The sequence below is a fragment of the Danio rerio genome, chromosome 4, assembly GCF_052040795.2.
Source record: "Danio rerio strain M-AB ecotype USA chromosome 4, GRCz13ab, whole genome shotgun sequence".
NCBI classification, from domain to species: Eukaryota; Metazoa; Chordata; class Actinopteri; order Cypriniformes; family Danionidae; genus Danio; species Danio rerio.
Window position 1 is genome coordinate 52,156,499 of NC_141024.2, and position 71,543 is coordinate 52,228,041.

Here is a 71,543-nt window from a genome sequence, read left to right on the forward strand (position 1 = left end):
TTCTTTTGGTTCTTGATGACAGTTTGAATAAAGGTTTACTCCCATCAAGCTGCAGAAGAGCTGTAATTACTGTGTTACCAATAAAGGAGACTTGCAAAGAAGAAGCAACTGGAGACCAGCATCACTTTACTGCACCCATTATAAAATACTGTCAAAGGCATCAGCTACACGATTGAGTAAGGTAATGGGTCAAGTAATACACCAAGATCAACATTATTGTATAGCGAATTAATCAAGTTTTTGACAATATTTATTTGGTTAGAGATGTTTTAGAAGTAATTGGGTATTAAGTGTGGACTGATCTCTTTAGAGCAAGAGAAAGCGTTTGACCGTATACAACATGAATATTGAATAAAGCTTTTAGAAATGTTTGGTTTGAGCCCAGCTTCTGTAAATATGATCAATGTTTTGTACAGAGACATTCAAAGTGTATTAAAAGTCAACGGTGGTCTGAGCGCTGCTTTTACAGTACAGAGAGGAGTTAGACAGGGATGTGCTGTGTCGGGGATGTTGTACACACTGCCTATCCAACCTGTGCTGAATAAACTAAGCTCTGAGATAAAGTGTGTGTGTGTTCCTCATTGTGACGTTTCTCTGCATCTTTCTGCTTATGCTGATGATGTTGTTGTTTCATATCGAATGCGGAAGATATTCAGAAACTGGATTTTATTGTAAGTGATTTTCAGAAGATATCCTCTGCTAAAGTCAACTGGGGAAAGAGTGAAGCCCTGCTTGTGGGCAGCTGGAGCGGTGTCCCTCCCAAGTTACCTGGAGGTTTGACATGGAAGAAAGGAGGCTTGAAATACCTTGGGTGAAGATGACTGTGTTCAGAAGAACTGGAATGGTACGCTTGAGAAAATCCAAGGACTTCTACAACAATGGAAATGGTTACTTCCCCAGTTATCATATAGAGGCCGCACACTTATAGTTAACAGCTTGCTGGATCCTCTATATGGCACAAGCTGGCGTGTGAAGACCCCCCTATTGGTTTACTACCTGTAGTGCATTGATCCTTATGACTGCGTATATGGGATCTGTATTGTTCTGTGAAGCTCCTCCCCCTCTACCTCGCTCTCACTCTGTCACACAGTCATTCAGTATGTATGTGCGTCGATACTAAGTGAAGCTGCTGTATGTCTTCTGTGCCCGCTGTTATTAAACACTGATTAGTTTGAACCCTGCTTCTCTATCAGTTTAATGCAAGTTCTCAGAGTCAACATGGTGTCAGAAGTACAACTGCACGCGTAAGTGAGTTTTGTCTACGCTGGAAAAGTTTCCACGCATTTCTCTCGACTCGTGAGTAACTAACTAGCGGCTAAGCTACGTAAACGAAACCTAAGCACAAAGCAACAATGGCAGGGGAATTCCGAAGACCAGACCCACTCGTTTTCAATGAAAATATTGCTGAAAACTGGCGTATGTTCGAACAAGAGTTTGATATCTTCATTGCAGCAGCTCACGGGGACAAATCACCTCGTACACAAGCTTTCATTTTGCTCAACCTCGCAGGTCCCGAAGCCATTGAACGCGAACGGTCCTTTGTTTATGCACAAGAGGTGAGAGTACCCGGTGAAAATGACAGTATTATTACAATACCGGCTGAGTCCAGGGAAGACCCTGAGGGTTTAAAGAGAAAGTTTCGTGAGCTCTGCGCTCCCCATGTAAACATCACAATGGAACGACACAAGTTCAACACGCGATCACAAAGACCTGGTGAGACTTTTGAATCCTATATTAGCGATTTGAAAATTAAAGCGAAAAGCTGCAAATTTGGAGCATTACAGGACGAGCTTATTCGTGACAGGCTGCTCTGTGGCATACAAAGTGATATCCTGAGAAAATCACTGCTGCGTGATCCAGAACTGACTTTAAATAAAGCCATATCAGCATGTCAGATATATGAACAGACTGAACAACACACTAAAGACCTAGCAACACTCCAAAGGACATCTGCCACTGTCCATGCGGTGCACCAGGCATTCACAGGAAAGAACAAACGTTATAAACCAAAGCACACAGAAAGCAACAAAGGCCCAACAGCCATAAGAAACTGTAACAACTGCGGTGGTGATCACCCAGCTAAAAGAGATAAGTGTCCAGCCTTTGGCCAACAGTGCAATAGTTGCAAAAAGTGGAACCATTTCAAAAAATGCTGCAGGTCCACACAATCAAACACAACAAAGCGACGTTTCACAAAAACAGTCCACAATGTTAAACCACACCAGTCAAGTAGCGAAGAAAGTGAATCATTCTTTGTTGATGGAGTGACTGATGCGAATGTTTATTCCACAGCTAATGCAGCACATAAAAGTGAACTGTACAGCACTGTGCACGTTCATGGTAAATCAGTGGAACTAAAAGTTGATACGGGAGCTAAATGTAATGTAATGGACTTGCACACCTTTCAGCACTTACGAAAACAAGAAAAGCTCAGCATGTCAAGCACAGCAAAACTGATAGCATATGGTGGCAACGAGCTACACACACTTGGTACAGTTATACTACCATGCAGTCTAGCCAACCAATCCTATGACTTACTGTTTTATGTCATCAAAAATTCTGCACAGCCACTACTGGGTTTGTCTGACTGCATACGCATGAAACTTCTAACACTCAACAAAGAAGTTCATCAGCTAAACACATACAGTCAAGATGAATTCACAGACACAATTCTGACCAAGTATGATGATCTTTTCAAGGATGAAGTAGGTAAACTACCTGTCACATACTCCATAAAGCTCGACCCTAATGTACCCCCAGCTGTTCGTCCCGCAAGACGCATTCTAGTCGCGATGCAGGATAAGGTCAAAAAAGAACTTCAACGAATGACGGATCTTAATGTCATCACACCAGTTACAGAACCAACTGACTGGGTGTCCTCCATGGTGGCGGCTAACAAAAAAAGACTCCAACAGCATCCGAATCTGTATAGATCCAAGAGATCTGAATATGGCAATTCAACGACCGCACCACCCAATGAGAACAGTGGAGGAAGTTGCAACACAGATGTCAAATTCTGTTGTTTTCTCAGTACTTGATGCAAAGAGTTCGTTTTGGCAGATATCTTTAGATCACAAATCATCACTGCTAACAACATTCAGCACCCCATTTGGCTGATATAGATTCCTCAGAATGCCATTTGGCATTAACTCGGCTAGTGAGGTTTTCCAGCGCTCAATGGAGCAAATTTTCGCTGGATACCCTTGCGCTGTGATTGTTGATGATATACTAGTCGGCGGACGCACAATACAGGAACACGATGACAACCTGGAGAAAGTGCTTGCACGAGCTAGACAAGTCAATCTCAGACTCAATCCACAAAAGTGCAAATTCAGGCTGAAGGAGGTAAGCTACGTAGGCCATATTTTCAGCAGCGACGGTTTACATGCAGATCCATCCAAAATCAAAGCCATCACTGAAATGCCAGTACCCGCTAATGCCACTGCTCTCATGCGATTTCTCGGCATGGTTAATTACATGGACAAATTTATCCCAAACCTCAGTGACATATCTGCACCCCTCCGCCAGCTGACACACAAAGACACAACATGGTGTTGGTTGCAGCAGCACCAAGATTGTTTTAATACCCTAAAGAACTGTCTCAAATGCCCTCCTGTTTTGTCACATTACAACGTTGACAACCCTGTTACCTTAACATGCGACTCATCGCAATTTTGTCTAGGTGCAGCATGTCTACAAGAAAACAAGCCCATAGCTTATGCTTCACGGGTTCTCACAGATACTGAACAGCGCTATGCGCAAATTGAAAAGGAACTCCTCGCTGTGGTGTTTGCCTGCACCAAGTTTAATGATTACATCTATGGCAAACCAGTAACCATTGAAACAGACCACCAACCTCTGGTGACAATCATCAAACGTCCAATCCACAGCACTCCTGCCAGACTCCAAAGAATGCTGTTACAGCTCCAACGGTACAACATCTCCCTTGTGTACAAAAAAGGAAAGCAGATGTACATAGCGGACACTCTATCTAGAGCCCCACAAACATCTGCACATGAGCATCCAGAGGACAAACACACATTTGAGGTAATGAACATTTGCAACATCTCATCATCACGCCTGGATGAACTTAAACTCCACACAACAGGTGATGCCACCCTACAGTTGCTTGCAAACACGATTAAACATGGATGGCCAAACAAACTACACAGTCTTCCACCAGTACTGTGGCCGTTTTACCCATACAGACATGAATTGATCACGGATGACTCACTCGTGTGGAAAGGACACAAAGTGATAATACCTGAAACACTACGCTTACAATACACTCAAATCGTGCATAGGGGTCACCCTGGAGCAGTAGCCACCAAACAACATGCACGTGGCATTTTTTTCTGGCCAACTATGACAAAAGACATTGATGCTTACACCACATCCTGTGCCATCTGCAATAGTACCAGACCCCACCAGCAAAAAGAACCTATGAAACTGCATACTGTTCCAAGCCTGCCATGGTCAACCGTAGCAGCCGATATATTTGAATGGAACAATCATCCATACCTGGTTCTCGTTGACTCGTATTCAGGCTGGTACGAGATCGATCAGTTACGAGACATGACCTCAACATGCGTCATACAAAAGCTGAAGAGACATTTCTCTGTCCATGGGTCACCTCAAACCCTCATAACAGATAATGGTAGACAGTTTGTGAGCAGTGAGTTCAATGATTTTGCTTTGGCCTGGGACTTTACTCATACAACCAGTAGTCCAAACTATCCTCAATCAAATGGCCTAGCAGAACGCGCAGTTCGTAGTGCCAAACAGCTCATGGAAAAATCAAAAAGAGATGGTACGGACGTCTATCTCAACCTGTTGAATCTGAGAAATATTCCTAGAGATTCAAAACTAGGCTCCCCAGCTCAGAGACTAATGTCCAGACAAACCCGTTCTACCCTACCACTTCACAGTTCTTTGTTGAAACCCTCTCCCCTTTCGTCCAACGACATTCATGCACAACTGAAAAAAAGAAGGATGAGTCAGAAACGCAGTTATGACATAACATCTAAACGACTAAACACACTCTCAAAAGGACAAACAGTGAGAATGCAAACCCCTCATGGATATGATCGCAAAGGAGTTGTGAAGGAAATCTGCTGTGAACCAAGATCTTACATAGTTCTGTCTGGAGGAAAGGAATATAGGAGAAACCGCAGACATCTCCTATCTGTGAAAGAGCCAGAACCACATCAGCATGATGATGATGGATACAAACTACCTGGAGATCCAACCAAGAGCGAAGTTACACTCCCAAAGATACCTGTCGCACACACTCAAACCACCACAGGTCAACTAACTTCTCAAACACACACACAAACGAGAACCTGTCCTTATGTGACACAGTCAGGACGCACCATACGCCCAAACTCAAAATACAAAGACTGAAGCTCTATACACCAAAGTTCACATAAACTGTACATTCATTATTTTTCATTGTTACATTAATCAACAATGTCAGTTTAACGTGCAATATGTTTCACAGTTTATTAATCACAATGCACAAATGTTCATTACAGTTATTGCCAATGTTTTAAGTAGGTATACTTGTTCGATTAGGTGCACATTCCATTGCATAGTGAATTTATGTCAGTTTGAAAAGAATTCTGATGTAAATGCATTTGAAACTCAAAGTGTTATATGTATGCTTAGAAAAGGGGATGTAGTGCATTGATCCTTATGACTGCGTATATGGGATCTGTATTGTTCTGTGAAGCTCCTCCCCCTCTACCTCGCTCTCACTCTGTCACACAGTCATTCAGTATGTATGTGCGTCGATACTAAGTGAAGCTGCTGTGTGTCTTCTGTGCCCGCTGTTATTAAACACTGATTAGTTTGAACCCTGCTTCTCTATCAGTTTAATGCAAGTTCTCCGAGTCAACACTACCGAATCTTCAAAGAGAGATGGTCAATTTGTTCTGGGACAACCTACATTGGATCCCTCAAAGTTTTCTCTTCTCACCAAGAGATGAAGGAGGTCAAGGCTTGGTTGATCTTGTGAGTAGAGGAGCAGCGTATAGACTGCAGTTCATCCAGAGACTATTGTTTGGGCCCAAGAGTCTTGAAGAGCCGGTGGTTTTTGTCAGGAGATGACTCTCCAGGATTGATGGACATATTAGTATCCAAAACAATGCCACGATTGAGAGACATTGTTGACAAAGCAGGCACTGGACTGAATGAATCTTGCTAAATGTATGAGAATAGGATCAGTAAGGTTTGCACAGGAACTCTTAGATAAACTGAGTGTGATGTTGAATGAAAAACACTGCTGGAGAGTTCTAGTCGGGATCTTTTATCCCAGATGACGAGGAGTTTTCCCTGATATCAGAATTGAAGCTGTTGTTGGAGATGTTGGGGATAATAGTCCATCGCTGTGTTTTAATGAAAGTGCTGATGTTAGTTCAGCCGAAGGTGAAATATTTGACAGAGATATTGTGGAAATAAATAACAAGCACATTTTAAAAGACAGAACTGACACGGTATGGAGAAACACACTGGCAGTAGAAGAAGTCATGAAAGCAGAATGGTGAATGATCTATAAAGCAGCATTGATGAGAAGAGGAGGACACTTGCAGTGGAGGATATTACATGCTGCTGTAGCTGTGAACACAAATGAGCCCTAATATCAGTGAGACGTGTCCATTTTGTCCAGAGAGAGAAACTATTGTTCATTGTTTTACAGAGTGTACGAGATTTTTCCTCTGTTTAATATCCTGACTGCTTTATTTTCACCAATGCCTCATTTCTTTTCAAAACAGGTTTTTATTTGAGGTTTTCAGAAAAATACATAGAATACAGAGATGAAGAAAAAAAAATAGATTAAAAACGAATAAAAGTAGATTAATGTTAAAATATAAAACAGGATAAAGGTGATGGCAAGAAGTCTAACAGTAAGTCCACAAATAAAGAGTTCCAGAGTTGTGTGTTGGAGACAGTGGAGTAGGTCATTGTGGGTTCCTCAGACGGTGGCAGGAGTGCACAAACTGAGATGCTAACGCACAGCAGCACACACGCTCCTCCAGTAAGATGGGCAGTTTCTCACGTTCAGCAGGGACTTAAAGTTGTTGTGTGTGTGTAAGAGTTTCGGGTAGAACTTCTCCTGGATCTCTGAGTATTTAGTGCACTCAGTGAGGAGGTGCAGCTCCGTCTCCATCAGCTGCTGAGGGCAGTGTGGGCACAGCCGCTCCTCCACCGGCAGCCATGTTTGTCTGTGCCGGCCCGTCTCTATGGCCATCTGGTGTCTGCTGAGTCTGTATCTGCTCAGGGTGTTCCTCAGACGTTCATCTATCACTGTGTGAAGATAGTCTGCCAGAGTATATCGTCTCTTCAGGGCCAGATAACGCTGCATTCTCCTCTGCAGTTGTGTTTGAGTGTCCCAGTGGTGTGTGTAGCTGTTCTTGATCTGGTGTGTGATCTGAGTCAGTGGCAGGAGTGTGTTCAGCTCCTCAAGAGATGTCTGAGAGACCCTGAAGCTCTGGGCCAGCTGGGAGAGTGGGTCTGCTCTTCTGCTCAGTTCTCTGTCCTGCAGGGCTTTATAGTGGTGTGAGTCCGGCTCGCTGAGTTTGAAGTGCTTCCAGAATTTGACAGCTCTGTCCTGTATCTTTATTATCAGAGGGTATTTGCCTAATTCTGCCCTGTATGCGCTGTTTGTTGTGTGATGGTGGACTCTCTCTCTCTCTCACATACACACACACACACACACTCACTCACTTACACTCCTACACACACACAGAGCGAGAGAGAAAGTGACAGACATGCACACACACACACACACTCTCTCTCTCTCTCTCTCTCTCTCTTACTGTGTTACATGTTCTAAACATGGAATATCTGCCACCGTTGATTCATTCCTTTTGATGACCACTGTCATTAAGCTTCTTCAGAGGGCCTTTATCTTCAGACTCACTAATGCTCCTGTAGTCTTTAAGGCCTTTATTAGTGATGTCCTCCAAAACATGTTAAAACTGTTTGTGCATCTTGATGATGTATTGGTTCTATATTACCCAAGATTCCCTCAACTAAGGAAATTACAGAACTCATCCTTAGTAATGTCTTCTGGGTCTTCCTATGGATATTGTATCAATTAGGGCTCCTATAATAAGTCTGATGGGCAGATTGAGAGTTTAATTAGGACATTGAGAGGGTCCTGCAGTGCATATCAGTTTGTGGTACGAATAATCCCTCTACAAGATCTTCTTTCATCATAAGGCCTGAATATTCCCATAATACTCTCCGCTACTCAGCCACAGGAATGTCTCCCTTTGAGTGTTAATTTGCATATGCTCCTCCACTATTTCCCAAGCAAGGTCCATTGGCTCTGCTGTCATATATGATGGAGTAGTGCCAGATTCTAAATACTCAAAGCATCCCAAGAGTATCAACGGCAGACTAAATGCAAATACAGACCTGCCCCCAACCTGCGTCTTTGTCAAATGGTTTGACTTTGTACTAAGAACTTGCCATTTTAGGTGGAATCCTGCAAGTTGCCCCATTGTTTCATTAGTTCATTCAGGATTGCTAGTAAAGTAAATTAAGCCTCTAAAGATTAACCACACATTTCTTGTGTCATCACTTCAACCTGTATCATCTTCTTTTGTCCTGCCGTTCATAGACCTGATCAAACTCAGAGGAACATCATGAGCTATTCAGAAAAGGGGCATGGAGGGGGGGTGTTCTTTTATAGCCTCCCTTGTGTTATGTATTGATTTTGTAACTAGATGTATTCATTGTGTCTGTTTTTTCATGTCATAGGAGTTGATTGCTTGTTTGGTTCACATGTTTCTTTTTGGGCTTTGTGTTTTTAAACTGCTCACTGTTCTTGTTCTTTACTAGTTGTTTAACAAGTTATACCACTTCTCTAGTTAACATTCTGTTTAAAAAATGTAAGCCTTACATGTTTTGTACTATTTGGTTAATTTTCCTCCTTGTATTGATTCCTGTTTGTTTTTTGTGCCTTTTTTTCTGAAAATCTTTTTGTTCGTGTTACATTTTTGCCTTTGTGGATTTTTCTAATTTGAGTGATTTTTGGTTCCTGTGAAAACTAACTTTCTGTTTTGATCTTTCTTATTGTACCTATTTGCCATTTTTGTCAATAAACTTTTGAGACTTATTTATTAACATCAGTGTTGGGCACGTTCCTTTAAAAAAAATAAATACATTTAAATTTAAAAATTAGTTATAGTTTCTGAGTTAGTAACTGAGTTACATAATTATAAAAACAACTAATTACCAGAGAAATTACTATTGCGTTACTTAAAAAAATATTTGACAAATGACTATAAAATAAATATAAAACATTGTACACTAATCTAGACTATTTTAATGTACTTGTGGGAAAATGTGAGGGACAGCAGTATGTCCTCAACTATATATCTAGATATTATTTTGTTTAATTCTTTCTTTGATGTCGTGGTATCATCTCCTCCTTTGGTAGCAGAGCTCACGTCATTACCTGCGTAGCCACTAATTTTGTGGCAGCATGTGACGACGTAAGATTCTTCAATAGATTTGAATTAAGGCTGATTTATACTTCTACGTCAGGCGCATGCATATGGTCCGGCTCAGCCTTCGTGCGGTTGCATTGCCCTCATTGTGGCTGACGGCGAAGTTGATGTGCACCTCTTAAAAAAATTAACTACACAGCGCAAAGACACGTAGCGCAAGCTCTGTGATTGGTCGCAGGGGCGTAGATTTAGGGTGGACGGTGGGGACGTGTCCCCACCAATATCCACAAACTACCGAAATGTCCCCACCAATAATTTAATTCACTTAAAAACATCGCGCTGTCAGTATAAACCTAGAAATGCCGAAAGGGTTAAATCACGTTCTCTCCTCGAGTCGCACCGCCCCCAAACACATATGAACATTGTGATTGGCTCTGCCTTTCCCTGCTGTCATGTGTGGCTGCTTTCAGATCATAGTTTCAGATACAAACAGCGCCAAAACAACTGCACGGGGGAAATTTCCCGATATGTGGGCTGTTCCTCGCACAAGTGAGGATGGAGTTAGCAAGAAGAGGTGGACATAAAGAGCTTTTTCCAACGAACAGTGTAAGTCACATAAACTCAAGTTTGCTCCTGAATGAGTCCATGATGATAATGCCGTTATGCTGGTGTTTTCACCGCTTTTACGTTCAGTCTAACGTTAAAGCAGACTAGTCTGTAAACAATATTCCCTGAAAACTGCAGAATAAACACCTACATGTAAACGTATATGACCCTGCCAGTTCTCCTAATCTCTTAGAGTAACATCTCCAATTTTGGTTGAAACAATTTGTCAGAAAAACTACAGCCTGTGCTCCATCTTTTAATAATACTGAGAGATGTTTAATTTGTACGAAAAATAAACGAAAGTCTTTATTAAACTCTCTCTTTATCAGTTATTAAACATCATTTTAACATTGCACTTTCAGGCCTGTAGCCAGCTTATTGAAAGGGATTATTTGTTTTCTAAAAAAACTGAACCTTTTTGCAGTTATTCACCTGATTTTCTGTTTAACTGAGGTATAAACATGACATTTTAGTGACATATTAAGAACTAATTTTTGCTGGATAATCCTGTTGGATAGTTATTACAACTACACTTTTTGATGTACCAAAACTATTTCCTACCATTTTGTCAAATTTATTTTATTTCTTTATTTACATATTTAAACGGAAAATTTTATTACAGTTTTATAAATAATAAAAATACTTTGAACTAGAAATTAGGACTTTAAATTCTTAGAATAAAGAAATGAAGTAAAGTACAGATGCCAAAATCTCTAAATGCCATGTAAAATGAGCATTTTTCTTAGCCTTGTATATTTATGTTCAGTTATTTCACTTTAAAGGCAATGAAAATAACGTATTTGTCACTATAAAAGGTAAATCACTGAGTCCACACACAGAAGTTGGAGAAAAATGCTCATTTTAGAAGAAAATATTAAATGGCATTCAGAGGTTTTTGCATCTAAACTCTTCAAATATGTAAATATACTTATTTTTAAAATACAATTTTTTATCATAATTTTCTTTGGGAAATTTGTTAAAACTTGATTTAAATTAAAAACTGAAGCCTATAGGCACATAACGAACTGGCCGGCACATTCAACCTTCCTCAGTGAAAATTTATCCATTTGAATAATGAGATAAATTCAAACATAATAATAATAATAATCCAACTGTTGGTCTTTCAAACCACTTGACCCCCCTTGGCTAACCGCATGACTATTTAATTTAACTTAATAAATTGTAAGAAGAGAGGATTAGTTAATTATACATTTTAATAGCAGTTAAATAATAAATAGCAATTTATATATATATATATATATATATATATATATATATATATATATATATATATATATATATATATATAAAACAATAATCATTCTTGGCGGGGGTGACTCGTCCCCAGTCCCCACGCCCTTGCTCAGTTATGTTATAAAAATGTATTTTCTTGAGATAACGGGACGAGGCATATTTTCCTCACGCTTGCATTTATACTGTTGATTTCAAATGCAATTAATATGTTTGTATAAAACTTGTAGTAATGATGCTTATAATTGGTGGGTGCGACTACATTTTTGCTGATGCGCCTACATTTTTAAAGTTATGAGCACCGGTGCTACCAAGCAAAAAGGTTAATTTCGAGCCCTGCTAATGGGTGATGCCGTGGCATAGTGGGTTGCACCTTATCTCACAGCAAGAAGTACAGGTGAATTGAGTATGCTAAAATTGACTGTAGTGTATGAGTCTCTGAATAAGTGTGTGTGCTTCCTAGTGATGGGTTGTGGTTGGAAGGGCATCTGCTGTGTAAAACATACGCTGGATAAGTTGGCGGTTTTGAGAAGTCTTGCATTTGAAGGATCATTGGTTCACATAATCCTGTTATCATATAAATACTACAGGAACAAACTTTAGATCACCAGCACACAAGATGCACATCGTTACAATAAACAATCTTTTTCAGTCATTTTTGTTTAAAATATATGATACAGGTTTCATAATGGTTTATACATAAGTGTAGAGGGAACAGTACAGACAGTGGATACACTAAACTAAGTTTATTCCAACGCAATCTCATGGCAATTCGTAACTTTTTGATTTAGTGGCCAATTCTCATTCCATCATAATGTAGGTTTACTGTCATTTTTTTCTCACTGCAATTCCCCATATAGAAAGCTGATATATGGCATGATATATGGCAACATATGGAAATTACAACTGGTCTCGACATACTGTATTAAAAATCTCATAATAGTCAATAATTTGTCAAAATCCCTGTTTACATTTTTTTCAGCCATATCACGTGTGTGTGTGTGTGTGTGTGTGTGTGTGTGTGTGTGCATGCATAAAGAGGCTCTTGTACAACAAATCCAAAAGGCTTGATCTCAACAATAGCTGATAGTCACTTTTGCACTTTTGATGGAACTTGATTCCAGGGTCTCCTGTTTACAAGACAGGCACTTTGACCAACTAAGCTACAGCGCCAAACGACCTTGACAGGGGCTCATTTTTTTAATTGAAAAAAGAAAAAAATAACTAACAACTGTAGCGCTGCATGCACTCTTAACAAAAAGCCACCCTGGCACCTGTACATTAGGTACTGCTGGGATTTGAACCCAGGATCTCCTGTTAACAAGACAGACGCTTTGACCAACTAAGCCACAGCTGAAAAGAAGGCAGGACGTTTTTGCACACAGAGACTAAAAATACGCATTGAGTCTAAAAATGGCAAGCAAAGAAGTTGTTTAACTCTATTTGTCACAGTATTCATTACGCCTCAAAGCTATACAATTTTATAATTCGATACGGCAAGCTATATAAAACAAGCACACGCACCACCTGAACTAAGGCGCTGCTGGGATTAGAAACATTTGCCCAATAACAAAAATCAAAGGAGAAAAAACAATACACAACAAAAACCAGCATGTCAGGATGCAGAAAATGCAGACAAGATGGACATGGTCTTTTAGAGTCTGGAGGATCATGTCTCAAACCTGACCGTTAACCTGGCCTCTGTTCAAGATGTGTGAATTTATTTTTATTTAATCTATCCTTAATCATGTGTTAAGTGTTTTTTGGAACCTCCAGTTTCATTACATCTAAACTCAGAGTCAGCTAGGAAAATGGAAATCAGGACAAACATATGCTATCGGCCATTGAAAGAGTTTCAGATTAGAAAGCCACTCTCCCATAAACTGAGGGAAAGGTGCAGTTTGGATTTGAACCTAGCACCTGCTGTTCCCAAGACAGCTGCTCTGGCCTACTTAGTCTTAACACTAAAAGAAAAAACGTCTGGATACGATACTTCCAAACGCAGTTTCATCTAAGACAGTGGGGGGAAAGCAAAATTTACTATGCTTTCTACTCAGTTACTTTGCACATGCATAAAGAGGCTCTTGTACAACAAATCCAAAAGGCGTGATCTCAACAATAGGTGGCAGTTACTTTTCCCCAAAACCACAGGTTGCCTTCGAGTCATTCCTCAAGCCCACTAGGCCCTACACTGTTTTCTAATCTCCCTTATTTAAAACAGCTCAATTTACTCATCGGCTTTATTGTAGAGTACCCCTAGTATCTGAGCCTGCACTGCGCAATGAAAGAAAGAAGCAAAACGGGATGGACAGATGCCTTAAATGTTAGAAACGCACCACACCTTAAGTCAGTGAAGAAAAAGAGCCAAGCTTGCAACTCTGGTGGAACTAGAACCCACAACCTTTGAACGGCTCAGCTCACAGTCTAGAAGTCCAACGCGCTATCCATTGCGCCACAGAGCCTGAGTGCTCTGCTGTCTCTAGCACTGTTGCACAGAAAACACTTTTTAGTACTCTCTGGCCCATGAAAGAACAGCCAACTGCGGACAAGGCACTGCTGGGATTCGAACCCAGCATCTCCTGTTTACTAGACAGGCACTTTGACCAACTAAGCCACAGCGCCAAACAACTGTGGAAGGGGCTAATTGTTTAATTCGAAAAAAGAAAAAAAAAACTAACAACGGTAGCGCTGCATGTGTCAATGTCTGGACTTGAAATATTAAAGTCCAATTGGTTAGGCATTACCACACTATGCTTTATAAAGCCATCGTCCAAAGCTCTCTTGAACGAGCAGCGTTCTTAAGGATTTGAGTTTTGTTAAGAAACCGACTGCTAAACATCCCGCTGCGTAAACACTCATTACTCTTAACAAAAAGCAACCGTGGCACACGTACATTAGGCACTGCTGGGATTTGAACCCAGGATTTCCTGTTTACGAGACAGGCGCTTTGACCAGCTAAGCCACAGCACCACAAAAACTCACTGTAAGAGACATTTGCCTGATAACAAAAATCGAAGAAGAAAAAAATAATACACAACAAAAACCAGCATGTCAGGATGCAGAAAATGCTGACAAGACGGACGTGGTCTTTTAGAGTCTGGATGATCATGTCTCAAACCTGACCGGTAACCTGGCCTCTGTTCAAGATCAAAGCAAAAAATGTGTGAATTTATTTTTATTTAATCTATCCTTGATCATGTGTTAAGTGTTTTTTGGAACCTACAGTTTCATTACATCCAAACCCAGAGTCAGCTCGGAAAATGGAAATCAGGACAAACATATGCTATCAGCCATTGAAAGAGTTTCAGATCAGAAAGCCACTCTCCCATAATCTGAGGGAAAGGTGCAGTTTGGATTTGAACCTAGCACCTGCTGTTGCCAAGACAGGTGCTCTGGCCTACTTAGTCTTAACACTAAAAGAAAAAACCTCTGGATACGATACTTCCAAACGCAGTTTCATCTAAGACAGTGGGGGGGAAGCATAATTTACTATGCTTTCTACTCAGTTACTTTGCACATGCATAAAGAGGCTCTTGTACAACAAATCCAAAAGGCGTGATCTCAACAATAGGTGGCAGTTATTTTTCCCCAAAACCACAGGTTGCCTTTGAGTCATTCCTCAAGCCCACTAGGCCCTACACTGTTTTCTAATCTCCCTTATTAAACAAAAAACTGGATGGCGGAGAGGGTGCCGGATTTTTATAAGGAATTGTTAAGAGCTTGGGGCAAATTTTTAAACAATGTGCATTTTAAACCTCTAGGGAGAGAGAACATTTTAAATCAGCCCCTTTTCTTAAACAACTGCATTTTAAATCAAGGGAGGGATTTTTTTAAAGAAATGGTGGGTGGCAGGAATAGTTAAAGTAAGGGATATTTTATATGAGTTTAATGAAGGTTTTTTTTACCAGTACAATGCATTATTGATGCCATGGAAGAAGCAAAGGAAGAATGTAGCAGACAAGAAATAAAAATAAGTACGAAATAATTAAAACTGCAATCCCTCAAGAATGGATTCAAAAAATTGAAAATAAAGAAGATGGAATGGAAGTGTATGTAAGAATAGGGGAGAAATTGAATGATTTTAAGGAATGTACTGTGAAAAGTTTTTTTTGTGTTTTTAGGGATGCAGTTTTTAAGAAACCTGTGGCAAATGTATACTGGATGCAAAAATACGAGATAACAAATGAGAACAACATATGGGAAAACATGAGAGGTATTTTTATACAAACAAAACTGGCAAACTTAGAATATTTTATTAGACACAGAGTGATTTTTACTGATTCCATTTTAAATAAAATTGGGATGGAACAAGATGCAACATGTAAAGTGTGTAACGAAGATGATGAGGGGCTTTTACATTTATTTTTACATTGCAAACAGTTGGATGATTTTAATGAAAGATGTAAAGAAATGATCTCAATATTAAAAGGGGAGGAAGAAACGGAATGGAAGAAGGTTTTAATGTTGGGATTGGAAAATGAATGTGCATGTAAAAACAAAAAGCTAATTAACTTGCTGATAATGTTGATGAAAAACGCAATATGGGAAAGAAGAGTTGTAATGAGGAAGGAAAAAGTGCAACTAAATGTATGGAACATTTTTAAAAGAAAATTCGCAAAGTATGTACAATGTTTGTTTTATTATTTTTATCATGAAGAAAAAGTTGATGTTTTTTTACAATGTTTTTACGGTTGCAGTATGTCAGATTTTAAAGGACTGTGAATTGGACATTTCTCTTTTAAAGGACTGAAAGGACCCTGGAAATAAGACCATCGACCACCAATGAACTGCTTTTGAAATGAAATATCTTGTGCAAATATGTGTAAAATGTAAAATTGTAATTTTATGAATATTTCTTAATAAAATTTTTTTTTTTTAAAAATCGTATAGTGGTTAGTACTCTGCGTTATGGCCGCAGCAACCCCAGTTTGAATCCGGGTCACGGCAGGTTTTTCTAGGTGACATAGGCGTTACACTCTGTGTTGCCATCTGTAATCTCCAGCCACCTTTTAGTGCAGGCTGTGCTAATGGCACGTCCTGAATGTTTACGTTTCCTAAAGTGTGGAAGACTAGAATTTGATATGAGAAACAGGATCTTTGATGCCAGCATGCTGTGTAGATAAGTACTGATCAAGTCATGCTTCTAAGGCATGGAAGGAATCTTTTCAATTGCTGAGTGTCCATTCATTGCCACAACAGCAGAAAGACCATCTGCAGTTATCATTGATCTATTTAATGTCTCCTACATGACATGAATTCCAAACTATTGTGTTGTACTGATGTCTACACCTACAATAACCATAAACCCAATCTTAAAGTAACCTGTCGTGTTTTAGCAACATCCAAACCAACCATAAGCTTAAAACCCCATCTCACGGTAAACTTTAGAGTTCTGTAAAGGTCTGCGCTAACCACAACCCTAAATCTTGCCTACTTGTAAACTACTCTTGTAGATCCTGGAAAGCTCAGTCAGTTGAGCAACAGGCTTTTAATCTGAGGGTCCAGGGTTCAAGTCCCTGTTCGGGCGTGTAAGGCTGATTTTGTGAAGCCGCAGGTTTTGCCGTTGAGCTATCACTTGATTAAAGTTTTATCTCGATGCACAATACATGTACTAGGCATGAAGACATGGCAGATCAGGCAGTCTTGTAGTCGTGGCCGAGTGGTTAAGGCGATAGACTAGATATCCACTGGGGTCTCCCCGCGCAGGTTCGAATCCTGCTGACTACGTGCTCTCCCTTTTTAAAATTGCAGCATTCATCAATTGTTTGCATTTTCATTGTTTCTTGGGAAAAGTGTTGTGCTGGTAGGAGGAGGAAAACAACAGCGTTCTCACTGAACAGAAAGAGGGCATATCACAGAGAAGAACATACCACACAAGCAGCACAATGGCTGTTCCGTAGCTTGCTGTGATCGTATAGTGGTTAGTACTCTGCGTTGTGGCCGCAGCAACCCCGGTTCGAATCCGGGTCACGGCAGGTTTTTAAAGGTGACATTGGCGTTACACTCTGTGTTGCCATCCGTAATCTCCAACCACCTTTTAGTGCAGGCTGTGCTAATGGCACGTCCTGAATATTTACGTTTCCTAAAGTGTGGAAGACTAGAATTCTATATGAGAAACAGGATCTTTGATGCCAGCATGCTGTGTAGATAAGTACTGATCAAGTCACGCTTCTAAGGCATGGAAGGAATCTTTTCAATTGCTGAGTGTCCATTCATTGCCACAACAGCAGAAAGACCTTCTGCAGTTATCATTGATCTATTTAATGTCTCCTACATGACATGGAGTCCAAACTATTGTGTTGTACTGATTTCTACATCTACAACAATCATAAACCCAACCTTAAAATAACCTGTCGTGTTTTAGCAACATCCACACCAACCATAAGCTTAAAACCCCATCTCACGGTAAACTTGAGAGTTCTGTAAAGGTCTGCGCCGACCACAACCCTAAACCTTGCCTACTTGTAAATTACTGTTGTAGAGCCCGGATAGCTCAGTCGGTAGAGCATAAGACTTTTAAACTGAGCGTCCAGGGTTCAAGTCCCTGTTCGGGCGTGTAAGGCTCATTTTGTGGAGCCACAGCTTTTGCCGTTGAGCTATCACTTGGTGAAAGTTTCATCTGGATGCACAATATGTGTACTAGGCATAAAGAAATGGCAGTACAGGCAGTCTTGTAGTCGTGGCCAAGTGGTTAAGGCGAAGGACTTGAAATCTATTGGGGTCTCCCCACGCAGGTTCAAATCCTGCCAACTACGTCCTCTCACTTTTTAAAATTGCAGTAGTCATCAATTGTTTGCATTTCCATTGTTTCTTGGGAAAAGCGTTGTGCTGGTAGGAGGAGAAAAACAACAGCATGTTCTCACTGAACAGAAAGGGGCATATCACAGGGAGGAACATACCACACAAGGGCCACAACGGCTGTCCCGTAGCTCGACATGATAGTATAGTGGTTAGTACTCTGCGCTGTGGCCACAGCAACCCCGGTTCGGCAGATTTTTCAAGGTGACATCGGTGTTGCACTCTGTGTTGCCATCCGTAATCTCCAGCCACCTTTTAGTGCAGGCTGTGCTAATGGCATGTCCTGAATTTTTACGTTTCCTAAAGTGTGGAAGACTAGGGATTCGATATGAGAAACAGGATCTTTGATGCCAGCATGCTGTGTAGATAAGTACTGATCAAGTCACGCTTCTAAGGCATGGAAGGAATCTTTTCAATTGTTGACTGTCCATTCATTGCCACAACAGCAGAAAGACCTTCTGCAGTTATCATTGATCTATTTAATGTCTCCTATGAAGGATTCGGATTTCTGTTTTCCAGTCCATCTCATCATGGACCGACGTTTATTCCTACTTCCTGCTTTGTTACTGTTCGGACGTCTTTGCCCACTGCTCCGCTCTTCGCACTCTTGCTTTTATATCTTATACCCTAATTTTAACTTGAGCCTATCAGCACAGTGCTCAAACAACACGGCTTGAAGATCAGCATCGATTCTACAAACTTTCTGGAATATAGCTTTACTAACAAGAGGGAAATTTCGTCTAAACAATCCTCCCGCTACCAGCTGCTTACATTCCGGAGTCTGGGTACCAGCCTTGCAGCAATCACACCCCACTAGGAGAGCGGTGTGAACATATCAGCATCGGTGGTTCTGTGGTAGAATTCTCGCCTGCCACGCGGGAGACCCGGGTCCGATTCCCGGCCAATGCAAATCCTGTTTTGTGTTGCTACTCTTCCAGCTCTGGGTTACAGCGTTGCAGCAATCACAACCCACTAGGACAGCAATATGAGCATATCAGCATTGGTGGATCAGTGGTAGAATTCTCGCCTGCCATGCAGGAGACCCGGATCCGATTCCCGACCAACGCAGTTCCTGTTTTGTGTTGCTTCTCTTCCAGCTCTTGGTAACAGCCTTGCAGCAATCACAACCCACTAGGACAGATGTTTGAGCATGTTAGCATTGGTGGTTCAGTGGTGGTATTCTCGCCTGCCACGTGGGAGACATGGGTCTGATTCCCAGCCAATGCAATTTTTCTTTTGTGTTGCTACTCTTCCAGCTCTGGGTAACAGCCTTGCAGCAATCACAACCCACTAGGACAGCTGTATGAGCATATCAGCATTGGTGGTTCAGTGGTAGAATTCTCGCCTCCCACGCGGGAGAGCCGGGTCTGATTCCCAGCCAATGCAATTCCTGTTTGGTGTTGCTAATCTTCCAGCTCTGGGTAACAGCCTTGCAGCAATCACACCCCACTAGGACAGATGTTTGAGCATATCAGCATTGGTGGTTCAGTGGTAGAAATCTCGCCTGCCACGCGGGAGACCCGGGTCCGATTCCCGGCAAATGCAAATCCTGTTTTGTGTTGCTACTCTTCCAGCTCTGGGTAACAGCCTTGCAGCAATCACACCCCACTAGGACAGCTGTAAGACCATATCAGCATTGGTGGTTCAGTGGTAGAATTCTCGCCTCCCACGTGGGAGACATGATCTGATTCCCGGCCAATGCAATTCCTGTTTTGTGTTGCTACTCTTCCAGCTATGGGTAACAGCCTTGCAGCAATCACACCCCACTAGGACCAAAGTATGAGCATATCAGCATTGGTGGTTCAGTGGTAGAATTCTCGCCTGCCACGCCGGAGACCCGGGTCCGATTCCCGGCCAATGCAAATCCTGTTTTGTGTTGATACTCTTCCAGCTCTGGGTAACAGCCTTGCAGCAATCACAACCCATTAGGACTGCAGTGTGAGCATATCAGCGTTGGTGGTTCAGTGGTAAAATTCCCATTTGTGATGTGGGAGATCCGTGTCAGTTTTCCGACCAATGAAATTCCTGTTTTGTGTTGCTACTCTTCCAGCTCTGGGTAACAGCCTTGCAGCAATCACACCCAACTAGGAGAGCAGTATGAGCATATCAACATTGGTGGTTCACTGGTAGAATTGTCGCTTGCCACGCGGGAGACCCGAGTATGATTCCTGGCCAATGCAAATCCTGTTTTGTGTTGCTAATCTTCCAGCTCTGGGTAACAGCCTTGCAGCAATCACAACCCACTAGGACAGACAATCAAGCATATTAGCATTGGTGGTTCAGTGGTAGAATTCTTGCCTGCCACGCGGGAGACCCGGGTCCAATTCCCGGCCAATGCAAATCCTGTTTTGTGTTGCTACTCAGCCAGCTCTGGGTAACAGCCTTGCAGCAATCACACCCCACTAGGACAGCAGTATGACCATATCAGCAATGGTGGTTTAGTGGTAGAATTCCCGTGTCCCACGCAGGTGATCCGGGTCCGATTCCCGGCCAACGCAGTTCCTGTTTTGTGTTGCTTCTCTTCCAGCTCTGGGTAACAGCCTTGCAGCAATCACACCCCACTAGGACACATGTTTGAGCATATGAGCATTGGTGGTTCAGTGGTAGTTTTCTCGCCTGCCACATGGGAGACATGGGTCCGATTCCCAGCCAATGCAATTGCTCTTTTGTGTTGCTACTCTTCCAGCTCTGGGTAACAGCCTTGCAGCAATCACAACCCACTAGGACAGCAGTTTGAGCATATCAGCATTGGTGGTTCAGTGGTAGAACTCTCGCCTGCCACGCGGGAGATCCAGGTGCGACTCCCAGCCAATGCAAATCCTGTTTTGAGTTGCTACTCTTCCAGCTCTGGGTAACAGCCTTGCAGCAATCACACCCAACTAGGAGAGCAGTATGAGCATATCAGCATTGGTGGCTCACTGGTAGAATTCTCGCCTGCCACGCGAGAGACCTGAGTACGTTTCCTGGCCAATGCAAATCCTGTTTTGTGTTGCTAATCTTCCAGCTCTGGGTAACAGCCTTGCAGCAATCACACCCCACTAGGACACATGAATGAGCATATCAGCATTGGTGGTTCAGTGGTAGAATTCTCGCCTGCCACGCGGGAGACCCAGGTCTGATTCTCGGCCATTGCAAAAGCTGTTTTGTATTGCTACTCATCCAGTTCTGGGTAACAGCCTTGCAGCAATCACACCCCACTAGGAGAGCAGTTTGAGCATATCAGCATTGGTGGTTCACTGGTAGAATTTTCGCCTGCCACGCGGGAGACCCGAGTACGATTCCTGGTCAATGCAAATCCTGTTTTGTGTTGCTAATCTTCCAGCTCTGGGTAACAGCCTTGCAGCAATCACACCCCACTAGGACAGCAGTATGAGCATATCAGCAATGGTGGTTTGGTGGTAGAATTCTCGTGTCCCACGCGGGGGACCCCGGTCCGATTCCCGGCCAACGCAGTTCCTGTTTTGTGTTGCTTCTCTTCCAGCTCTGGGTAACAGCCTTGCAGCTATCACACCCCACTAGGAAATGTGTTTGAGCATATGAGCATTGGTGGTTTAGTGGTAGTATTCTCGCCTGCCACGTGGGAGACATGGGTCTGATTCCCGGCCAATGAAATTTCTCTTTTGTGTCGCTACTCTTCCAGCTCTGGGTAACAGCCTTGCAGCAATCACACATCACTAGGACAGCAGTATGAGCATATCAGCAATGGTGGTTTGGTGGTAGAATTCTCGCGTCCCACGCACGGGACCCGGGTCCGATTCCCGGCCAACGCAGTTCCTGTTTTGTGTTGCTTCTCTTCCAGCTCTGGGTAACAGCCTTGCAGCAATCACACCCCACTAGGAAATGTGTTTGAGCATATGAGCATTGGTGGTTTAGTGGTAGTATTCTCGCCTGCCACGTGGGAGACATGGGTCTGATTCCCAGCCAATGAAATTTCTCTTTTGTGTCGCTACTCTTCCAGCTCTGGGTAACAGCCTTGCAGCAATCACAACCCACTAGGACAGCAGTATGAGCATATCAGCATGGGTGGTTCAGTGGTAGAATTCTTGCCTCCCACGCAGGAGAGCCGGGTCCGATTCCCGGCCAATGCAATTCCTTTTTTGTATTGCTAATCTTCCAGCTCTGGGTAACAGCCTTGCAGCAATCACACCCCACTAGGAAAGATGTATGAGCATATCTGCATTGGTGGTTCAGTGGTAGAATTCTCGCCTGCCACGCGGGAGACCTGGGTCTGATTCCCGGCCATTACAAGTCCTGTTTTGTTTTGCTACTCTTTCAGCTCTGGGTAACAGCCTTGCAGCAATCACACATCACTAGGACAACTCTCTGAGCATATCAGCATTGGTGGTTCAGTGGTAGAATTCTCGCCTGCCACGCAGGAGATCCAGGTGCGACTCCCGGCCAATGCAAATACTGTTTTGTGTTGCTACTCTTCCAGCTCTGGGTAACAGCCTTGCAGCAATCACACCCAACTAGGAGAGCAGCATGAGCATATCTGCCTTGGTGGTTCACTGGTAGAATTCTTGCCTGCCACGCGGGAGACCCGAGTACGTTTCCTGGCCAATGCAAATCCTGTTTTGTGTTGCTAATCTTCCAGCTCTGGGTAACAGCCTTGCAGCAATCACACCCCACTAGGACAGACAACCGAGCATATCAGCATTGGTGGTTCAGTGGTAGAATTCTCGCCCGACACGCGGGAGACCCGGGTCCAATTCCCGGCCAATGCAAATCCTGTTTTGTGTTGCTACTCATCCAGCTCTGGGTAACAGCCTTGCAGCAATCACACCCCACTAGGACAGCAGTATGAGCATATCAGCAAAGGTGGTTTAGTGGTAGAATTCTCGCGTCCCACGCAGGGGACCTAGGTCCGATTCCTGGTCAACGCAGTTCCTGTTTTGTGTTGCTTCTCTTCCAGCTCTGGGTAACAGCCTTGCAGCAATCACACCCCACTAGGACAGATGATTGAGCATATCAGCATTGGTGGTTCAGTGGTAGAATTCTCGCCTGCCACGCGGGAGACCTGGGTCCGATTCCCGGTCAATGCAAATACTGTTTTGTGTTGCTACTCTTCCAGCTCTGGGTAACAACCTTGCAGCAATCACACATCACTAGGACAGCCGTAAGAACATATCGGCATTGGTGGTTCAGTGGTGGAATTCTTGCCTCCCACGTGGGAGACCCGGGTCCTATTCCCGGCCAATGCAATTCCTGTTTTGTGTTGCTACTCTTCCAGCTCTGGGTAACAGCCTTGCAGCAATCACACCCCACTAGGACAACTCTATGAGCATATCAGCATTGGTGTTTAGTGGTAGAATTCTCGCCTGCCATGCGGGAGATCCAGGTGCGACTCTCGGCCAATGCAAATCCTGTTTTGTGTTGCTACTCTTCCAGCTCTGGGTAACAGCCTTGCAGCAATCACACCCAACTAGGAGAGCAGTATGAGCATATCAGCATAGGTGGTTCTCTGGTAGAATTGTCGCCTGCCACGCGGGAGACCCGAGTATGATTCCTGGCCAATACAAATCCTGTTTTCTGTTGCTACTCATCCAGCTCTGGGTAACAGCCTTGCAGCAATCACACCCAACTAGGACAGCAGTATGACCATATCAGCAATGTTGGTTTAGTGGTAGAATTCTCGTGTCCCACGCAGGGGACCCGGGTCCGATTCCCGGTCAACGCAGTTCCTGTTTTGTGTTGATTCTCTTCCAGCTCTGGGTAACAGCCTTGCAGCAATCACACCCCACTAGGACACGTGTTTGAGCATATGAGCATTGGTGGTTCAGTGGTAGTATTCTCGCCTGCCACGTGGGAGACATGGGTCCGATTCCCAGCCAATGCAATTTCTCTTTTGTGTTGCTAATCTTCCAGCTCTGGGTAACAGCCTTGCAGCAATCACACCCCACTAGGACAGTCTAAATAACATATCAGCATTGGTGGTTCAGTGGTAGAACTCTCGCCTGCCATGCGGGAGTTCCAGGTGCGACTCCTGGCCAATGCAAATCCTGTTTTGTGTTGCTACTCTTCCAGCTCTGGGTAACAGCCTTGCAGCAATCACACCGAACTAGGAGAGCAGTATGAGCATATCAACATTGGTGGTTCACTGGTAGAATTGTCGCCTGCTACGCAGGAGACCCGAGTATGATTCCTGGCCAATGCAAATCCTGTTTTGTGTTGCTAATCTTCCAGCTCTGGGTAACAGCCTTGCAGCAATCACACCCCACTAGGACAGACAATCAAGCATATCAGCATTGGTGGTTCAGTGGTAGAATTCTCGCCTGCCACGCGGGAGACCTGGGTCCGATTCCTGGACAATGCAAATCCTGTTTTGTGTTGCTACTCAGCCAGCTCTGGGTAACAGCCTTGCAGCAGTCACACCCCACTAGGACAGCAGTATGACTATATCAGCAATGTTGGTTTAGTAGTAGAATTCTCGTGTCCCACGCAGGGGACCCGGGTCCGATTCCCGGCCAAAGCAGTTCTTGTTTTGTGTTGCTTCTCTTCCAGCTCTGGGTAACAGCCTTGCAGCAATCACACCCCACTAGGACACATGTTTGAGCATATGAGCATTGGTGGTTCAGTGGTAGTATTCTCGCCTGCCACGTGGGAGACATGGGTCCGATTCCCAGCCAATGCAATTTGTCTTTTGTGTTGCTACTCTTCCAGCTCTGGGTAACAGCCTTGCAGCAATCACAACCCACTAGGACAGCAGTTTGAGCATATCAGCATTGGTGGTTCAGTGGTAGAATTCTCCCCTCCCACGCGGGAGAGCTGGGTCCGATTCCCGGCCAATGCAATTCCTGTTTTGTGTTGCTAATCTTCCAGCTCTGGGTAACAGCCTTGCAGCAATCACACCCCACTAGGACACCTGTATGAGCATATCAGCATTGGTGGTTCAGTGGTAGAATTCTCGCCTGCCACGAGGGAGACCCGGGTCCAATTCCTGGCCAATGCAAATCCTGTTTTGTGTTGCTACTCTTCCAGCTCTGGGTAACAGCTTTGCAGCAATCACACATCACTAGGACAGCAGTAAGAACATATCAGCATTGGTGGTTAAGTAGTAGAATTCTCGCCTCCCACGTGGGAGACCCGGGTCTGATTCCCGGCCAATGCAATTCCTGTTTTGTGTTGCTACTCTTCCAGCTCTGGGTAACAGCCTTGCAGCAATCACACCCCGCTAGGACAACTCTCTGAGCATATCAGCATTGGTGGTTCAGTGGTAGAACTCTCGCCTGCCACGCGGGAGATCCAGGTGCGACTCCCAGCCAATGCAAATCCTGTTTTGTGTTGCTACTCTTCCAGCTCTGGGTAACTGCCTTGCAGCAATCACACCCAACTAGGAGAGCAGTATGAGCATATCAGCATTGGTGGTTCACTGGTAGAATTCTCGTCTGCCACGCAAGAGACCAGAGTACGTTTTCTGGCCAATGCAAATCCTCTTTTGTGTTGCTAATCTTCCAGCTCTGGGTAACAGCCTTGCAGCAATCACACCCCACTAGGACAGATGAATGAGCATATCAGCATTGGTGGTTCAGTGGTAGAATTCTCGCCTGCTACGCGGGAGACCCAGGTCTTATTCCCGGCCATTGCAAAAGCTGTTTTGTATTGCTACTCATCCAGCTCTGGGTAACAGCCTTGCAGCAATCACACCCCACTAGGAGAGCAGTATGAGCATATCAGCATTGGTGGTTCAGTGGTAGAATTTGCGCCTCCCAAGCGGGAGACCTGGGTCCGATTCCCGGCCAATGCAATTCCTGTTTTGTGTTGCTAATCTTCCAGCTCTGGGTAACAGCCTTGCAGCAATCACACCCCACTAGGACAGCAGTATGAGCATATCAGCAATGGTGGTTTGGTGGTAGAATTCTTGCGTCCCACGCAGGGGACCCGGGTCAGATTCCTGGCCAACGCAGTTCCTGTTTTGTGTTGCTTCTCTTCCAGCTCTGGGTAACAGCCTCGCAGCAATCACACCCCACTTGGAAATGTGTTTGAGCATATGAGCATTGGTGGTTTAGTGGTAGTATTCTCGCCTGCCACGTGGGAGACATGGGTCTGATTCCCAGCCAACGCAATTTCTCTTTTGTGTCGCTACTCTTCCACCTCTGGGTAACAGCCTTGCAGCAATCACAACCCACTAGGACAGCAGTATGAGCATATCAGCATGGGTGGTTCAGTGGTAGAATTCTCGCCTCCCACGCAGGAGAGCCGGGTCCGATTCCCTACCAATGCAATTCCTTTTTTGTGTTGCTAATCTTCCAGCTCTGGGTAACAGCCTTGCAGCAATCACACCCCACTAGGAAAGATGTATGAGCATATCTGCATTGGTGGTTCAGTGGTAGAATTCTCACCTGCCACGCGGGAGACCTGGGTCTGATTCCCGGCCATTACAAATCCTGTTTTGTTTTGCTACTTTTACAGCTCTGGGTAACAGCCTTGCACAATCACACATCACTAGGACAGCCGTAAGAACATATCAGCATTGGTGGTTCAGTGGTAGAATTCTCGCCTCCCACGTGGGAGACCCGGGTCCGATTTCCGGCCAATGCAATTCCTGTTTTGTGTTGCTACTCTTCCAGCTCTGGGTAACAGCCTTGCAGCAATGACACCCCACTAGGACAACTCTATGAGCATATCAGCATTGGTGGTTCAGTGGTAGAATTCTCGCCTGCCACGCAGGAGATCCAGGTGCAACTCCCGGCCAATGCAAATCCTGTTTTGTGTTGCTACTCTTCCAGCTCTGGGTAACAGCCTTGCAGCAATCACACCCAACTAGGAGAGCAGTATGAGCATATCAGCCTTGGTGATTCACTGGTAGATTTCTTGCCTGCCACGCGGGAGACCCGAGTACGTTTCCTGGCCAATGCAAATCCTGTTTTGTGTTGCTAATCTTCCAGCTCTGGGTAACAGCCTTGCAGCAATCACACCCCACTAGGACAGACAATCGAGCATATCAGCATTGGTGGTTCAGTGGTAGAATTCTCGCCTGCCATGCGGGAGACCCGGGTCCAATTCCCGGCCAATGCAAATCCTGTTTTGTGTTGCTACTCATCCAGCTCTGGGTAACAGCCTTGCAGCAATCACACCCCACTAGGACAGCAGTATGAGCATATCAGCAATGGTGGTTTAGTGGTAGAATTCTCGTGTTTCACGCAGGGGGCCTGGGTCCGATTCCCGGTCAACGCAGTTCCTGTTTTGTGTTGCTTCTCTTCCAGCTCTGGGTAACAGCCTTGCAGCAATCACACCCCACTAGGACAGATGATTGAGCACATCAGCATTGGTGGTTCAGTGGTAGAATTCTCGCCTGCTATGCGGGAGACCCGGGTCCGATTCCTGGCCAATGCAAATCCTGTTTTGTGTTGCTACTCTTCCAGCTCTGGGTAACAGCCTTGCAGCAATCACACATCACTAGGACAGCCGTAAGAACATATCGGCTTTGGTGGTTCAGTGGTAGAATTCTGGCATCCCACGCAGGGGACCCGGGTCCGATTCCCGGCCAACGCAGTTCCTGTTTTGTGTTGCTTCTCTCCCAGCTCCGGGTAACAGCCTTGCAGCAATCACACCCCACTAGGACAGATATTTGAGCATATCAGCATTGGTGGTTCAGTGGTAGAATTCTTGCCTGCCACGCGGGAGTCCAGGGTCTGATTCCCACCCAATGCAATTTCTCTTCTGTGTTGCTACTCATCCAGCTCTGGGTAATAGCCTTGCAGCAATCACACCCCACTAGGACAGCAGTAGGACCATATCGGCATTGGTGGTTCAGTGGTAGAATTCTCGCCTCCCACGCAGGAGACCTGGGTCCGATTCCCAGCCAATGCATTTCGTCTTTTGTGTTGCTACTCTTCCAGCTCTGGGTAACAGCCTTGCAGCAATCACACCCCACTTGGGCTACAGTATTAGCATATCAGCACTGGTGGTTCAGTGGTAGAATTCTTTCCTGCGATGAGGGAGGCCTGGGTTCCATTCCTGGCTAATGCAATTGCTGTTTTGTGTGGCTCCTGTAACAACTCTGGTTGACGGCCTTTTAGCACTCACATAACACAAAGGCAAAAAACAACATGAGTCAGCATTGGTGGTTCAGTGGTGGAATTCTCGCCTGCCACGCAGGAGACCCGGGTCCAACTCCAGGCCAATGCAATTCCTGTTTTGTGTTGCTACTCTTCCAGCTCTGGGTAACGGTCTTGCAGCAGTCACACCCCACTAGGGCAGCACTATAAGCATATCAGCATAAATGGTTCAGTGGTAGAATTCTTGCCTGCCATGCGGGAGACCCGGGTCCGATTCCTGGCCAATGCAATTCCTGTTTTGTGTTGCTACTCTTCCAGCTCTGGGTAACAGCCTTGCAGCAATCACACCCCACTAGGACAGTAGTAAGAGCATATCAGCATTGGTGGTTCACTGGTAGAATCCTCGCCTGCCACGCGGGAGACCCGGGTCAGATTCCCAGCCAATGCAAATCCTATTTTGTGTTGCTACTCATCCAGCTCTGGGTAACAACCTTGCAGTAATCACACCCCACTAGGACAGCAGTATAAGCATATCAGCATTGGTGGTTTAGTGGTAGAATTCTCGTTGAAGTAAAGCCAAAACATTTAATGAAGTAAAAAGAGATGATGGGGTAGTTGTAGAAACAAATGATGGAATATTGGAAGAAATTAAAAATTACCATGACAAGTTATTTAGTGCAGAAGGTGTGATAGAGGAGGACAAAGCAGAATTACTAAAACAAATAAAAACAACAGCAGGAGAGATAGAAAAAAAGGAATGTGATGAACAAATAAACGAGGAAGAAATAAAAAGAGCAATTAACGAGTTAAATAAAAATAAAAGTCCAGGAATAGATGGGTTGGGGAATGAGTTTTATATAGTTTTTAAAGATATTTTAACTGGAATTTTAAAAGAGGTATATGAGGAGATTTTTAAGGAAGGAGAATTAAATGTAAGAATGGGAATGAGATTAATGAAATTGATATATAAAAGGAAAGGAGGAAAAAATGATTTATAGAATTACAGACCAATAACAATGCTAAATACAGATTTAAAAATTTTATCTAAAGTTTTAGCCAATAGACTAAAAGAAATAATGCCAAATATAATAAAAACAAACCAGGTATACGGAGTAAAGGGAAGAGATATAGCGGACACAACAATTAGCATTAAAGACACAATAAGATACATGAACGAAAAGAAAAAAAGAGGCTTTTTAATTAGCTTGGATTTTGAAAAGGCATTCGATAGAGTTGAGCACAGTTTTTTATTTGATATTTTACAGAGTTTTGGATTTGGGGAGAATTTTAAAAAATGGATTAGTATTTTATACAAAGGGGCAAAAACAAGGATTAAATGTAATGGTTTTTTAACAAAAAATGTAAACATCACACGATCGATTAGACAAGGGTGTCCGCTATCAGCTCTTTTATATTCATTAGTGGCAGAACCCTTGGGATTAATGATAAAACAAGATGAGGGGATAAAGGGAATAGGACTGGATGGACAAGAAACAAAAATATTCCAATACGCAGATGATACCACTCTTTTAATGAAAGATATCGAAAGTGTAAAGAAAGCGATGCAAATAGTGCAAAAATACTGTCGAGGATCAGGAGCAAAAATAAATGACAGTAAAACGGAATACATGAGATTAGGAGAGGTAGGGAATTTAGCAGAGCTGTTCACTTTTATAGAAACTAAAGAAATCAAGATTTTAGGAGTTTTAATGGGGAAGGATGAAAAGAAAGCAGATGATACAATGTGGGAGGAAGTGCTTGGAGGGATTGAGAAAAGATTAATATTCTGGAAAAACAGGACATTAACATTAAAAGGGAAGGTTTTAGTGTTAAATGTTTTAATGGTGTCAAAGTTGTGGTATATTTTATATGTGTCTGCAATGCCGATGTGGGCAGAAAAAAGGCTGAAAAAATGTTTTTTAGATTTTTTATGGGAGGGGAAACAAACAAAAATTGCACATGCTACTTTAATAGGGGAAGTGGATAAGGGAGGACTGGGGTTGATGGATGTAGAACAAAGAAAAAATAGTTTGAGGGTCAAAATAATAAAAAAGTACTTTGACAAAGAAACTGAAGCAACGTGGAAAGGAACTGTGGGATATTTTTTAAATAAATGTGGTAATTTTAATTTGGGGGACAGTATTTTATGGATGAAAACAAAAAACTGGATGGCGGAGAGGGTGCCGGATTTTTATAAAGAATTGTTAAGAGCTTGGGGCAAATTTTTAAACAATGTGCATTTTAAACCTCTAGGGAGAGAGAACATTTTAAATCAGCCTCTTTTCTTAAACAACTGCATTTTAAATCAAGGGAGGGAGATTTGTTTAAAGAAATGGTGGGTGGCAGGAATAGTTAAAGTAAGGGATATTTTATATGAGTTTAAAGAAGGTTTTTTTTACCAGTACAATGCATTATTGATGCCATGGAAGAAGCAAAGGAAGAATATAGCAGACAAGAAATAAAAAATAAGTACCAAATAATTAAAACTGCAATCCCTCAAGAATGGATTCAAAAAATTAAAAAATAAAGAAGATGACGTTGATGGAATGGAAGTGTATGTGAGAATAGGGGAGAAATTGAATGATTTTAAGGAATGTACGGTGAAAAGTTTTTATTGTGTTTTTAGGGATGCAGTTTTTAAGAAACCTTTGACAAATGAATACTGGATGCAAAAATACAAGATAACAAATGAGAACAACATATGGGAAAACATGAGAGGTATTTTTTTACAAACAAAACTGGCAAACTTAGAATATTTTATTAGACACAGAGTGATTTTTACTGATGCTATTTTACATAAAATTGGGATGGAACAAGATGCAACATGTAAAGTGTGTAACGAAGATGATGAGGCGCTTTTACATTTATTTTTACATTGCAAACAGTTGGATGATTTTATTGAAAGATGTAAAGAAATGATCTCAGTATTAAAAGGGGAGGAAGAAATGGAATGGAATAAGGTTTTAATGTTGGGGTTTGGAAAATGAATGTGTATGTAAAAACAAAAAGCTTATTAACTTGCTGGTAATGTTGATGAAAAGCGCAATATGGGAAAGAAGAGTTGTAATGAGGAAGGAAAAAGTGCGACTAAATGTATGGAACATTTTTAAAAGAAAATTTGTAAAGTATGTACAATGTTTGTTTTATTACTTTTATCATGAAGAAAAAGTTGATGTTTTTTACAATGTTTTTACAGTTGAAGTATGTCAGTTTTTAAAGGACTGTGAATTGGACATTTCTCTTTTAAAGCACTGAAAGGACCCTGGAAATAAGACCATCGACCACCAATGAACTGCTTTTGAAATGAGATATCTTGTGCAAATATGTGTAAAATGTAAAATTGTAATTGTATGAATATTTCTTAATAAAAAAAATAATAAAAAAAACAATACAGAAGAGGACAGAAATGAGCAAGAGGATAAAGAAATGGAACTGGGAGAAGGAGCAAACAAGGAAGAAGGAGACCCAAATAATAGACAATTTGCTGAGGAACAAAATGATGCGGACACTATAGAACTGAACAATGAAGAGAGACAAGAGAAAACAAGGACTGAGGACAATGAAATAAGAGCAATAAATGAGGTAAGAGCAATGGATTTTGAAAGGGGGAATTATGGACTGGAAAAAAAAGAAAAAGGAAAAAAGATAAAAGATTTAAAATCAAGATCTAAAAGTGGCCTAAACATTGAAATGGTTCTACAAAGGCAGAAAATAAGAAGAGAAGAGATTAAAGAAAGAATGGAAAGGAAAAAATTTGAAAAAGGAGATGCAAGAAACATTTGTTTAAGTGACAGTGACTCAGAATGAATGGTGGTTATTGGTTTATCCAATAATTATACTAATGAGTAATGTATGTGTGGTATCATTGAATGTAAGAGGATTGTCCAAATGTGAAAAGTTTGAAAGATTAACGTGTTTGACAAAAAAGTGTGATATATTATGTTTACAAGAGACAAAGTGGGAAAATGAGATTAAAAATGAAATGAGAAAATTATGGAATGGTGAAATATTTAGTAATGGGAATATAGAAAAGAATAGAGGAGTTGCAATTTTAATAAAAAGAGGGATTTTTGAGAAAGTAGAATTAGACTATAAAGACACTAATGGAAGAATAATAATTGTAAAAGTTCTGTATGGTGGGAAAAGTTTTAGATTATGCAACATACATGCACCAAATGAGGAAAAGGACAAATATAACTTTTATAAGGAAATAGATAAGCTAATAGAAAAGAATGAAAACATATTTATTTTAGGAGATTTTAATATTGCCATGCAAAAAATAGATATAGATGACTCAATGAATTTTAGAACAGACAGAGGGAGGAATGAACTACAAAATTTAATGAGAAAATGTGATTTGGTAGACGTATGGAGAGAGCGGAATGGTATGAAAAGAGAGTATTCAAGAAGAGAAATTGCAAATAGGATTTTAAAGCAAAGTAGAATTGACTTGTTTTTATGTAAGAAAAAAGAAGTACAATATTTTAACACAATTTTATATAAACCCTATAGTGAAAGTGATCATGATTTTTTATGGATAACAATTAATTTTAATGAGATTGAAAAAGGACCAGGAGTGTGGATACTCAACACTGAGCTGTTAAAAATAGAAAGTTATAAAAGGGATATAGAAAATATAATAATTAATAGTGTGAATGATGAAATGTTTGAAACAGAAACAGGTTTATGGTGGGATAATCTGAAAAATAGAATAAAAGAATACTCAATAAATATATCAGAAAAAATACAAAAGGCAAAAAAATTCAAAGAAAATAAAATTAGAAAAGAATGGAATGAAGAAATGAGTAAAGTAAATGGGATAAATGTTGACAAAATAATAGAATTACAGGAAAAGCTGAAGAAAATTGAAGAAGAAAAGTGTAAAGGAGTAATTATTAGAAGCAGAGCTAAAGACATTGTAGAAGGAGAAAGAAGTACAAAATACTTTTATGAATTAGAAAAAACAAGACAGAGAGCAGCTATAATAAAATGTATAAAAACACAAGATGGGAAAACTGTAGAAGACAAAGAGGGAATTTTAAACGAAACTAGACGATTTTATAAGGAACTATTTACAGAAAATGGAGTAAATATAAATGATGAACATTTTTTATTAGGAAAAATAACAGCAAAATTAAATAAAGAGGACAAGGAAATGTGTGAGAGTGAGATAACAGATTTAGAAATAGAAACAGCTATTGATCAGTCGAGAAATGGGAAAAGTCCAGGAATAGATGGACTACCAGTTGAGTTTTATAAAGTTTTTAAAAATGTTTTAATTCCTATTTTAAATGAAATATACAGTGATATTTATGAAAAAGGGGAGTTAACTAATAGTATGAAGAAAGGAATGGTGAAAATGATTTATAAAAGAAATGGAGACAAAGGAGACTTAAAAAATTATTAGGTTTTAGGTTTTAGCTAATAGATTGAAAGTAGTTGTACCTAACATAATCAAAACAAATCAAGCATATGCAGTTTTAAAAAGAGACATAACTGATGTCATAAACAATATAAGAGATATAATATGGTATATGAGAGAGGAAAAAGAAACAGGATATATAATCAGTGTCGACTTAGAAAAAGCTTTTGATAGAGTGGAACACAAATATATGATGGATGTAATGGAGAGATTTGGTTTTGGAGAAAGATACTTACAATGGATAAAATGTTTATATGCAGATATAACAAGCTGTATAAAAGTAAATGGTTTTTTAACTAAAGATTTTAAAATAACAAGATCAATAAGACAAGGATGTCCAATGTCAGCACTATTATACACACTTGTATCTGAAACATTGGGATTAGCAATTGATAATGAAACGCAAATACGAGGATTATGTATAAAAGGAACAGACTTGGAACACAAAATATTTCAGTATGCTGATGATACCACTTTAATAGTAAAAGATATTAAAAGTATTGAAAAAGCAGAGGAAATTTTAAACAGATATTGTAAAGGAACAGGAGCAAAAATTAATAAGGAAAAAACTAAATGAGAATGGGAAAAATAAATGTTTTACCAGAAAAAATAAAATTTAAAGAGGAGAAAGTTGATATGAAAATTTTAGGTATAAGGGTTGGTGAAAATGAAAATGAAACAAGGAATTTAATGAGGGAGGAAGTTTTAAAGGGAATGGAGAAAAGATTACATTTCTGGAAATTAAGAGGTTTGTTTTTAAAGGGGAAAGTTTTAGTTTTAAATTCCTTATTTTTATCAAAAATGTGGTATGTTTTAGGTACAGTGAGTTTGCCAATGAGTGTGTATAAAAAGATAAAAGCTATTGTTTTAGATTTCTTATGGGATGGAAAACCTTCCAAAATAGCGTATGACACCATAATTGGTAAAGTTGAAGAAGGAGGCTTAGGTTTAATTGATCCTCTAATCAGAATGAAAAGCATAAGAATTAAAACTGTAAATAAATATTGGAAAGAAGAAAAACATGTATGGAAAGATGTGATGAGGTATTTTTTTAAATAAATGTGGGGAAATACAAGAATATATATTATGGATGAAGCCCAAAGAGAATATGATGAATAAAGTTCCAGAATTCTATAAAGAGGTTATTAAAGCATGGGGAGATTTTAGAAAGCATATTGATTGTTCATTTAGTAAAGACGAGATTTTAAAGCAACCGCTGTTTTTAAATGAATACATTAAAGTAGGGAATAATACTATTTTTTATAAGAAATGGTTTAATGCAGGAATAAAGCAAATTAAAGATATTTTATATGAAGTGATACCTGGTTATGTACAGGCGCACGTAATAAAAGATGCAATAATAGAAAACTATGAAAACGAAACTAAAAGAGTTATTGAAAAGCAGCTTAACAACTTGAAAAAAAATATACCAAAAGAATGGAAAGAAATTATAGAAAATAAATTGGAAATGCACAGAGATGAAGGAAGGGTGATAAACTTTAAAGAAAATCAATATGCTTTTAAAGATGGTATACTGAAAATGTTTTATTCTTGTTTATGTAAAGACGTGTTTGTAACACCCAAAGCAGAAGAGTACTGGAAAAGGTTATATCCCAATATTGAAAAGAAGGAAATATGGCAAAATTTAAGAGCTTGGTGGAAAAGTCCCGTTTTAGAGAATTTTGATTACATTTTAAGACAAAACTGTTTATTAAGTGAAATGAGATTGTGTAAAATAGGTTTGGCAAATGATGCAAGATGTAAAGTTTGTAATGAAGAAGATGAAGGTATATTACATTTGTTTTTTAAATGCAAAGAGTTAAAATGTTTGATTGGAAAAATTAAAGAAATGTTAAATGAAATGGGGATTGAAAATGAGGTTGTTGATGAGGAATGGGAAACATTATTTTTATTTGGTTGTAAAACAGAAGGTAAAAACACAAGGTTCATAAACTTCTTTTTAACAGTTGCAAGAAATGTAATATGGAATAGAAGGAATATTGTGAAACAAAAGAATGGCAAATTGTCTGTGTGTAAATTGTTTCAAAGAAAAATGTCTGAACTGCTTAATGCTCTTTTCTATTATTGTAACATGAATGACAGGATTGATGTATTTGAAAAAGACTTTTTAAATGGGAATACATATGTTCAAATGGCTTTATATAATGTAAATGTATTATTACCTGAATGTAACTGTTTTTAATTTTTGATATAAAATAAAGTAAAAAAAAAAAAAAAAGAAATGCCCGATCTCATCTGAACTCGGAAGTAAAGCAGGGTCGGGCCTGGTTAGTACTTGGATGGGAGACCGCCTGGGAATATCAGGTGCTGTAAGCTTTTCGAAGTGCTTCATTTGGCAGCTGCTTTAAATAGCCAACGCTTGACAGCTTCTTTCGCTTACGGCCATACCACCCTGGAAATGCCCGATCTCATCTGAACTCGGAAGTAAAGCAGGGTCGGGCCTGGTTAGTACTTGGATGGGAGACCGCCTGGGAATGCCAGGTGCTGTAAGCTTTTCGAAGTGCTTCATTTGGCAGCTGCTTTAAATAGCCAACGCTTGACAGCCTCTTTCGCTTACGGCCATACCACCCTGGAAATGCCCGATCTCATCTGAACTCGGAAGTAAAGCAGGGTCGGGCCTGGTTAGTACTTGGATGGGAGACCGCCTGGGAATACCAGGTGCTGTGAGCTTTTCGAAGTGCTTCATTTGGCAGCTGCTTTAAATAGCCAACGCTTGACAGCCTCTTTCGCTTACGGCCATACCACCCTGGAAATGCTGGCTGGAGGGTGGTTTTTTGCTTGTGTTTTTTGCTATGGAGCAAACAAAGGACGGATTGATGGCAAACGACCCTGGACTGGATGCAGAGACACGAAAGGAATATGAAACAGGACTGGATGACGAGACAAGAATGGTTAAAGACAACGGACTGGAAAATGGACAACGAGCTGGACAACGGAAAAGCCAAGTAGGTGGAAGAAAGTATTTAAAGGAGGCAACAGTTATCATTAATGTGGAAGATGTACAGGAAGTAAGAGCAGAAGATATTATTAAAGCGGTGATTGAAAAGTGTGGACATGGAAAAATTCTGGCTTTAAGACCAAGACAAGGAAAGGAGTACGAACTAACAATGGAAACAGAGGAATTATGTGAACAATTGACTGACAAACTGATGATAAATGGGGTGAACTGTGAAATTAAAAAGCTTCATAATAGGGATTTTGTTGTTTCCTTCATGCACCTGCCGGTCTATCTTGAAGATAAGGAAATACTGGAGAAATTAGATACTTGGGGAGTTTGTCCCATATCTAAAATTAAACGAAGGTTTTATCCGGGTACCGACATAGAAGACGGAACAAGGTTCCTTAAAGTGAGGTTCCCTAAAGAGGTGGCATCCTTGCCATATAGCACAAAAATGGAAACAGCAGAAGGGACGCAGTACTTCAGGGTGATGCACAGCCATCAGGTGAAGACCTGTAGGCTGTGCATGAGCCCGGAGCACATGCTGAAAGACTGTCCAGAATTCAAGTGCTACAAATGCGAGGAAAGGGGGCATTTTGCAAGAGACTGTATCACTGTCAGGTGCCCGGAATGTAAAAATTTTTTAAACAAGTGTGAATGCTGGATGGAAGGAGAGGAAGGAGGAGGAGAAGATCAGGACCGGCTGGTGCATGAAGAAAACAACAATAGGGAAGAAGATAATGAAGCAATAGAAAGGACAATGGAGGAGGAAATGAATAACAATGAAAAAAAGGAAGGAGAAAACGAAAATAAAGAGAATGAAGTACAGTTATCAGGACAAGATGGACAGTGGTCACAAATGGAAATATCGGACAGTTTTAAAACTTTTTTAAGCACGGTGGAAAAAGAGGAACTAAGAAAGACTGGTCAAGCTGAAGGAATGGCAAATGATGAAGAAACAAGGATGGAAAATGTGGATAAGAACAAAGTGGAAAGAGGATTTTTAAGAAGAAGAACTTTTAAGGTAAAACCAAACTTGGACATGGCAAAGAAAAAAGTTTTAACAAAGAACAGAGCTAAATATGTAAATAGGTATGAAGTGTTAAGGGGACTGGAAGAAGATGAAGAAAAATGATGTTTTTAAAATATTTTATCTATTTTAAAATGCTTTTAATCTTTGTCTCTTTTAACGGAAGAAGTTGTTGGTTGAGAGCGTTGGAAGGAGATGAAGGACAATGAGGATGTGTAGGTTTTTAATTTCATTTTTATTTATTTTAATGGTTTTAAACTGTGTGTCTTTTAATGCAAGGGGACTGATGGGAAAAGATAAATTTGAGAAAATAAGAGAGAAATGTAAACACAAGGAAGTGATAGGTTTACAGGAAACAAACTGGAAAGAACATGCAATGGATGATTTTAAAAAGTTGTGGCAAGGGGATATTATATATAATAATGGTGATGGTAAATCTGGAAGAGGTGTTGCTTTTTTAATAAGGAAAGATGTTTTAAACTTTAAAAGAATTGTGTATAGGGATAATTATGGAAAATGTTTAGTAATAGAGGTGAACTATGAAGGACATGAATTAATAATAGCAAATATACATGCACCAACAGAAGATAAAGTTAAAAAGGATTTTTTGAGGTTTTAAATAAAGTATTAAAAGGTTTTATAAAAAATAATAATGATGGGAGATTTTAATACTGTTTTTAGAAAACAAGATATGGCTGATGGAATGGTTTTTAAATCGGATATAGGAAGAAAGGAACTAAATGAGTTAATAAAGGAAAATAGTTTAGTAGATATATGGAGGGAAAGGAATAGAGAAAAAAGAGAGTTTTCAAGGAGAATAATAGTGGGGAATTTTATATGTCAAACGAGAATAGATTTTATTTTATGTACTAGAAATATTGAAAATTTTATAGAAAACATACAGTATGAAGAGAACCGTTTTAGTGATCATAAGCTCTTGCATTTTAAAGTGAATATAGAAAACATACAAAAAGGACCAGGGACTTGGATTTTAAACACAACCATTTTAAAAAATGAAGATTATGTTAAAAATATCAAAGAAATAATAGAGAACGAAAAAGAAAATATAATGTATGATGAAGATAAAAGGATATGGTGGGAAAACACAAAATATCAAATAAGAAAATACACAATCAAATATTGCGCAGTACTACTGTTACAAACCCCTGATGTTAGTCTAGGGTGTGGGGTTTGACATTTATTTAATTAAAATATATTTATATAAACAGTGAATGAGTGGAAAGACAACCAAAGTAATGCCAAAAAATGTGTGCTTTTATTTACAATCCCAAAGTGAACAACAACAACGAATTAATCAAAAATAAAGAAAAAGTAAGTAAAGCAAAAATATACTATTTACAATATGTACAACACTGAAACAAATAAAGACGGGAAAAACAAGAGAGCTGGCAGAAGGGACGCGGGCGGCGCTAAAGAAATGAAAAGAACAAAACCCAAACTAAATCTAACTTCCCAGAAGCATCTAGCTAACTAACTATGTGAAAAACAGTATAATTAACACACGAAGATCTTCCGAGTCCTAACTATCTACTCTATCTATCTATCCAAAAAGTACAAGGAGTGGCGCTCGCCCCTAACCTAGTGTACTAGACAGCAGAGTAATCCTGAGTGTTGCGAAATGTATGTCACGTGACCTTCTTACCTGTCCGCTTCGTCCACCTCGTAAACAACGATAAACTAAAAACGATGTACGAATAACGGACGGATAACGTGCACACAGAAACAAGCAACAACAAACACAGTTAGACGGGGTTATTTCAAAACGCACGCGGTAAATACAAACAAGCGACAAAACAGCGAAAGAGAAAAATGCAAGCAAGAAAGCAAGAAAGAGCGAGTGGTCTGGCGCGCGCTTTTAACACGGGTGGTCTTTGCTTATTGGATGTGACGTAAGAGTGACGTAACCGGGGAGGAATGACTGACAGCTGAATGGACCAATGAACGGAACCTGAGAATACATGAGAGCAGATACGGGAGAACAGAGCGAGAGAGAGAGAAAAAACACAGAGAAAACAGAGCACAAAAAAGACAAATACATAACAACTACAAAGATGTAAAAAGTATACAGAAAAAGAAGTTAAAAGATCCTTAGAAAAAGAATTAAACAAAGAAAATAAAGATATTGAAAAAATCAAAGAAATAGAGCAAAAATTACGAGATTTAGAAGAAGACAAATATAAGGGGGCAATGTTGAGGAGCAGATCTAAATACACAGTAGAAGGGGAAAAATGCACAAAATTCTTTTTTGATTTAGAGAAGCAAAGAGGTAAAGCAGGAATACGAAAAGAAATTAAAGGGAGAAATGAAAAAATGGCGAAAAGAAACAGAAATACTACACTGTAAAAAGTGTTACCTTGATTTAACTTATAAAAAGTGAGGCAAGTGGTTGCATCGGATGTTTTAAGTTGATACAACTTCAAGACCTTTTTAAGTAAAATAAACTCTATAATATTACTTAAAACAAATGCAACAAAATCAAGTTGAGCTAACTTATAATTCTAAAATTACTCAGTTAGATAAACATACTTTTTTTGATACAGGTAACTTATTTATAGTTTGCGATATGTAACCTGTACTCATTTTAATTAGGTTTTAAAAAATATATGTTTTTAGTAAAATTAACCTAATCATTTGATAAATTAACTTATTTAAATTGAGTTCTGGCTATAACCTCAAACAAATAATACTTTCTGTATTATAAGCACTATACAGTGAACAGAACTAACAACAGATTAACATACTCTCCTCTCAATAAGAATTACAAGTTTTATTGAATAAGAAAAAATGAGAAGTTGGATTGAAGACCATAACATTTATTGAAAGTCAACCATTGTAATCTTTAACAGTGACTGCCAAAAAGGGTCATAAATGTGGCTTCAAATTCACACAAAAACACTTTGGTATGCATACATTTTCAACTTGTTCTTAACAGTCAAGTCAAATATCCAAATTGCCTATGACCTTTTATCACACTGGAACGTTGACAATGTCAAAAACGAATAGAGTATTTCTATAATTTGAACTACTATGATTTTTTAAGAACTCCCAAATTGTGCCAAAACACTGCTGTGTACAGTATATACCTCGTGAGGTAATGACTGACAAAGAACACGATCCAAAGTCCACATGAATTTAAGGCACTGAAGAATAAACACAGAGGAAAATAACAATGGAAATTAGAAAATTATATTGCCAGAGTTACCTGGGTATTGAGATAAAAAAATAAATTCTTAAAACAAATATTTTTATCACCCTGAACAAATATTAACAGATTTTCTGATTACAGTACGTTTCACTTGGTATTTGGTAAACTTTTTTTTCAAATTATGGCAGAAAATGCCATATCCACGAAGAATTCTATCTAAGATAATTTGGTGAGAAGTTTTGCATACTTGGGTGATGACTTAGGACGCATGGGGTCCAATCCCACAAACAGCCTCTGGTAAATCTCAAACGTATACATCAGTTTAGATGGATACTTCAGGTCAATGGCATATGTCAGTCCAAAAAGTAGGCAGCATGCTTTTGCCAGGTTTGGCAAACCTCTGACCACGGGCTGTCCTTCTATGATGATGCCAATCGTGTCGGGCTGATGGCACATGTAAATCTTCAGTGGACAGCTGCCAAGCTCAGCATGGACCTCTGTTTCCTCACAGCTCTATTGGTGGAGACAAAAAATTATTTGGTCAGTTTGGTCAGACAGGTAATGAGATGAATTTAGCAGACACATAGAACAAAAATCAGACAAAAATTATACATTGTACTTTGTTCATAAAGGTGGATACTCCGCGGGCTCTGTGACTACAGCATGAGACCAAAATAATGCAGACCAAGGAAATTTCAATGCTATCATGATCTAGCAAGTGTGTTGCATTTTTCTGGTTCAAAGCTTACATTACAATAAAATATATATATATATTCCTTTCCTGTACTACTTTGATCATCACATTAAAGCGATAGTTCACCCAAAAATGTAAAATTACTCACCCTCAAGTGGTTTCAAACCACCATGAGTTGTTTTAGTTTAAGTCAAAACAACATATTCAAGAAAGCTGAAAACCTGTAACCATTGACTTCTATAGTATTTGTTTTTCCTATTATGGAAGTCAATGGTTAAAGGTTTTCAGCTTTTTTTCAAATTGATTTATTTTGTGTTTGACAGAAGAAAGAAACTAATAAAAATTTGAAGTTATTGTGAGTAAATGATGACAGAATATTTAGTTTTAGGTGACCCATCCTTCAAGAGCAAAAGCAATTACCCCATATCAACACAATATCAATACAAACAGAAAAAAAAATTTGAAAAGTAGATTTAAGGCCAAGACATACATGGTAGACACTGATGAGATCTTCTTGTCTCTCTCCCATATACTCTACCAGGCATCTCAGAACCACTTCTCTCCTTTTGTCTACAGAGGCAGATGGATCCTGTCAAAAAGTAAAATATGATCAAAATTCACAGCTGGATGACAACACAAACCACATCTGTAACCACATCCACTCTGTATTTAAACTAATCATTCAATTCTTGTCAAATATCCTACTATACAATACTATACTACAAGATCTCACAATCACAAGCATATCATAAAGAAAAATATAGGTGCATGTTGTTTATTTAAAGTGAAGTGGAACAGATTACAAAATTGAGATGTATCTTTCCAAGTAGGCTGTATTTAACAATATGAATCAAGTAAGAACAGTCTATTTCTCACCTTAAAAGTTTTCTTAAATATGTTTAAATTGACTATTTATAAGCAAAAAAATAATGTTTAGGAGCAAGATACAATCATGAAAAAGGGAGACCAGGGAATTGCATCACTCATTCATTTACAAATATATTCAGACAGCATATCCATTACAGACAGACCAACAGACCTGAAGTACACAGAGAAAGTGTAACTTCACTGAATGTTCAAACATACATTTCCACTGATTAGTTCATGGGTAGTATGAATGTGCTCACAATGAGTTAGACTTTAATAACTCACTCAGTTTATTTTAACATATGCTGCAAACACATACTGTATACACCACCTTCTTTCTCATATTGATGATTAAGTACATAATAGAAAATACATTTGGATGAAAACACAAGTTCCTTTTTTCCCTCTTACCTGGATGAGTTTCATCATTTCGACCTTGATTCTTTGACCAACTGCTCCTCCCTTTTCATTGAAAAGTGACAACATCCTTGGGGTATGTCTGTCCAGCTGTGACATAAATGTTGACTCAAGTGATATGCCATTGATTCTCAAGAACTCTTCACAGATCTGCAAACAGACGTAGATCATCTTAATTACAAACCAAATATGATGTTTTTACTGTGATTTAAACAACATGAGTTGTATATGCAAATGTGCTTTTTACCTATCAAATCAAAAAGATAGACTGTGTCAAGCAGTTAAGGAACATATTTAATATGCATTTATTTTTTAAGAATAAAATTCAGTTTTCAGTCAAGTCTATAGCTTTTTGTACAGTTTACTTGTTTCTCCTTCTGTACTATTCTCCTCTGCACTCCTTCCATATCCTACTTTCCTCTCCCGCCCTCCTCTCTCTTCCTTCCACACCCCTCATCTTTCTTAAAATTGTCAGAGTTAAATTTTTTTTAGTTGATCAGCACTCAAATGTAAATATTATGAGCGTTCTTGTCCTGCAATCAACATTTTAAAGGCATCAAAAGCTTTTATCAAAATTATCCTAAAACATAAAACTATACATTATTCTTGTCCTAGCACAACTTTGTCAATTTTCATTGAACTTGAAATGTTGACTACTGTAGATTTTGTATATCCGGTTGATTTTATTACTTAAAAAGTGTAGGATCTGTTAAGATAAGATTTAGCTAATGTGCGGTTGTATTGTTATGTAAGACAATGAACCTCAAACAGCTTCTTATAGGCAAATTAAAAACTTTCTTTAAAACTTTTCAGTGATAGAATTCGAGTGAAAGAAGCATATTTTACAGCTACTGTACAGCTATGTATACTAGATATTTTTTTTAGCTAAACTAGATTTACTTTTCCATCCTAGAAAAGCACTTCACAACTACAGGCCATTTACCATACCATCATGAAGTTTGTAAAGTATAATGTAGGGAACAATTAATAATTCATGAAGATACTGAAAGTACGTACTACAGTGTATTTATTAAGACACACAAGTAGATAACATACGCAAGCATGTGCGCGCATGTGCGCACGCACACACACACACACACACACACACACACACACACACACACACACACACACACACACACACACACACACACACAATGATTTTAGCTAGTTGGCTTTGCTAAGTTTACCCTACCTGTGAAGGTTTAAAGAGGGCGGGCCATCTCTCTAGAAGATCTGTGACACCTGGGGCTTGACCAACAATCTCCTGTCTTCTCAAACTGAAGGTACTTGACATCAACTCATTTATAACTCTGTCGTTATTCTTTTTCTTGTTCTCAGAAGTCAACTCTAGTCTCTTACTCTCAAGGGAATCATCCGTTTGCCCAGGTGGATGAGGGGGCAGGTAGTTTAACTCAGCTTTCCGAGCTTTTTTGATGTTTTTTGCTGGTTGTTTGTTCTCAGAAGATTTGCGCTTTACAGAGTTCACCAAGACTTCTGGAATCCCATGCATTCGAAGTTTGCTTCGGTAATTTCCTACTTTATACTTTAGGCTCTGCTGCCATCCATAGAGACCATTGAAAGAGCCTGGCTCCTTCAAACATGGATGCCTTTTTATGAGAGCCTCTGCTACTGCACATCGATGTGCATCATTTGGGTATGGAGTGTATGAAAATATGAGCTCTGCCAAACACTCCAGGATGTTGGACTTTATACCAGGATAAGACTTCTCTTTGTACAAAAGAGAACCATCTCTGAGAAAGTTCTCATTGCCATACTGAAGCGCTAACTCTGTGTTATACGAAAACTTTGGAATAGGAAACTCTGTTGGCCATGGTTTGTGCATTTCAGAGCTACAGGGACTGAGTAGTATGGTGTCATCTGATTCTGCAGAGATGGAGCCACTTGATGTGGATGGTAGACACGCAAAGTGATTTTCTGACACTGCTCTGGATACAAAGCAATCTTCTGTTTGAAGGTCAGGAATCTCTTTTGTTAGCAAAATGACAGGTGGGACATACACTACCTTTAGTGTGTCCCTATCCTTCAGGTCATCAGTTGAACTTAAAGTAATGAAGTCATCAAAATCTTGATCTTTGTATTGAAGGCTTATGTCCACGTAGATCTCAAACGTCTGTTTTATGGTTGCTTCCAACTCTTTTACTGTACGTGGCATTTCAGGAACACAAAGTTTCTTTATCTCATGGTCCAGGATTACACGGAACTTTACAGCTGCCTCCATTTTGATGATCTAATGTTGCCTTGAAAACAAGACAAAACAGCATATTAGTTATTTTTACATTCAGTCTGGCATTGTTTAGCAACAGTTCTTTGTTGTATGTGCGTGAAAATCTTGAAAAACATACGTCCCATCACTTGAACTACACCAAATGGTACAGTTTATGAAATGTGTATCTATTCCAGACAAATATGGCGCTTCAGCATCACCATTCGCCTTACTGCAATCTTGTAGTCTGAAAGCGGGCAGACATCAGTGAGATCCTTCTGTTCTACAAAAACTACTTGCTCTGTGCTCTCCAGCTCAAATCCTCGAACGTGCTCATCATACCAGGAAATTAATACTCTAGCAATAAAATTGACTTTTTCTCTCAGAACTACTATCTGAAGAACTTCAATAAAGTCTGGAAGTCCAGCAGTAGATCCATAGGCCAAAATCATGCCTTTAGAGTATGTACACAGCAAATTTTAGATAGTAGATTTAACTACCTTGGAGTTAAAATTAACACTCCCTCAGAGTTTATATGGGAACCACTATAAGTGTTAAAAATAACACTTTTGAAAGTGTTAACATTGTCAATACCAAGAGAGTGTTAATTAGCAAACTCTTACTGTGTACAATATCTGTTAAATTTCCGATTAAATACCAGCAGCTGTGGTTGCCAGAACCTTTTTGTGAAAAACATGAAAGTTTTATAGAACTGCATAAATTTACAAAAAATAACCATATTTCATGAACTAATACATTGTTCATTTTACAAAATCATAGCTTAGTGCAAAAAAATGTAAAGTCTTTAGATGCAATAATGTTTTCATGTGTGATTGCAATTAGCAAACAGATTTTGACTGCATTAGTAACTACACAGTTACCTTTAAACAAAAGAAGATGCAGCATAACATCAAATATTCTCAGTTCATCTTGGAATTGAACAGAGACGCTATTATCCTCCACAATGGTGACACAAAAACCGTTTTGCTGTTTTTCTTTCTTTTTTTTCATTTTTAGATTTTACGGAAAAATACCAGCAGCTGTGTTCGCCAGTAATCTGCTGTTTTTAACATTCATAAATTCAGTTTACAGAATATTTCTGTTAAAAGCACATTCCACAGTCTGTATTTTTTATCGATCTCACACTGCAAATTTTAGATTTGGTAGATTTAACTACCTTAGAGTTAAAATTAACACTCCCTCAGTGTTTATATGGGAACCACTATAAGTGTTAAAATAACATTTTTGAAAGTGTTAAAATTTTTAACACCCTGAGTGTTAATTAGCAAACTCTTATTGTGTAAAATATCTGTTAAATGTATGTCAAAATACTGGCAGCAGTGGTTGCCAGTAATCTGCTGTTTTCAACATTTTACATTCGTAAATTCAGTTTCCAGAATATTTCTGTTAAAAACAAATCCCATAGTCTGTATTTTTCATTCGAACACACGTAAGCCTTAAATTCCACAGCAAAATCCTCACTAGTATCCTCACTACAGAGGGCTGAACACTCAGACAGTGATGAAGTTATTGAGACAATTAAGTGTCTAATTAAAGGAGGATTGAGAATTATTGATGAACAACTGTTAACAAGCAGAATCACTGAAGGACAGAAAAACACAAGCCAAAGATGAAATAAACTCAGAAAAAAAAAACTCTAAATAAAATAATAATCAATAAAAATAAAACAAATTACACAATAAAAAATGTTATTTTTCAACATCTTTAAAAAAATTCTCATCACATTAAACAACTCATCATGGAGCTTCACCTATTACTGACCTTTGACTTTATTTCTGTCATGTGAACAAAAGCTCTTAATGAAATTTCTGTTGTTCATTTAAAGTCACCATGATGGAGGACAGAGTCTGCTTTAGTCAAGCTCTTCAACTTCTTGCTATAAATGTCTTTTATTTTGGCTGCTATAGTTAGTGTTAATTACACTATTTATACATATAGCATGGAAAGCCGAAAGAAAATTAATGTGTCAGTCTTTAGAGATTTTTTATGATAACATAGCCATCCCTTCCTGCTTGTTTTCTAATTCAATATCATATTAGTTATGTGTGAGAGATAAATAATATACATAAATGAAACCACTGAAGCTCCAATAATATAAAATAAAATAAACCCAATATTTACAATGAGAATGTTTGATCTATGGCAGAACTTAAAAACACACTGACATCAACAATTAGTCTTTGAATCTCAATAATGGTGACAAACAAAAAAATAAAAATCAAGTAAAAAAACACTACTGAAATATCACCTCCCAAAAACAACACAAAATAAAGGAAAAGAAAGAGATTGTAAGAACATAAAGCTGCATAATTAATTAATGCTGCAATGCATGCTGGGAGCTTTGTACTATGCTGGCACCCAGCATGCATTGCAGCATGAGCTATGCAGCTTTTTTTTTTTTTTTTTTTTTTAGCAACCACGGTTGAGGTTCATATGTTGATTCTTGATGTCTGTGTGTTATATGAGTAAGCTGGAGCTTGAATGTTTAGTGCATGACACTCTAATTATTAATTGCATCCTAATTGTTGAATCTTCTCTGAAAAGCAGCAGACTGCCAGTATTATTGTCCCTTCAGTTTTATATATAAACTATATTTGCATATTTTTATGAATCAACTTATTAAACACCTAAAATTATATCTATAACAATTAATCATAAACAGTAAAGTTTCTCTTGATCTTTCTAGCTATAGCTAATGAATTTTAGAAACACAGCTATAACAGTCAGAGAAACGTTAGGCTATAGGAGTAAAGCTTCAAGAGCTCAAATAAGCAGCCTCTGATCTCCATGATGGTGAGGTCAAATGAAATATTTTTAATAAAAAAAATATTCTTACAGAAATGAAGTCAAACTGTAATCAGTGAAGCTGCTTATGCTGTTATTTAATGGAGTTGTTTAATCCTCTGTTTTAATTCAGTTGGTTTGGTGTGAGGCTGTGTCTGTAGTTTTATTTCTTCCTTCAATTTCTTATTCCTTCAGTGATTGTGCTTGTTAACAGCAGGTGTTCAACAGCAGGTGTCTGAAATCACTTATTTGTGGTTATTCACTCTGTCTAGTGGACTAAACTAATTGACTAATTTAAGGGCCAGGTGAATGAGGGTGTGGTGAGATTTCAGACACTCTGATTAGTTTCTCAAACACAAGGGTTTTCTACAAACGTAGATACATGTTACTCTGTGTGACAAGGAGGCAAATCAGCTTCTAACGCCGAGAGGGTTATTTTACCTTTATCTAACTCTAGAATTTTAACACTTTACTCTGAATTACCTCAACACTTGAAATTTAACACCAATGAATTTGCTGTGTAGTTCCATAAATTGTAACCGTGTTAGAAAGATGTACATTAGTCTGACCCGGCGACACTCTTCTTATTGCATTGTGTACATTTGTATGCAGAACAGCTATAGGCACCTGGGATACTCTGGCAGTACTGAAAGTGGGAACGGTTGTAGTTGCATGCAGGTGGTATGCAATCATCAACTGATGCTTGTTTGCGAGGGAAAACAGAACATTCCTGAAATTCCCTGTATGCCTCACAATTTGTTTGAAGTAACGATGTTTTCCCTCAAATCGCATAGTCCAAAATCCAATGACCGGTCCAAACACTTTAATGAGCATTGGATAATGTTCCAGAAAGTGGTGTTTAGGGATCAACTTAACCTGAGGAAATGCAGCAAGTAATCTGAGTCGATGCTCAGAAATCTTTGTATCAAGATATGATATACTTGCTTCACTTTGAGTTGGAGCTACCACAAGTTCAACTATCTCTTTCAGACACATAATTACATCCCATGCAGGATCATTCAAAGGTATCCTGTGACCTATCATTAGTGGGAGCAGCCTGATGAGGGTCCAGTTTTCGTGGGCATTACCTCCGATACTTTTTCGAGTGGAGAATGCAATGGGAATGGGCTGTGGACTGTCTGTCTTATCTCCCCACTTGTAGGGAAATGATTTGATTGTGTTGTTAAGCTCATCAAGAGTGATGTATCCTTTGGCTATGAAATCACTAAAGCACAGTGCTAATTCCATGGGAACAATCCCCTCAAAAAGGTCATGCAAAATATCAGGAGGATACCCCTCAACCATGTGAAAATGGCTTAGCTTCTCTGACAGTGGGCAGGGCCTTTTCACACCAAAAGTGTGTGGTAATGCAGGGTTCTCTTGTAGTGTTTTGACATGAAGAGAATAATCCTCCTTTGTTCGAATGTTAAAAGCACCTGATCTCACTTCCTTTTCTTGAAAGTCAGCATGCTCTCCTAGACAGAACCTGCAAATGTATGTTCCTGAAAAACTTTCTACAAGGCCAGCAAGTGAATGTGCACCAAGATTGTCAGCAACTACACAGTAGATGGACCCTTTGACAGTTTTCCCTATGACTGGAATCAAAATTCCATCTTGTTCCAGTACAGCTATGTCATCAAGGAGTGGCTTGAGTACCTCTGCATATCCAAATGTCTTAATATCATTAGCTTTGCACAAAAGTGCTAGATACACTGAAGTTAGTGTGGAGCGATAACACGATGGGTTATTTCCCAAGATCCAGTACACGGCTGTTATCTTGTGTTTCCTTCGAGATGTTCCTAAGGGATTGCATACCTCAAAATCATCTACATAAAGGAATATGCAGATTCTCTGCTCTTCAGAATAAAAATCACTCTCTCTATAAAAGGCACCATCACGGAATGATCTGTACTGTGCAGGAATACTTGTGTTTCCATAATCTCTCAGAAACTGTTCTCTGATATCATTGTTGTTTAAAATTTGTTTCAATGATTCAAGGATTGGAACATACTGAAAACTCTTCTTTTTAATTGGATCAAGAACATATTCAACTGGCTCTACAACGTTAAATGTTTTTAGAAAGTGCCGTCTCCTTTTGAAAGCTGATGACAGTGGCCCATCCTTATCAAAAGCCATGCTTATGGGGTTGGATTCATTTAATTCCTCAAATAAAGAGGTTACAACTGTGCTGTCAATGACACAGTTGTTTTTCTTCAAGTGTGATTCAACAATTTCTCTGATAATTGGCATGGATGCTGATGACACAAACTGCAGTTCATCTACCAACTCATCAATACACCTGTTTGAGACATTATGCACACTTTCCAATTTAAGCAGGAAAGAAGCTATATGGTCCACAATTAAGTACCTGTCATCCTTTTGCACAAAATGTGCACATGAGCTGGTTCCTTCTCCACTACATTCATCTATATTTTCATCCTGGGTGGCTCCAGTGTTATCTAATTCAAAAGTTGGTGTCTGGTTTGGCTTTTCAAAAAGAACAGTTTCTTTAAAATCGCTTTGAGTATGAGGAGTGTGCTTCCTGTGTTTGTGTGCTTTAAACGTTCCATAAATATTGGTTTGGAAATCACACCCTTGAAACACACATTCAACTGTCACATTACTTTTAAGGTGATGAACAACATGTGCAAAATATTCTCTTTCTGTTGGAAACCCTTGTGTCCTACACACCAGGCATGTAAAGGACAGGACAATCTCAGGTCTTTGTGTATGACTTTCCAGATGGCATCGAGACAAATGCGAATGCAAACCACTCCAAGTTTTGAAAAAACATGGACATTCCAAGTAAATGCATGGTAATGAATGACTATGACCAAAGGTTCCATGATGCAGTCTATAATGTTTCAAAATGTCACTTCTGGTAGGTAAGTGATCACTGCACCTTTTGCATGGCCAACTCATTTTATCCTTGCCTACAGATTATAAATAAGAAAGAAAATTATTTTCAGTATTTTCAGGACACTCCCCTTTGTTTACAAGTGTTAAGTATCCCTCAAGGTTATGCCAATATTAATAATCCAAACATAGTAAAGCAACATGCAAACTTATGTTAAAAAAGCTACATACTTTGTTGTGTATACATTATTACACTTGCTTTTAACAACATCAAATTCTAATGAAACCTGTGATTTTTTTTCTTTTTCAGTGTAATATGTATTAAATTACGGTTGCCTGTCAATTATAGAATCTTTTTCAATTATAGAAAAGTTTTTCTGTTCCCTCGAAAAGATGTTTTGCGATCTCTCCTAAAAATGTTGTTTCACAAACACTTCCTATTTACTTCATACATGTCAATCCTCCCGTTTTTGCCGAGCTGGATTCTTCTGTATTTTAGCACTAGTATTTTGTACTTTTGTATTTCTATTCCAATATCATTCTATCACTACGTATTTCTCATATTTCTCCCATATTTTAATCTTGAAAGCATGTTTAAATTAATATAAAAAAATCTGCCTTCACTTTCTTTCCATTAAAGTGGTGCGTTGTTCGTTGTCCTTCCAAAATCTCTGATTTTGTTTTCTTTGTTAACATGTGTCACTGTAAGAATGCACAGATTCAGAATGAAAGCATTCGATTACTTTAGTAACTGTTTGTACTTATTTAGGAGAATAAGTTGTGTTTAAAATAAAACATACAGGAGGAATACATTTACATATTATTAAGTGTATTTGTCTATTTACACACACCCAAATCCCAAAGTGTCCTGCACTTTAACTCCTCTTTAAATGGCATGTATAAAAGCTGATCTGTCAGTGCTTATACATGCATTCACTGATTCAGAGATTACACAGGAAGGGCAATGATTGACACACAGTATTAATGGAAAGAAAGTGAATGCAGACATTTTTATATTCATTTAAACGTGCTTTCAATATTAAAAATGTGGGGGAAATACAGGAAACTACTTGATATGATAGGATGATAGTGGGATAGAATAGTAATATACAGGAGAATCACCGCAAAAATGGGAGGGTTGAAATGTATGAAGTAAACGGGAAGGGTTTGTCAAACAACAGTTTTGCGAGGGATCACAAAACAACTTTGCATTTCCTCGCAAAACATCTTTTCAAGGGAACGCAAAAACTCAAAAATATATATTTTCCTATCACCCAGTTTTTTTTTCTTCCACCCATTTTTTCCCCCCACTATCACCTCCATTTCGGGTCTCTGTATGAATTCCCTGCATGCAGGCATTAGTGTAGTCCTTTGCTGCTGAAGCCACATTTAATTAATTTATTTTTTCCTTAAAATTTAAACCACATTTTTATGATGCACTTTAAAAGCTTGGTAGTTATTAATTGTGGAGTATAATTAACTACATGAAGGATTTTAGTAACCACATGTAAAATCCTTTTTATTACAGAAACATTGAGCAAATCTTAGTGGCAAATGACAGTTCAGTGAGCAAGAATTATCAGTCAGCCTTTAGAAAAAGATTGATAATTAGAAACTGCCCTATTTGGTTCTTTTTTTTTAACTTTGTTGTGGGCAGGACACAGACAGCAGATGATATGCCTTCAGGTAATTGGTACACATAAAAACATATTAAAAATGATTTACATCAAATGTAAGTCTATAGAGCCCAGACTCTTGATTGTGATATTTCACAATATGTTTTACTTACCTGAAAATAGTTATAGCTGTAATTGTATCTATTCTAAATTTTGTCTCACCTGTTTGTGAAGATCGCAGACCCCAGGTAATGCACTTGAGTATCTAAATACCAAGAAAGAGTATGTTAGAATAAAGTCAAAATGTTTCTGTAAACATTACTGGCAAATAATGGGGTTATTGCAGTAATACTGTAGAAATAGTTTTAAAGGATTTCAACCAAAAATCTCTAATTCATTTACTGTGCAGAATTTAAATGAAATCGAGAAATCTGATAAATTTACTGAAGTAATGCTACAGTATACTAACAGGATCTCTGATGATATAAAGGCACCCTGAACTCATACAACATACATATCTGTATTTACTAAATTATCCATCCTCAATGTAGCAAGAGTTGCGATGATGTTAGCAAACGCTAACAGGTCTGGTGAGCTAGCTAACGAACCAATCCACGGCATAACTTAGCCCGTGATCTGTTCTGTAGTCATGACAACAACACTTTGTTAATTAAACTTTCGCATTCGATCCTACTAATACGATCCCTTTTTAATTGTTAGTTTGTAATAACATAAAGTAGCATACGGTAGCACTTAAGTAACATTAGCATTTTTTGTTTATACCTTTTACCTTAACGTTACCGTAGATATCTTGTACGGACGCATAGCCTACCATGAGATCCGATCGTTTCTTATGAACACGCAACTGTTTAGCCATCTGAGCTTGCCATGTGAACGGGTTAACATTAACGTTAGTTGATGTTACTGTACAGTTTGCACAATTACCCTCGCCTGCCTAGCGAAGTCCGTGGTTGTGCGTGACTTTACATCACCAATCATTCGGTTTAATATAAAACTTACCGTGCTAATGAGATTGGCGCGAACAGACTGCGGCTTATGTGACCAACACTTCAGACATTTTAGCTCGACATGCGGTGCGGGCTAACTAATGTTTCTGTACAATTTGCAGAACGAACCTCGCCTGCCTATCAGAATCACCGGTTTTCATGTGGCTTTACATCACCAATCATTCAGAATTTGTTTTTAAAACTTACCGTGTTAATGAGATCCTGCAGCAAACAGCTCGTGGCGACAAAGAAAGACGCTGCATCAGCCTACAAAATGCCCGCCAGTGAAAAATGGATAATGCCGAATTATTAAAATTACGTTTGATGAACAAGCCTGCCACATCGAAAGCTGCTCTAATAAATTGTCTGAGTCAACTCAATTTTAACACATTTATTGTACACAACATCAGTTTGCAAATAACTACTCAAATAAATTGCATTCAATTTGATCAAAATATACTGTTACATAAAAAAATATATATTTTAGGTAAGGAGAAAGCATAGTCATACTTTTTTGTATTAAACTAATAAAATAAACTAGATTATACTTAATTTAAGTATGTAAAATCTACTTTGTGGGTGTAGCACTTTTTACAGTGTAGAAGAAATCAAGCATTTTTATGAAGATCTATTTAAAGCAAAAGGTATTGATGAAGAAAAAGAAAGGAAGATTCTAAATTATATAAAAGTAAAACTAGAAAAAGATGACAACAAAGAATGTGACAGAGAAATAGAAGAAGAAGAGATTGAAATTGCAATAAATCAACTAAATAAAAAGAAAAGTCCAGGTATAGATGGAATAGGAAATTAATTTTATATTGTTTTTAAAGATATTTTAAAAGGAATACTTAAAGAAGTTTTTAAAGAAATTTTTAAATGTAAAGAGATGAATGAAAGAATGGGGATGGGATTAATGAAGTTAATATATAAAAGAAAAGGAGCAAAAACTGAATTACAAAATTATAGACCAATAACAATGTTAAATACAGATTTAAAGATTTTAGCAAAAGTTTTAGCGAATAGGATAAAGGAAGTAATGCCTAAATTAATTAAATCAAACCAAGCAAATGCAATAAAAGGGAGAGATATAGCAGATGTAACAATGAGTATTAAAAGCACAATAGATTATTTACAAGAAAAGAAGATGAATGGTTTTTTAATTAGTTTAGATTTTGAAAAGGCTTTTGACAGAGTCGAACATACTTACTTATTTGATGTACTCAAAACATTTGGATTTGGAGAGAATTTTATTAATTGGATTAAAATTTTATATAAAGGGGCTTTAACAAAAGTAAAATGTAATGGTTTTTTAACAGATTGCTTTAAAATTACAAGATCAATTAGACAAGGATGTCCTCTTTCAGCACTATTATATTCCCTAGTCGCAGAACCTTTAGGGTTAGCTATAAAACAAGAAACTAAAATTAAAGGAATAAAAATAGAAGAAGAGGAGGATGAAGGAAAAATATACCAGTATGCTGATGATACAACAATAATAGTGAAGGAGAAAAAGAGTGTAAAAGAAGCCATGAAAAAAGTACAGGAGTTTTGTAAGGGAACAGGAAGCAAAATAAATGAAAATAAAACACAATATATGAGGTTTGGTAAAGCAGATATTTTAACAGATTTTTTTCCAATTTAGAGAAGTAGAAGAACTGAAAATTTTAGGAATTTTAATTGGTAAAAATGAAAGAAAAGCAACAGAAAAGATGTGGTATGATCTAATAAGAGGAATAGAATCAAGATTAAATTTTTGGAGGATAAGAGAACTTTGCTTAAAGGGGAAAGCCTTAATATTAAATGTTTTAATGACATCAAAGCTATGGTATAAATTATATATAACAGAAATGCCATGTTGGATAGAAGGCAGATTAAAAAAGTGTGTTCAAGATTTTTTATGGGAGGGGAAACCCCCAAGAATTGCGTACAATACAATAATAGGAGCAACAGAAGAAGGAGGGATAGGATTGATGGATATTAAACAAAGGAAGAATTGTCTTACAGTCAAAATGGTTAAAAAGCTTTTACAAGAGGAGAACTCAACAGAATGGAAAAAGGTTATGAAATATTTTTTAAACAAAGTTGGCAATTTTAACTTAGGAGAAGACATTCTTTGGTTAAAAACAAAAAACTGGATGATGGAAAAGTTACCAGGGTTTTATCAAGAAATTTTAAGTGCATGGGGGAAATTTTTAGACGGAGTATTTTACCAAGTAAAGGGAAGAGAAAACTTGTTAAATCAACCTTTGTTTTTAAATAAAAGTATTTTAAAAGAAGGGAAGAAACTATTTTTTAAAAAAATGGATGGATGTGGGGATTTTAAGAATAAGGGATGTTCTTTATGAATTCAAAAAGGGATTTTTAACTAAGCAATATATAGTAGACCTAATGGAAGAAGCTAAAGAGGAATACAGTGTAAAGGAAATAGAAAATAAACTTGAAACGGTCAAAGGTGCCATACCAAAAGAATGGATTACAAGAATAGAAATTATGGAAGAAGGTGGGAATGAAGAAATCATACATGTCTATTTAAAAGGAAAGCTTTGTGATTTTAAAGATTGTATACTGAAAGACTTTTATGTTTATTTTAGAGATAGTGTATTTCAAGAACCAATAGCAAATAACTTTTGGGTACAAAGATTGAATAGTGTGAAAAAGGAAAATATATGGAAAAACATGAGAGGGAAAATAATAGAAACAAGATTGGAATGTTTTGAATATTTTATAAGACACAAGGCAATTTTTACTGAGTGCATTTTAACAAAGATACAGAGAGAACAAAATGCTACATGTAAGGTATGTTTTCAAGAAGATGAAGGAATTTTACACCTGTTTTTATACTGTAAAGAATTAGAATGTTTTTACATAAAATGCCAAAAAATGCTAAAAGATTTATTGAAAGATTGGGATGAAGAACAATTGGAATGGAATACTCTTGTGATGTTCGGATGGAATATAGAAAACAAAAACAAAAAGTTTGTAAATCTTCTCATAATAATGATTAAAAAATGTGTGTGGGAAAGAAGAAATGTAGCAAAGCTGGAAAAAGTTGTTTTAAATGTGTGGAATGTACTAAAACGAAAAATGGAAAGATACATAGAAAGACTGTACTGGTATTTTAAAGGAGAAGATATGTTACCAAGCTTTTATGATGTGTTTAATGATGAAGTGTATAATGTTTTAAATGGTTTAAAGTGGAAAATACCCAAAGAGGACGTTATGTTATGAAGAATGTTTATTTTAATGTAATTGTTTTGGGAAATTTCTTGAAATATTTAAATGTTAATGTAATGTGATTATTTTTTATTTAAAAAAATAAATTAAAGGGGGCTATAGAGCAAACAGGAAGTGAGTTGGCAGCAGTAAGGAGAGAAAGGCTCTCCCCATTTTGTTTGTCTACCTTTTTGTTTATTGACCTTGAGTGTTTTTGTTTGTTTGTTTTCTTTTTGTCTTTAAAAAACACCTAACAACAGCATTTTGCTGACTGAAGGGTGGTTATGTAGTGTGTTTTATTTTTAATCATGGACAGATTCCCCGGCAACGACATGGAAATGGAGGGACTTGCACGAAAGGATAAAGAAAATGGGCTGGATAATAGACGGAGAGGTAAAGAAAATGGACTTGACAACAGACAAAGAGATAAATAAAATGAAGAGCCCGGCCAACGAAGAGGTGAGAAAGGTAAGGATAAGCAAGAGGTACAAAGAAGAGTATGCACAAAGGAAGCAACAGTAACTGTAGAAGTAGAAAATGTAAAAGATGCAAGAAGATTTGATATAACCAAAGCAGTCACGGAGCTGATTGGAGAAAGAAGAATTCTGGCGGTGAGACCCAAACAAACAAAGGGAGTATGAAGTAACAATGGAGACTGAAGATGACACCGAAATTTTAATAGACAATGGATTGACAATTAAAGGAGTGAAATCTGAAGTACGGAGGTTACAAAACAGAGACTATGTTGTTTCGTTCAAGCATCTGCCTGTTTATCTAGCAGATGAAGAAATTTTAAGCAAGCTAGAGAGTTGGGGAGAATTCCCCATATCTAAAATTAGAAGAAGATTGTATCCTGGCACATACAAAGAAGATGGAACAAGGTTTGTAAAAAACAGATTTACGAAAGAGATGGTCTCCTTACCATACAGTACCAAAATCGAGACGGCGGAAGGGCCACAGCACTTTAGAGTCATGCACACCAATCAGGTTAAAACCTATCGACTATGCATGAGCTCAGAAAATGTGATGAAGGAATGCCCAGAATTCAGGTGCTTCAAATGTGACGAAAGGGGACATTTCGCAAGGACCTGTACAGCTGTGTTGGGCCCGGATTGTAAATTGGCCCTAATACCTGCAGGGAGCTTGTCACGCTGAGTTGGCTTTGTCCGCTCGATTGACCAACGCGTACGCCTTGTTTTATCCTTGCAGGCCTAACTTCGCTGGTGAAAGCACTTGTGGGGTTTCTGTAGAGTAGGTGAAAGCACTTGTGGGGTTTCTGTAGTGTAGTGGTCATCACGTTCGCCTAACACGCGAAAGGTCATCGGTTCGAAACCGAGCAGAAACAGTGGTCTTCATTTGGCGAAAAAATAATAGCATCCACTGCCGCACTAGCAATGATCGTCGACAGGCACCCAATCAAAAAGGCTTATCTGCTTGTTGTGCCTGTAGGTTACCGTAGTGTAGTGGTTATCACGTTCGCGTCACACGTGAAAGGTCACCAGTTCGAAACTGGGCGGAAACAACCTCTGGCTTTTATGACAATTGTCAAATCAGGCTTCTGTTGGGTACTGACGTTCACTGAAAAGATTCTTTCTGCCTAGCGGTGTGAGGTTAGAAGTTTGAATTTAACTCAGTGTTTACCTCCCCTCGCGGTGTCGCAAACTTGCGTAGAATCGGATTTCATTTAGCTTTATGTTGTGCATGAGCAGGTGGCCAGTGCGTTTGCTGGCCCTCCACGGTGCAGACCGTACAAGACAGCTCTATAAAAAAAGTCTATAAATACTTGAAGCAGCACTGGCCTATTGGTTTCCGTAGTGTAGTTTTTTTTATCATGTTTGCATTACACGCTAAATGTCTCCTGTTCGAAACTGGGCAGAAGCATACAATTAGCGAACACTTTTGTCCAAAGCGACATACAATAGTGGAGGTATTCAACAAGACGAGGCAATGCATATGAAAAAGGGCTATTTATTCCAAGTAATTTTTTTGTGTTCAGAGAATTTAGTGCTGGAGTAGGAGTTTCGTTTTCTTTAGGGAGAGGGATATTCACCGGGGTTCGGGTGTACTCTGAAGAGATGGGTGTTAGCTGTCGTTTGAAGGACACCAGTGTATCCGTAATCCGAGTGGGAATGGGAAGGTGATTCCACCAGCGTAGAACATTGAATGAAAACATTGCGGAAAGTGACTTTCAGTCTCTCTGCGATGGCACTACAAGACAGTGCTCTCACCCTAACTGGAGGCTCCTGTGGCTATCACGATGGCTTTACAAGCGGAGGGTCTCCTGTTAGAAACTGTGCGGAAACGTTCAGATTTGCTTTTACGCACATTCTCCATTGGCTCTCTGCTCACTGGATGATCAACGATACAAGGGCGTGGATCTGTCAAATGTCATGACTTGACGTTGTACGAGGATTTGACGAAAAATGCCCTGCAAACCTTAAAAATCAACGCCATCCCAGGACAATTCTTTTGATCCCCTTTCGGTGCACTTGCATTAAAGCCCGCGTGATGCGGCGCTTGGTCAGTGTTACTGTATCATTCGGACATGGTGGCAGAGAGTTAAAGACTTCAGCCTGAGCGCACTGCCGCAGGATCGGTTTGTCAGAAGTGGGATTCGAACCCACTCCTCCAGGGGAGACTGCGACCTGAACGCGGCGCCTTAGACCGCTCGGCCATCCTGACATGCAAACTTGGCAGGAGCTGTCTCCTGGGAGCCACAGCGCAGTACTGTGACATTGAATGTGGTGTTTCACAGCTTGCCCAGCTCATTGGCGCAGGCAGGCAGCTAAGCTGTGCTCGCCTCCGGGGGCTGCGCCTGGTTTCAATAGCCAACACTTGACAGCTGTCATTGCTTACGGCCACACCACCCTGAGGGCGCTATAGAGCAAACAGGAAGTGAGTTGGCAGCAGTAAGGAGAGAAAGGCTCTCCCCATTTTGTTTGTCTACCTTTTTGTTTATTGACCTTGAGCGTCTTTGTTGGTTTGTTTTGTTTTTGTCTTTAAAAACCACCTAACAGCAGCATTTCGCTGACTTGAGGGTGGTTATGTTGTGTGTTTTATTTTTAATCATGGACAGATTACCCGGCAACGACATGGAAATGGAGGGACTTGCACGAAAGGATAAAGAAAATGGGCTGGATGATAGACGAAGAGATAAAGAAAATGATAGAGGTAAAGTTGGTTTTATATTCGCACATTCGTTCATTTAGAATTCTCTGTATTGTTTACCATGTTACTTTGAATATTCGATTGGAATTAGCATGCAAGTGTGACTTGAAAACAACATTAACACTGTTTATTTGACTGTGAACAATGTTGTACTTTGATAGTCATTGGCTGCTAATATGATTTTACTGTTTAGAGTTTGCAAATAATACTTTTATGAAATTATATTATTAAGGGGAAAGTCTGAATGTGTGAATATAAAACCAACTTTACTTCTATAAGAAAATGGACTTGACAACAGACAAAGAGATAAATAAAAAGAAGAGCCCGGCCAACGAAGAGGTAAAAAAGTAAGGATAAGCAAGAGATACAAAGAAGAGTATGCACAAAGAAAGCAACAGTAACTGTAGACGTAGAAATGTAAAAGATGCAAGAAGATTTGATATAATCAAAGCAGTCACGGAGCTGATTAGAGAAGGAAGAATTCTGGCAGTGAGACCCAAACAAACAAGGGAGTATGAAGTAACAATGGAGACTGAAGATGACACCGAAATTTTAATAGACAATGGATTGACAATTAAAGGAGTGAAATCTGAAGTACGGACGTTACAAAACACAGACTATGTTGTTTCGTTCAAGCATCTGCCTGTTTACCTAGCTGATGAAGAATCTTTAAGCAAGCTAGAGGGATGGGGAGTTTTCCCCATATCTAAAATTAAAAGAAGATTGTATCCAGGCACAAACATAGAAAATGGAACAAGGTTTGTAAAAAACAGATTTCCAGAAGAGACGGTCTCCTTACCATACAGTACCAAAATCGAGACGGCGGAAGGGCCACAGCACTTTAGAGTCATGCACACCAATCAGGTTAAAACCTGTCGACTATGCATGAGCTCAGAAAATGTGATGAAGGAACGCCCAAAATTCAGGTGCTTCAAATGTGACGAAAGTGGACATTTCGCAAGGACCTGTACAGCTGTGTTGGGCCCGGATTGTAAATTGGCCCTAATACCTGCAGGGAGCTTGTCACGCTGAGTTGACTTTGTCCGCTTGATTGACAAACGCGTACACCTTGTTTTATCCTTGCAGGCCTAACTTCGCTGGTGCAAGCACTTGTGGGGTTTCTGTAGTGTAGTGGTCATAACGTTCGCCTTACACGCTAAAGGTCCTCGGTTCGAAACCGAGCAGAAACAATGTTCTTCTTTTGGCAAAAAAATAATAGCATCCACTTCCGCACTAGCAATGATCGTCGACAGGCACCCAATCAAAAAGGCTTATCTGCTTGTTGTGCCTGTAGGTTTCCGTAGTGTAGTGGTTATCATGTTCGCCTCACACGCGAAAGGTCCCCAGTTCAAAACTGGGCGGAAACAACCTCTGGCTTTTATGACAATTGTCAAATCAGGCTTCTGTTGAGTACTGACGTTCACTGAAAAGATTCTTTCTGCTGAGCGGTGTGAGGCTAGAAGTTTGAATTTAACTCAGTGTTTACCTCCCCTCGCGGTGTCGCAAACTTGCGTAGAATCTGATTTCTTTTAGCTTTATGTTGTGCATGAGCAGGTGGCCAGTGCGTTTGCTGGCCCTCCACGGTGCAGACCGTACAAGACAGCTCTATAAAAAAAGTCTATAAATACTTGAAGCAGCACTGGCCTATTGGTTTCCGTAGTGTAGTTTTTTTTATCATGTTTGCATTACACGCTAAAGGTCTCCTGTTCGAAACTGGGCGGAAGCATACAATTAGCGAACACTTTTGTCCAAAGCGACATACAATAGTGGAGGTATTCAACAAGACGAGGCAATGCATACGAAAAAGGGCTATTTATTCCAAGTAATTTGTTTGTGTTCAGAGAATTTAGTGCTGGAGTAGGAGTTTCGTTTTCTTTAGGGAGAGGGATATTCACCGGGGTTCGGGTGTACTCTGAAGAGATGGGTGTTAGCTGTCGTTTGAAGGATACCAGTGTATCCGTAATCCGAGTGGGAATGGGAAGGTGATTCCACCAGCGTAGAACATTGAATGAAAACATTGCGGAAAGTGACTTTCCGTCTCTCTGCGCTGGCACCACAAGACAGTGCTCTCACCCTAATCGGAGGCTCCTGTGGCTATCACGATGGCATTACAAGCGGAGGGTCTCCTGTTAGAAACTAGGCGGAATTGTTCAGATTTGCTTTTACGCACATTCTCCATTGGCTCTCTGCTCACTGGATGATCAACGATACAAGGGCGTGGATCTGTCAAATGTCATGACTTGACGTTGTACGAGGAATTGACGAAAAAATGCCCTGCAAACCTTAAAAATCAACGCCATCCCAGGACAATTCTTTTGATCCCCTTTCGGTGCACTTGCATTAAAGCCCGCGTGATGCGACACTTTGTCAGTGTTACTGTATCATTCGGACATGGTTGCAGAGAGTTAAAGACTTCAGCCTGAGCGCACTGCCGCAGGCTCGGTTTGTCAGAAGTGGGATTCGAACCCACGCCTCCAGGGGAGACTGCGACCTGAACGCCAGCTGCTGAAGGATTGTCCATTAATATTTCACAAATGTTGAAGATGAGAGCCAATCAGAGGGATTCGCTCCAACATTGTAGCCAATCACGGTGCAGCATCTCAACATTTGCAGCCAATCGCTGACTGTAATTCTCAACATTTTCAACATTTGACCAATCAGAGTCGAGGCAATGTTAAAGCCGGGGAAGGAACTTTTCCAAGATTCACCGCTAGGTGTGTAGTCAGACAGGCTAGTCAGATGTCAATCAATTTTTCGAACTGAGCCGAAGGTACACGAAAGAAAAAACGGGGTCCTCTGGAGGCGGGTCAGAGGTCAAAAAAGTTCCTTGACCTTCAGTGATTTTCGACAAACAGCATCATTCGACAGAGCACAGCATCGTTTTGTTTAAAGTATAGGACTTTTTTCCGATAATGATTTCTTAAAAAAGGTAAGAAAATCTTCATAATTGCACATATTTATGTTTTAGTGTGTTGTATTTCAAATTTGGATACTTTAATCTAAAACCGTTTAATTTCTAGGAGAAAAAATGTCTGGAAAATCTCATAAAGCCATGTCAGACTGGATTTCACGTCTGAAAAAGTTTGCCAGCACAGGAGTTTGGCCATTAAATGAGGGCAACAGGCCAGCTCCTCGACAAAAAGGTGGCATGAGATTTATCAAAGGGTGTGTATTTCGTTTACATGATATAACGTTTGTTGAAATTTGCTTAACAGAGTAACGTTAACTTGTTAGGCTTCAGTACATTCAGTACAGTATCTGTGTAAAACATGTCATACTTGTTTTTAAATAATAATGTGTTTTAAATTGCATGTATTTTGAGATTTACATCAAATAATTTACTATAGTTTGACCGTTTATGGGAGAGATTTGAAAAGGTGGGGGAATGGATTATGTGTAGAATACAGCATGTGGTAAAAGGCCTGGAATGTTCCTTTCCAATTCCTCTTATTCTTTTTCTTATAAAGGTAAAGTTGGTTTTATATTCGGATATTCAGACATTCTCCTTAATAATATCATTTCAGAAAAATATTCTTTGCAAATTCTAAATAGGAAAATCATATTAGCAGACAATGATTAATGATTATAAAAGTACAACATTGTTCACAGTGAATTAGATAGTGTTAATGTTGTTTTCAAATCATACTTGCATGCTAATTCCGATCGAATATTCAAAGTAATATGGTAAACAATATAGAGACTTCTAAATGAACGAATGTGCGAATATAAAACCAACTTTACCTCTTATCTTTTTCTTTTTGAAGATACAAACTGTACAACTACATATTAGATAAATATTACACACATTCTAGAAACAGTGGTAAATTAATTTACAGAGCTATTGTGTGCTTTATTAAAGGAGTCATTGAGTTGAATTTCTTGTTTAGTTATAAAAGTTTTTTGTATTGTGTAAAATTATTTATTATAATTTTCATAATTTTTTCAGATTGAGAAATGCCCATTGCAATCTCGTGGGCTGAAATGCACATGTGGTTTTCACATTTAAAAGGTACATTTATGAATCAATATGTGTTTATTATTTACTAAAATGGCTTTCCTTCTTCATGATTATATGTATTTTTGTGATTATTTTTAGCAGAGTACTGCTTCTGCTGCTCCAGCACAAACGGTGCAACAACCTGCCCCTACTGTACCTGCTCAGGAGGTGATGGAGAAGAGACAACTTAGGGCCCAGCCCCTGTACTCCACCAGTGGCATCAAAGATTTCACCGGACCAACCAGGAGAGCAGCACCAGTACGTGTTGGCAGAGAGTACAGCAGGTTAGGCAAGGCAGAGGCAGACATCTGTTATGCGACCCCCACTCAGACCCAAGGCACCAGCACTGACCCAGGTCATCAGGTCATATTTACACCACCAGCACCTGGAGCATCGCTGCAGATGGTACCCAACATTTAAATCCTGGCTACACCAGGGTACCAGGGTGTGATGATGTTTCAGGGTGTACCAATGTTCCAGGCTGTGCCAATAGTCCAGGGAATCCCTATGGCCCAGGGTATCCCGATGATGCAAGGAGTGCTGATGGCTCAGGGTATCCCAATGGTGCAGGGGATGCCACTCAGACAGCCACCACTTCAGCCAACAATGTCCAGTACCAGCTCACAGCCTGCTGCATCACCGTCCACATCTGGAGCCATTCCCAAAAGACCGTACCGGAGAACTGTTCAAGCAAACACTTGTAAAAAGTGTGGGCAGTTCAAAACAAATGCCACAGGCCATAGCCAACTCAGGGGCAGGGTGTACTGCCCACAGACTGAAACTTTAACTAAAGAAGAGTGGCTAGAGGAAATGAAAAGGACCAATCCAAAATAATGTGTTTGTTTGTGTATGTATATAGTGTAATAGTTCTTAAGTTCATTCAATTTCACTTGCTGTTAGTTTATAATTTTATTTCACATTTTCTTTAAATAGTGTGTTTATTTTGTTTACATTTTATTTAACTTTTATATTATTTATGTATGTGTGTGTGTGTGTGTGTATAGTGTTTACAGTTTATAACCATAATAATTCAATTTATTCTATTTCACTTGTTGTTTTTTTGCACATTTTACTTTTTAATAATTTATTTTGTTAACATTTTATTTAACTTATTTATATATGTGTGTGTATTTATATAGTTTATAACCATAATAGTTCTACAGTTTATTCTATTGCACTTGTTGTTGGTTTCTATTTTATTTCACATTTTATAAAAATAATTTATTTTGTTAACATTTTATTTAACTGTTTATTATTGATGTGTATGTCTATAGTTTATACAGTTTATAACCATAATAGTTCTTCAATTACCTTGTTTGATTCTGTTTTATTGCACTTTTTATTTAAATAGTTTATTTATTTTGTTGACATTTTATTTAACTTATTTATTATTTATATGTGTGTGTATGTATAAAGTGTATACAGGTTACAACCATAATAGGTAAATTTATTCTATTTCACTTATTGTTGGTTTCTAAATTTATTTAACATTTTATTAACATTGTTTATTTATATTGTTAATACTGTATTATTAATAACTAATTTATTATTTTTATATTTTCTACTCTATATTCATTACTGTTCTGTTGACAATTGTTAGATAAATAATGCATATATAAATAACTGACTACTTGACTTTTAATTCCATATACACTATGCACACTTTATACACACACATACATATGTATATATGTGTGTGTGTGTGTACACTATATACTCTATGACATTTTTATAGATCATTTGTACATCAAAATACAGAACAATAATAACCATAAGCATAACAATGCTACAACAACTACTAAATAGTGACACATTCAAGTTGGTATGCTTTATTTTTCATGAAAGAAAGTCAAAAAACACAAGAATAAAGTGCTTAGGCATATTTTATTTACCTTGGAGCATTACACATTTAAACAGTTAGTTTATTGAGTAATAATAAACCAATAACAATAAAGCGTCTTTAGCTGGATTCAAACCCTGTTCTTGGTGAGCACCTGCAATACAAATCAATGTAACTCAAATTGCGTTGTTTTAACAAAGAACAGTATCACTATGCGTGACATAAAGCAGGTGCAGGGAAGGCGTGTCCGGGAAGCTTAGAATTCACCCTTTCTTTTCTTCGTTTTTTCCCCCTCTTCTTCCCTTTTTTTCTTCCCCCCTTTCTTTCCTTCTTTCTTGGACGATTGTTCCCCAGCTTGAACGCAACGTGCTGACCGCTGGACCACAACAGCAATGTTAAGGTTTGTATGGCCGGAATAATACTTAATCCTCATCATTACCCTGCAGGCTAAAGTTTACTCATGCGGCTGCGAGACAATAAATAAGAAGAGCGGAGCTGCGGCAAAATAATGGATAAAAAGAGTGAGGCTATGGTCAAATAAATAAATAAATGAAAAAAAGTGCGACTGCGACTGCTGCTTTCTCCGTTCGCCATGCTGGAGAGGAACAGTCTGCGCAAATAGAGCGCAGAGTGGGTGTCCTTGACTACAGCTCTCCTCTGATTGGCTGAAAGGTACGAGTTACCCTGCCTCTGGCAGGAAAGTCTCAAAAATACACACACACACATATCCAGGGGGAGTCGTACGTGAAAGAGGATTTGCACATTCTCATTCAGGATGAACTCGCAAGTTTTAAACATTCAAAACTTTTTGTACACTCTTATACATTTGCAAATGGTGTTTTGCACTTGTGAAACGTATTTTATGAAAATGTATTTTTATTTTGAGCACAAGAAATTTTTTTGTGAATATAAATAAATTTTTTACGCATGTGAATTTGGTTTTATGCACGTGAATTTGGCTATGCATGTGTACATCCAACCCTATCTCACAGCGAAATCGTACGAATTCGTACGTAGTAACCAAATGGCTAAATCGTACGAATTCATACGAGCTGGGTCGTACGAATTCGTATGATTTATTCACCGCCTTTAGATCACCTGTAAATTCGTACTAATTCATACGATTTAATCAAGCGCCTTCTCATGGGTTTTTTTCTTCTCGTTTGCAAACCATCGCGATATTTACTGCAGTTTGCATATGCCACTTCTTGGTAAGTACACTGTAACACGGCTCCTAAATGTTCTATATAAGTGCATTAGCAGTAATTTATCAATAAGAAATTAATGTTATTGTTTGCTGGATGTCATCAGTCATCTGTGCGTCTGTATTTTTGTGCGTTTCTACCTTGTGACGTATACCCGCGTAAAATACTATAGTAATTTATAGTAAATACTAGCGAACGGTTTTGTTGATTCTTGAGTTGCTATGGTAACTAAACAGCTGCAGTAATGTAAACAAATTACTCAATACTTTACCACGTTTTAACTAGGGTATATTATATACACCAAAGTTACTGTGGTAAAAGCTTGTATACCACGGTACTTTTTTCCCAATAGTCAATACTACAGTATGCTGTAGTATTCATTATCAAAGTCTTGTATTGCAAGTTTTAAAATATAATGCACTTTGCTTTATGATTCAAAACGTTGCAGTATTTAATGCAAATTATTATAGTTTTTTGTACATGTGGAAATGCTTATGTATAGTTATTTACAATACTGTTATTTGCTTTGTCTTGCAGATACTCTCACTCCCAACACATTCATCTATCCTTCACTCCATTAAATACAACACAACGGCTCTTTTAAGAGCCATCATTAGCTAAAATCTCACTCAATTTCTCTCTCTCTCTCTCTCTCCCTCTCTCATACTCTTCATCTTCTTCTCACACTCTCTCTCTCTCTCTCTCTCACACACACACACACATACACACACAATTTATATTTTCACTTTTTTTCTCTTCAATATGGCATCTTGTCAAAAGTCAGATTTTGACCAGTTATATGAGGAAGCTGCCATTCTTACAAGGGAACTTGAATGCAAAGCAGCAAATTCTGCACTTAAAGCAGCTACCAGGGAGGCTGAACAAGATCTACAAACGTTTAGCCTTCCACCAGTAATGTTTTTTTTTTCAAGCAATTTATTTTATATTATTTTAATAGCTTCATTGAATCGTAGTTTGTTAGCTGTTAATAGATATCAAAGTTTTTGCTTAACATCCTATATATGTCTTTTTAGTTAAATACACAGAAGACCAAACGTGTCTGCAGCACCCTTCCCAAACCAGTTTCATTTGTGGAGAGGGATCAGTTTGGTCATCTTGTGCCTAAACGGAGAAGGCAGAAATCTTCTAAGGCAAACATTTGCGATGGTATGGCTATAATAAATTTAGCATATTGTGTATTATTGTAGTGGACACACACATATTTCTTATAATGTGTAGCACCATCATACATTTTCTGTAATGTATAATTATATAAATCTAAATTTTTTTAGCTACAGTGATCAATAGTGCAGGTATGTCTTCATCTTTGGAATCTGGGTAAAGAGACATTGATCATAGTGAGTAATGACACCAACAATTTTCAAAGTAACTAGCCATGCATGGTTATTATTACTATTTTGTCATTTGCCCCATTGTTCTTATTTGAAGGTCCATCACTGTCTGCTCACACTGTTTGGGCAGCAGCGGTAAACATTGGTAAGTATTTCCCTGTAATGGTCAGTCTAACCAACCGCCATAAACACTATAATAGCATTTATTTTTTCCTAATACAGAAACTCTTCATCAAGAAATTGAGGACCTGCTAGGTGATACTGATGACATTAAGTGTTCAATTCCGACTTCCTCAAACACATGGGCAAGTCGCATTGAGCAGTCTAAAAAGAAGTGGGCAGCTTTAAGGCCTGAGATGCTGGATTCTTTATTATCTGCTGAATATACCGAGATTAGGCAGTGCCAGCACTGCCTACTGAAGCGATCTGTCATACGATGTAAAGACTGCATTCCCAAGCAGCTATTATGTCCAGAGTGTGATATTTTGCTCCACAAAAGAAAACTTCACAACCGTGAAACTGATGTGGAAGGATTCTTTAGGCCCATATCCCCAAGTACTTTGATTAAGATGGATAGCAGAGGACAATTTCTATTTGAAGAAAAAGGCATGTATATGTTTTTTTCTTTTTGTTTATAATCTTGAAACTTATCGTATGGATTTCTGTTACAATAATGATGCAGCAATGCTAATCATATTAAGGTTTGAAATTTGTTTCCAGATAGCCTTTTGCCCCTTGAGACACCTGAAGAAATTTGCAACTGTTCAATTGATTCCATTGTGGTGTCAGAGGGTAAAAAGGCAATTCTCATAGGAATTGATGGTAAGCTGAGAGGATTTAAAAAAAAAAGTTTAATATTTCTATTATAAATGTATTATATATACTTTATTTCAATAGGTCGTTACAATGTCAGCTTGCCAGAATTCAAATGCTTAAAATGTAACGTGAGCAGAACAACCAACATTCCACTGTTGGTCCGCTCTGGATACTGGCCTGCCAAAGCAAGCTGCGAAACTATTTACAAAATAGATGTCTTTGTGTCTTATGATCACATTAAGCTGACTGCTCCTGGAATGTCCAGACAGTCTTTTACCGGTTTACTGGAACAGCGGACAGAGTTCTTTGGCCGAGTATCAATTAAAACATTTTCAGAATAATTTCTTTCTCAATTTTGGCAGTGCAATATTTTCTTATTGAGTTTATGGTTTTTGTTGTTTTTTGGTGGAAAGATCTGTGCTGTTGCATTTCAAAGAAGCTATTTTGAGTGGAGATACTGTCAGTTTGAAATTGATCAGCTCTGTGGGCTAAAAGTGTTCGACTGTCCAGCCTGTTCTCCATTTATGCTAGCTGTGTCAGTAGATGGCAACAGGAAAATGTATCGCTTCAAAAGAGGGTAGGTGAATTTCTGTATCTGTGTGAAAACCATTTCTAAAAAATATTCAATACCAATTGAATTCAATACCAAAGCTTTTAATTAAATTGTTGTGTATCTATTTTATAGAGCTGAAGACCATGGCCTGTTTAAGGGTGTCTTTGTCTGTGAGGATGAAGATGTTTCCAAGTTCGTGGACTACATTAATAATAAAACAAAGCATGTAAGTTCCATTATTCCTTTAACAATTGTAATTTTTCATCGCCAAATAAAGTAAAATAAAAATGTTAAAAAAAAAATGTTTATTGTTAAATGTGTTTATCTGTTAGCATATTTTTGTACACAGACACAGATTCACATATGTAATTTAATACTACATTGTTGAATCTTCATGTTTCTTTTACTTTGTTATCATTTGGTAAGTCATCTGGCAAAGATGTTTGTGGATCAAGTCAATGGACTGCAGCACGAGTCTGTCCCAATGAAAATCAACAAGCTGGATGAGCAGGGGATGGAGGTAGCTGTCTGTCGGCATGGTGTGCTCCTAAGAAGTTTGAACATGATGAGAGGGGAAATATTTGCATATCCCATGTTTCTACAAAAGGAGCTGACACCACGCAATGTGCAGTTCATGTGCACTGATGTAATATGCAAGTACTGGCCATATCTGCAGAGAGTAGTTAGAGACTGTCCAGAGCTGTCTCCTCTCCTGGATATGAAGCCATTCCTGTCAGTGATGCATGCAAAGGCCCACTCCTGGAAATGTGAGGTAAACTATTTTCCAGAACATGAAGGTATCTGTTTGTGACTTGGATGCTTCTATGGTCTGACATGGTTTAATTCTGTAAAATATTTCACTTCCACTCTCAAGATTAAATGGGGTGGTCGAAACCAAGAAGGAGCAGGCACCACCCTGGGCGAAGAGGTCGAACAAGTAAACAGCTTCTTGTCAAGAACTGCTATATGCAGTAAATACATGACCAAAGGAGGTAACTGTATGACTGCAAACATATTCAAAGTACACAAATGCCAGATTTAGGATAAAGTGATTGACAAAATGAATTTCTTTTTTTTTTTTATTATTCAAATTTTGACAAATTCTATATCATTCACAAAGGTGTGATACAACTACAAAACTAGTATGCAACATTAATGTGAGCTTTTGATGATTTATGTTTTTTTTTTTTATAGCTAGAACAGACATGATTACTATTCAGGCCATGGCATGGAATAAACGCAAAATTGAGAACCTTGCAAAATTGTTGTCCCGAAGATTACAAAAGGTATATTTCTAAATTACTTCTCTCTTACTTAGGTGGAAATGTAATAATTTTTTTGCTAACAAATTTGGTATCCATTATAAAACATGAAAACCATAGTGAATTTCAATTCAAGTGTACTTGTTATAAAAAATGTTCTACTCTACTTTTATTTTAAAATGCTCATTAAATATCCCTTATATTTTTGTTATAATACATTCACCTTTATGGTATTGTCATTCATTAGACACAAGCAAAAATTCAGGAAGCTTCCAGAAACATTACTGCATTAAAGACAGAATTGGCAATGACAGATGACACGCTTAAAGCCTGGAGCAAAGAAATCCAGGAATGGGCTGATACAGGTAGGTGTGTGTGTGTGTGTGTGTGTGTGTGTGTGTGTGTGTGTGTGTGTGTGGTATACTTGGGTATATATATGATACACATACATAGAAACTTGGTGACATAAATATTTAAATCTATATATATTTTGTATTTCATATATATATATATATATATATATATATATATATATATATATATATATATATATATATCATACAAGTGTTTATTTTAAGACATAACAGTACACACACATTTATTATACATAAATACATAACTTATTTTTGATGCAATTAATCACGGTAAATTTTTTTGCCCTGCAGTAGTTTTAAGCCTTTCATTGACATAATTTAGACAGCTGACAGTAATGATGTGTAAAATTGTTTATTATTGAAATTACATTCCATACCTTTCATATAATCATGATGTGCATATGTATGTCTTATCAACAATTTAGCAACAAGTGAGGCGAACATGGGCAGTGACCAGGGGCTCCAAAAGACGATTGAGTCGCTTTATGAGAGCATCAGGCAGAGGAAGCAAGATCTTTACCGTCAATCAGGTTATATAACTTTAGATATTATTCAAACACATTTGTTGGGTTTTGTCTGATTAATC

General features: G+C 38.7%; 1 protein-coding gene and 14 non-coding genes across 15 annotated transcripts in view; 13 read left to right on the plus strand and 2 right to left on the minus strand.

The window, feature by feature from the left end:
- Positions 1–14,211: 14,211 nt before the first annotated feature.
- trnat-cgu (transfer RNA threonine (anticodon CGU)) lies at positions 14,212–14,285 on the minus strand. The gene has a single exon. It is a non-coding gene; the product is annotated as a tRNA-Thr (tRNA).
- A 2,933-nt stretch (positions 14,286–17,218) lies between these two features.
- Positions 17,219–17,290, plus strand: trnah-gug (transfer RNA histidin (anticodon GUG)). Its single transcript has one exon. It is a non-coding gene; the product is annotated as a tRNA-His (tRNA).
- A 698-nt stretch (positions 17,291–17,988) lies between these two features.
- trnas-uga (transfer RNA serine (anticodon UGA)) lies at positions 17,989–18,070 on the plus strand. Its single transcript has one exon. It is a non-coding gene; the product is annotated as a tRNA-Ser (tRNA).
- Positions 18,071–22,130: 4,060 nt separating this feature from the next.
- On the plus strand, positions 22,131–22,201 carry trnag-ccc (transfer RNA glycine (anticodon CCC)). The gene has a single exon. It is a non-coding gene; the product is annotated as a tRNA-Gly (tRNA).
- Positions 22,202–22,766: 565 nt separating this feature from the next.
- Positions 22,767–22,837, plus strand: trnav-gac (transfer RNA valine (anticodon GAC)). The gene has a single exon. It is a non-coding gene; the product is annotated as a tRNA-Val (tRNA).
- Positions 22,838–25,786: 2,949 nt separating this feature from the next.
- trnag-ccc (transfer RNA glycine (anticodon CCC)) lies at positions 25,787–25,857 on the plus strand. Its single transcript has one exon. It is a non-coding gene; the product is annotated as a tRNA-Gly (tRNA).
- Positions 25,858–26,580: 723 nt separating this feature from the next.
- trnag-ccc (transfer RNA glycine (anticodon CCC)) lies at positions 26,581–26,651 on the plus strand. Its single transcript has one exon. It is a non-coding gene; the product is annotated as a tRNA-Gly (tRNA).
- Positions 26,652–27,057: 406 nt separating this feature from the next.
- Positions 27,058–27,128, plus strand: trnag-gcc (transfer RNA glycine (anticodon GCC)). The gene has a single exon. It is a non-coding gene; the product is annotated as a tRNA-Gly (tRNA).
- Positions 27,129–27,852: 724 nt separating this feature from the next.
- On the plus strand, positions 27,853–27,923 carry trnag-ccc (transfer RNA glycine (anticodon CCC)). The gene has a single exon. It is a non-coding gene; the product is annotated as a tRNA-Gly (tRNA).
- Positions 27,924–35,928: 8,005 nt separating this feature from the next.
- Positions 35,929–36,047, plus strand: LOC137493481 (5S ribosomal RNA). The gene has a single exon (XR_015488636.1). It is a non-coding gene; the product is annotated as a 5S ribosomal RNA (ribosomal RNA).
- A 58-nt stretch (positions 36,048–36,105) lies between these two features.
- Positions 36,106–36,224, plus strand: LOC137493495 (5S ribosomal RNA). Its single transcript, XR_015488652.1, has one exon. It is a non-coding gene; the product is annotated as a 5S ribosomal RNA (ribosomal RNA).
- Positions 36,225–38,776: 2,552 nt separating this feature from the next.
- On the minus strand, positions 38,777–53,463 carry LOC101883431 (uncharacterized). Its single transcript, XM_087248676.1, has 6 exons — positions 53,385–53,463; positions 52,393–52,435; positions 43,862–44,927; positions 42,661–42,816; positions 41,873–41,971; positions 38,777–41,201 (listed from the first exon to the last, which is right to left on the minus strand). Exons 3-6 carry the CDS (start codon positions 44,906–44,908, stop codon positions 40,905–40,907), a joined length of 1,599 nt encoding a protein of 532 aa, XP_087104802.1. The 5' UTR covers positions 44,909–44,927; positions 52,393–52,435; positions 53,385–53,463; the 3' UTR covers positions 38,777–40,904.
- Positions 53,464–60,675: 7,212 nt separating this feature from the next.
- Positions 60,676–60,748, plus strand: trnav-uac (transfer RNA valine (anticodon UAC)). The gene has a single exon. It is a non-coding gene; the product is annotated as a tRNA-Val (tRNA).
- A 104-nt stretch (positions 60,749–60,852) lies between these two features.
- trnav-cac (transfer RNA valine (anticodon CAC)) lies at positions 60,853–60,925 on the plus strand. The gene has a single exon. It is a non-coding gene; the product is annotated as a tRNA-Val (tRNA).
- A 4,502-nt stretch (positions 60,926–65,427) lies between these two features.
- The window catches only part of LOC137490960 (uncharacterized), an 8,652-nt gene continuing 2,536 nt past the window's right edge, over positions 65,428–71,543 (plus strand). The window contains exons 1-14 of the transcript XR_015483579.2: positions 65,428–67,512; positions 67,635–67,767; positions 67,893–67,958; positions 68,050–68,097; positions 68,175–68,558; positions 68,673–68,774; positions 68,850–69,081; positions 69,172–69,345; positions 69,454–69,547; positions 69,748–70,093; positions 70,196–70,313; positions 70,516–70,607; positions 70,831–70,948; positions 71,383–71,487. This is a non-coding gene — a transcript (uncharacterized LOC137490960). The remainder of the gene's footprint in view (positions 67,513–67,634; positions 67,768–67,892; positions 67,959–68,049; positions 68,098–68,174; positions 68,559–68,672; positions 68,775–68,849; positions 69,082–69,171; positions 69,346–69,453; positions 69,548–69,747; positions 70,094–70,195; positions 70,314–70,515; positions 70,608–70,830; positions 70,949–71,382; positions 71,488–71,543) is intronic.

Bases quoted from the DNA above. Each gene is read 5' to 3' on its own strand.
- LOC101883431 (XM_087248676.1), bottom strand. From the start codon at position 44,908: ATGGAGGCAGCTGTAAAGTTCCGTGTAATCCTGGACCATGAGATAAAG. The intron at 42,817-43,861 runs GTAGGGTAAACT...GTCTGTTTGCAG, and splicing joins CCCTCTTTAAACCTTCACAG to ATCTGTGAAGAGTTCTTGAG. The intron at 41,972-42,660 runs GTAAGAGGGAAA...ACTTTTTGACAG, and splicing joins AAATGATGAAACTCATCCAG to GATCCATCTGCCTCTGTAGA.